This window comes from Haliotis rubra, unplaced genomic scaffold (genome assembly GCF_003918875.1).
Source record: "Haliotis rubra isolate DU_JTF1 unplaced genomic scaffold, ASM391887v1 Scf467, whole genome shotgun sequence".
NCBI classification, from domain to species: Eukaryota; Metazoa; Mollusca; class Gastropoda; order Lepetellida; family Haliotidae; genus Haliotis; species Haliotis rubra.
The window spans coordinates 1-72,089 of NW_025767154.1; the positions used below are offsets into that span (position 1 = coordinate 1).

Below are 72,089 nucleotides of genomic sequence, written 5' to 3' on the forward strand. Positions count from 1 at the left end.
TCCTGAAAGACAGTCCCAACCTGTTCTTCACAAACAGACATCTGCACAAACAACCCAAACACTGCACCATGGAATGACCACCAGAAACCAAATGGCACAAAAAGGACAAACCAAAGGCAAAACAAACGGCACAGCTAAATGCAATGCACAAGGTTAAATGTCTAAATGGGTGTCTTGTGCTCCTGGATGTCTTGGCATGTGGTCCTAAAGTATTAAAGAAGAATGGCAGCAAGGGCATCACCTGGTGCCAGCAAATGCAGAAGGCCAGCATGCAAGGAAGGTGGGCAGAGCGGGCAAGAACGCAATGGGAATGTGTGTGCTTCAACACATAGCTCATCGGCCCAAAGTTGCCCATTGTTTCAGATGGGCACAGTGCTGTTCATGAACATGGCTTGAGGCTCTGCCACAGGCAGGGCATGTCCTGCCTGAAGGGTGGGGGTGCATGCAGTAGCAGTATACCTGTCATCATCAATGCTGGTCAACAATGCTGGAAGAATTCATGGGAACAGAAAGTAATCTACGGGATGCAACACTGTACTCGACCCTGATGGTCCTGACCACCTACCCCTCAGTAGCATGTACTGACGCCCTCCTCTACACCCTCAGTAGTATGTACTGACGCCTCCTCCCATGAACCCTCAGTAGTATGTACTGATCGCCCCTCTCCTACACCATCAGTAGTATGTACTGACGCTCCTCACTCTAAACCTAGAAAATGGACGTCCCCTCCCACACCTCAGTAGTGTGCACCACGCCCCCTGCTCTAAACCATCAGTAGTATGTGTGTACTCTCACGTCCTCTCACACCACCAATAGTAATTAATGCCCTCTCTCTACACCCTCAGTAGTATGTACTGCTGGATCGTCCTCTCCTACACCCTCAGTAGCATGTACTGACGCCCCTCTCCTATACCCTCAGTAGTATACTCGATCGTCCTTCTCCTACACCCTCAGTAGTATATACTGACGCCCCTCTCCTACACCCTCAGTAGTATGTACTGACGCCCCTGCAACACCCCTCTCAGTAGTAGCATGTACTCACGTCCCTCCTACACCCTCAGTAGTATGTACTGGATGCCCCTCTCCTACACTTCTTCAGTAGCGTACTGACGCTCCCTCACCTAAACCCTCAGTAGTATGTACTGACGTCCTCTCCTACACCCCTCAGTAGTATGCACTGGATGCCCCTCTGCCCAAACTCTCACAGGAAGCGTCACGCACTGACGCCCTCGCCTAAAACCCTCAGAAGCGCATGTACTTTCGACGCCCTCTCCAACACCCTCAGTAGTAGTATAAAATTGACGTCCTCCTCCTACACCATCAGTAGTGTATGTACTGACGCTCCTCACCTAAACTCCTCCTCAGTAGTATGTAATTGACGTCCTTCACCTTAAACCCTCAGTAGTATGCACTGACGTCTGACGTCCCCCTCTACAACCTCTCAGTAGTATGCACTGACGCCCCCTCTGCAACACCCCTAGCAGTATGTACTGACGCCCTCTGCAACACCTCTGTGTAGAAATGTACTGACGCCCCTCCCCTACACCCTCACAGTAGTATGCTGTACTCGACGCCCTCACCTACACCCCTCAGTAGTATGTACTGACGTCCCTCACCTACACCCTCAGTAGTATGCACTGACGTCCTCTCCTAAACCCTCAGGAAGTATGTACTGGGACGTCCCTCTCCAACACCCTCAGTAGTATGTGTACTGACGCCCCTCTCCTACACGCTGAGTGTAGTATGTACTTGACGTCTCTACCTACACCTCAGAAGTATGTGTACCTTAGACGCCCTCCAACACCCCTCAGTAGTATGTACTGACGCCCCTCCTACTACCCCCTGTGTAGTATGTACTGACGTCCCTCACCTACACCTCCTCAGTAGTATGTACTGGACGTCCTCTCTCTGCTAAATTCACATCAGTAGCATGTACTGACGCCCCTCTCCTACACCCTCACAGTAGTATATATACTGACGCCCTCCTACTACACTCAGTAGTATGTGTACTGACGTCACTCTCCTACACCATCAGTAGTGTGTACTGACGCCCTTCCTCCTACACCCCTCAGTAGTATGTACTGACGTCCTCTCCTACACCATCAGTAGTATGTATTGACACCCTCTCCTACACCCTTCAGTAGTATGTGTATTAACGTCCTCTCCTACACCCCTCAGTAGTATGTACTGACATCCCTCTCTACACCCTCAGTAGTATGTACTGACACCTCTCTCCCACACCCTCAGTAGTATGTACTGACTGTCCCTCTCCTACACCCTCAGTAGTATGTACTGACGCCCTCTCCTACACCCTCAGTAGTATGTACTGACGTCCTCTCCTACACCCTCAGTAGTATGTACTGACGCCCTCTCCTACACCCTCAGTAGTATGTACTGACGCCCTCTCCTACACCCTCAGTAGTATGTACTGACGTCCCCTCACCTACACCCTCAGTAGTATGTACTGACGCCCTCTCCTAAACCCTCAGTAGTATGTACTAACATCCCCTCCTACACCCTCAGTAGTATGTACTGACGCCCCTCCTACACCTCAGTAGTATGTACTGACGCCCTCTCCTACACCCTCAGTAGTATGTACTGACGCCCTCTCCTACACCCCTCAGTAGTATGTACTGACGTCCTCTCCTACACCCTCAGTAGTATGCACTGACGCTCTCTCCTACACCCTCAGTAGTATGTACTGACGCCCTCTCCTACACCCTCAGTAGTATGTACTGACGCCCCTCTCCTACACCCCTCAGTAGTATGTACTGACGCCCTCTCCCTACACCCTCAGTAGTATGTACTGACGCCCTCTCCTACACCCTCAGTAGTATGTACTGACGTCCTCTCCCTACACCCTCAGTAGTATGTACTGACGCCCTCACCTAAACCCTCAGTAGTATGTACTGACACCCTCTCCTACACCCTCAGTAGTATGTACTGACGCCCTCTCCTACCCCTCAGTAGTATGTACTGACGCCCTCTCCTACACCCCTCAGTAGTATGTACTGACGCCTCCTCTCCTACACCCTCAGTAGTATGTACTGACGCCCTCTCCTACACCCTCAGTAGTATGTACTGACGCCCTCTCCTACACCCTCAGTAGTATGTACTGACGCCCTCTCCTACACCCTCAGTAGTATGTACTGACGCCCTCTCCTACACCCTCAGTAGTATGTACTGACGCCCTCTCCTAACACCCTCAGTAGTATGTACTTGACGCCCTCTCCTACACCCTCAGTAGTATGTACTGACGCCCTCTCCTACACCCCCTCAGTAGTATGTACTGACGCCCTCTCCTACACCCTCAGTAGTATGTACTGACGTCCCTCCTACACCCTCAGTAGTATGTACTGACGTCCTCTCCTACACCCTCAGTAGTATGTACTGACGTCCTGACGCCCTCCTACACCCTCAGTAGTATGTACTGACGTCCTCTCCTACACCCTCAGTAGTATGTACTGACGCCCTCTCCTACACCATCAGTAGTATGTATTAACATCCTCTCCTACACCCTCAGTAGTATGTACTGACGCCCTCACCTACACCATCAGTAGTATGTACTGACGTCCTCTCCTACACCCTCAGTAGTATGTACTGACGTCCTCTCCTACACCCTCAGTAGTATGTATTAACATCCTCTCCTACACCATCAGTAGTGTGTACTGACGCCCTCTCCTGCACCCTCAGTAGTATGTACTGACATCCTCTCCTACACCATCAGTAGTATGTACTGACACCCTCTCCTACACCCTCAGTAGTATGTACTGACGCCCTCTCCTACGCCATCAGTAGTATGTACTGACACCCTCTCCTACACCCTCAGTAGTATGTTCTGACGTCCTCTCCTACACCCTCAGTAGTATGTATTGACACCCTCTCATACACCCTCAGTAGTATGTATTAACATCCTCTCCTACACCCTCAGTAGTATGTACTGACGCCCTCTCCTACACCCCTCAGTAGTATGTACTGACACCCTCTCATACACCCCTCAGTAGTATGTATTAACATCCTCTCCCCTACACCCAGTAGTCAGTAGTATGTACTGACGCCCTCTCCTACACCATCAGTAGTATGTACTGACGCCCCTCTCCTACACCCCCCCTCAGTAGTATGTACTGACGCCCCTCACCTACACCATCAGTAGTATGTACTGACGCCCCTCTCCTACACCCCTCAGTAGTATGTACTGACGCCCTCTCCTACACCCTCAGTAGTATGCACTGACGCCCTCGCCTACACCCTCAGTAGTATGTACTGACGCCCTCTCCTACACCCTCAGTAGTATGTACTGACGTCCTCTCCTACACCCTCAGTAGTATGTACTGACGCCCTCTCCTACACCCTCAGTAGTATGTGTACTGACGCCCTCTCCTACACCCTCAGTAGTATGTACTGACGTCCTCTCCTACACCCTCAGTAGTATGTACTGACGCCCTCTCCTACACCCTCAGTAGTATGTACTGACGCCCTCTCCTACACCCTCAGTAGTATGTACTGACGCCCTCTCCTACACCCTCAGTAGTATGTACTGACGCCTCTCCTACACCCTCAGTAGTATGTACTGACGCCCCTCCTATACCCTCAGTAGTATATACTGACGTCCTCTCCTACACCATCGGTAGTATGTACTGACGTCCTCTCCTACACCCTCAGTAGTATGTACTGACGCCCTCTCCTACACCCTCAGTAGTATGTACTGACGTCCTCTCCTACACCCATCAGTAGTATGTACTGACGCCCTCTCCTACACCATCAGTAGTATGTATTGACATCCTCTCCTACACCCTCAGTAGTATGTACTGACGTCCTCTCCTACACCCTCAGTAGTACATACTGACGCCCTCTCCTACACCCTCAGTAGTATGTACTGACATCCTCTCCTACACCCTCAGTAGTATGTACTGACGCCCTCTCCTACACCCTCAGTAGTATGTACTGACGCCCTCTCCTACACCCTCAGTAGTATGTACTGACGCCCTCTCCTACACCCTCAGTAGTATGTACTGACGCCCTCTCCTACACCCTCAGTAGTATGTACTGACGCCCTCTCCTACACCCTCAGTAGTATGTACTGACGCCCTCTCCTACACCCTCAGTAGTATGTACTGACGTCCTCTCCTACACCCTCAGTAGTATGTACTGACGCCCTCTCCTACACCCTCAGTAGTATGTACTGACGTCCCTCTCCTACACCCTCAGTAGTATGTACTGACGCCCTCTCCTACACCCTCAGTAGTATGTACTGACACCCTCTCCTACACCCTCAGTAGTATGTACTGACGTCCTCTCCTACACCCTCAGTAGTATGTACTGACGTCCCTCTCCTACACCCTCAGTAGTATGTACTGACGTCCTCTCCTACACCATCAGTAGTATGTACTGACGCCCTCTCCTACACCCTCAGTAGTATGTACTGACGCCCTCTCCTCACCCTCAGTACACTGACGTCCTCTCCTACACCCTCAGTAGTATGTACTGACGCCCTCACCTACACCCTCAGTAGTATGTACTGACGCCCTCTCCTACACCCTCAGTAGTATGTACTGACGCCCTCTCCTACACCATCAGTAGTATGTACTGACGCCCTCACCTACACCCTCAGTAGTATGTACTGACGTCCTCTCCTACACCCTCAGTAGTATGTACTGACGCCCTCTCCTACACCCTCAGTAGTATGTACTGACGTCCTCTCCTACGCCATCAGTAGTATGTACTGACGCCCTCACCTACACCCTCAGTAGTATGTACTGACGTCCTCTCCTACACCCTCAGTAGTATGTACTGACGTCCTCTCCTACACCCTCAGTAGTATGTACTGACGCCCTCTCCTACACCCTCAGTAGTATGTACTGACGCCCTCTCCTACACCCTCAGTAGTATGTACTGACGCCCCTCTCCTACACCCCCTCAGTAGTATGTACTGACGCCCTCCTACACCCTCAGTAGTATGTACTGACGCCCTCTCCTACACCCTCAGTAGTATGTACTGACGCCCTCTCCTACACCATCAGTAGTATGTACTGACGCCCCCTCTCCTACACCCTCAGTAGTATGTACTGACGCCTCCTCACCTAAACACCCTCAGTAGTATGTACTGACGTCCCTCTCCTACACCCTCAGTAGTATGCACTGACGCCCTCTCCTACACCCTCAGTAGTATGTACTGACGCCCTCTCCTACACCCTCAGTAGTATGTACTGACGTCCTCTCCTACACCCTCAGTAGTATGTACTGACGCCCTCTCCTACACCCTCAGTAGTATGTACTGACGCCCCTCACCTAAACCCTCAGTAGTATGTACTGACGTCCTCTCCTACACCCTCAGTAGTATGTACTGACGCCCTCGCCTACACCCTCAGTAGTATGTACTGACGCCCCCTCTCCTACACCCTCAGTAGTATGTACTGACGCCCTCTCCTACACCCTCAGTAGTATGTACTGACGCCCCTCTCCTACACCCTCAGTAGTATGTACTGACGCCCTCTCCTACACCCTCAGTAGTATGTACTGACGTCCTCTCCTACACCCCTCAGTAGTATGTACTGACGTCCCTCTCCTACACCCTCAGTAGTATGTACTGACGCCCCTCTCCTACACCCTCAGTAGTATGTACTGACGCCCTCTCCTACACCCTCAGTAGTATGTACTGACGTCCTCTCCTACACCCTCAGTAGTATGTACTGACGCCCTCTCCTACACCCTCAGTAGTATGTACTGACGCCCTCTCCTACACCCTCAGTAGTATGTACTGACGCCCTCTCCTACACCCTCAGTAGTATGTACTGACGTCCTCTCCTACACCCTCAGTAGTATGTACTGACGCCCTCTCCTACACCCTCAGTAGTATGTACTGACGCCCTCTCCTACACCCTCAGTAGTATGTACTGACATCCTCTCCTACAACCCTCAGTAGTATGTGTACTGACGCCCTCTCCTACACCATCAGTAGTATGTACTGACGTCCTCTCCTACACCCTCAGTAGTATATACTGACGCCCTCTCCTACACCCTCAGTAGTATGTATTAACATCCTCTCCTACACCATCAGTAGTGTGTACTGACGCCCTCTCCTGCACCCTCAGTAGTATGTACTGACATCCTCTCCTACACCATCGGTAGTATGTACTGACACCCTCTCCTACACCCTCAGTAGTATGTTCTGACGTCCTCTCCTACGCCATCAGTAGTATGTACTGACACCCTCTCCTACACCCTCAGTAGTATGTTCTGACGTCCTCTCCTACGCCATCAGTAGTATGTATTGACACCCTCTCATACACCCTCAGTAGTATGTATTAACATCCTCTCCTACACCGTCAGTAGTATGTACTGACGCCCTCTCCTACACCCTCAGTAGTATGTATTAACACCCTCTCATACACCGTCAGTAGTATGTACTGACGCCCTCTCCTACACCCTCAGTAGTATGTATTAACGCCCTCACCTACACCATCAGTAGTATGTACTGACGCCCTCACCTAAACCCTCAGTAGTATGTATTAACAGCCTCTCCTGCACCCTCAGTAGTATGTACTGACGCCCTCTCCTACACCATCAGTAGTATGTACTGACGCCCTCTCCTACACCCTCAGTAGTATGTATTGACACCCTCTCATACACCCTCAGTAGTATGTATTAACATCCTCTCCTGCACCCTCAGTAGTATGTACTGACGCCCTCTCCTACACCATCAGTAGTATGTACTGACGCCCTCTCCTACACCCTCAGTAGTATGTACTGACGCCCTCACCTACACCATCAGTAGTATGTACTGACGCCCTCACCTAAACCCTCAGTAGTATGTATTGACACCCTCTCATACACCCTCAGTAGTATGTATTAACATCCTCTCCTACACCCTCAGTAGTATGTACTGACGCCCTCACCTACACCATCAGTAGTATGTACTGACGCCCTCACCTACACCCTCAGTAGTATGTATTGACACCCTCTCATACACCCTCAGTAGTATGTATTAACATCCTCTCCTGCACCCTCAGTAGTATGTACTGACGCCCTCTCCTACACCATCAGTAGTATGTACTGACGCCCTCTCCTACACCCTCAGTAGTACCCTCAGTGTACTGACGCCCTCACCTACACCATCAGTAGTATGTACTGACGCCCTCACCTAAACCCTCAGTAGTATGTACTGACGTCCTCTCCTACACCCTCAGTAGTATGCACTGACGCCCTCGCCTAAACCCTCAGTAGTATGTACTGACGCCCTCTCCAACACCCTCAGTAGTATGTACTGACGTCCTCTCCTACACCCTCAGTAGTATGTACTGACGCCCTCTCCTACACCATCAGTAGCATGTACTGACGCCCTCACCTAAACCCTCAGTAGTATGTACTGACGTCCTCTCCTACACCCTCAGTAGTATGCACTGACGCCCTCGCCTAAACCCTCAGAAGTATGTACTGACGCCCTCTCCAACACCCTCAGTAGTATGTACTGACGCCCTCTCCTACACCCCTCAGTAGTATGTACTGACGCCCTCTGGGGCTACACCCTCAGTAGTATGTACTGACGTCCTCTCCTACACCCTCAGTAGTATGTACTGACGCCCTCACCTACACCCTCAGTAGTATGTGCTGACGCCCTCTCCTACACCCTCAGTAGCATGTACTGACGCCCTCTCCTACACCCTCAGTAGTATGTACTGACGTCCCTCCTACACCCTCAGTAGTATGTACTGACGTCCTCTCCTACACCATCAGTAGTATGTACTGACGTCCTCTCCTACACCCTCAGTAGTATATACTGACGCCCTCTCCTACACCATCAGTAGTATGTACTGACGCCATATCCAACACCTTCAGTAGTATGTACTGACACCCTCTCCTACACTCTCAGTAGTATATACTGACGCCATGTCCAACACCTTCAGTAGTATGTACTGACACCCTCACCTACACCCTCAGTAGTATGTACTGACGCCTTGTCCAACACCTTCAGTAGTATGTACTGACACCCTCTCCTACACCCTCAGTAGTATATACTGACGCCATGTCCAACACCATCAGTAGTATGTACTGACACCCTCACCTACACCCTCAGTAGTATATACTGACGCCCTCTCCTACACCCTCAGTAGTATGTACTGACGCCCTCTCCTACACCCTCAGTAGCATGTACTGACGCCCTCTCCTACACCCTCAGTAGTATGTACTGACGTCCTCTCCTACACCCTCAGTAGTATGTACTGACGTCCTCTCCTACGCCATCAGTAGTATGTACTGACGTCCTCTCCTACACCCTCAGTAGTATATACTGACGCTCTCTCCTACACCATCAGTAGTATGTATTAACATCCTTTCCTACACCCTCAGTAGTATGTACTGACGCCCTCACCTACACCATCAGTAGTATGTACTGACGTCCTCTCCTACACCCTCAGTAGTATGTATTAACATCCTCTCCTACACCATCAGTAGTGTGTACTGACGCCCTCTCCTGCACCCTCAGTAGTATGTACTGACATCCTCTCCTACACCATCGGTAGTATGTACTGACACCCTCTCCTACACCCTCAGTAGTATGTTCTGACGTCCTCTCCTACGCCATCAGTAGTATGTACTGACACCCTCTCCTACACCCTCAGTAGTATGTTCTGACGTCCTCTCCTACGCCATCAGTAGTATGTATTGACACCCTCTCATACACCCTCAGTAGTATGTATTAACATCCTCTCCTACACCCTCAGTAGTATGTACTGACGCCCTCTCCTACACCCTCAGTAGTATGTATTGACACCCTCTCATACACCCTCAGTAGTATGTATTAACATCCTCTCCTACACCCTCAGTAGTATGTACTGACGCCCTCTCCTACACCACCATCAGTAGTATGTACTGACGCCCTCTCCTACACCCTCAGTAGTATGTACTGACGCCCTCTCCTACACCATCAGTAGTATGTACTGACGCCCTCACCTAAACCCTCAGTAGTATGTACTGACGTCCCTCCTACACCCTCAGTAGTATGCACTGACGCCCTGCCTAAACCCTCAGTAGTATGTACTGACGTCCCTCTCCTACACCATCAGTAGTATGTACTGACGCCCTCTCCTACACCCCTCAGTAGTATGTACTGACGTCCTCTCCTACACCCTCAGTAGTATGTACTGACGCCCTCACCTAAACCCTCAGTAGTATGTACTGACGTCCTCTCCTACACCCTCAGTAGTATGCACTGACGCCCTCGCCTAAACCCTCAGTAGTATGTACTGACGCCCTCTGCAACACCCTCAGTAGTATGTACTGACGTCCTCTCCTACACCCTCAGTAGTATGTACTGACGCCCTCTCCTACACCCTCAGTAGTATGTACTGACGCCCTCACCTAAACCCTCAGTAGTATGTACTGACGCCCTCTCCTACACCCTCAGTAGTATGTATTGACAACCTCTCATACACCCTCAGTAGTATGTATTAACATCCTCTCCTACACCCTCAGTAGTATGTACTGACGCCCTCTCCTACACCATCAGTAGTATGTACTGACGCCCTCTCCTACACCCTCAGTAGTATGTACTGACGCCCTCTCCTACACCATCAGTAGTATGTACTGACGCCCTCACCTAAACCCTCAGTAGTATGTACTGACGTCCTCTCCTACACCCTCAGTAGTATGCACTGACGCCCTCGCCTAAACCCTCAGTAGTATGTACTGACGTCCTCTCCTACACCATCAGTAGTATGTACTGACGCCCTCTCCTACACCCTCAGTAGTATGTACTGACGTCCTCTCCTACACCCTCAGTAGTATGTACTGACGCCCTCACCTAAACCCTCAGTAGTATGTACTGACGTCTTCTCCTACACCCTCAGTAGTATGCACTGACGCCCTCGCCTAAACCCTCAGTAGTATGTACTGACGCCCTCTGCAACACCCTCAGTAGTATGTACTGACGTCCTCTCCTACACCCTCAGTAGTATGTACTGACGCCCTCTCCTACACCCTCAGTAGTATGTACTGACGCCCTCACCTAAACCCTCAGTAGTATGTACTGACGACGTCCTCTCCTACACCCTCAGTAGTATGCACTGACGCCCTCGCCTAAACCCTCAGAAGTATGTACTGACGCCCTCTCCAACACCCTCAGTAGTATGTACTGACGCCCTCTCCTACACCATCAGTAGTATGTACTGACACCCTCTCCTACACCCTCAGTAGTATTTACTGACGCCCTCTCCTACACCCTCAGTAGCATGTACTGACGCCCTCTCCTACACCCTCAGTAGTATGTACTGACGTCCTCTCCTACACCCTCAGTAGTATGTACTGACGTCCTCTCCTACACCATCAGTAGTATGTACTGACGTCCTCTCCTACACCCTCAGTAGTATATACTGACGCCCTCTCCTGCACCATCAGTAGTATGTATTAACATCCTTTCCTACACCCTCAGTAGTATGTACTGACGCCCTCACCTACACCATCAGTAGTATGTACTGACGTCCTCTCCTACACCCTCAGTAGTATGTACTGACGTCCTCTCCTACACCCTCAGTAGTATGTATTAACATCCTCTCCTACACCATCAGTAGTGTGTACTGACGCCCTCTCCTGCACCCTCAGTAGTATGTACTGACATCCTCTCCTACACCCTCAGTAGTATGTTCTGACGTCCTCTCCTACGCCATCAGTAGTATGCACTGACACCCTCTCCTACACCCTCAGTAGTATGTTCTGACGTCCTCTCCTACGCCATCAGTAGTATGTATTGACACCCTCTCATACACCCTCAGTAGTATGTATTAACATCCTCTCCTACACCCTCAGTAGTATGTACTGACGCCCTCTCCTACACCCTCAGTAGTATGTATTGACACCCTCTCATACACCCTCAGTAGTATGTATTAACATCCTCTCCTACACCCTCAGTAGTATGTACTGACGCCCTCTCCTACACCATCAGTAGTATGTACTGACGCCCTCTCCTACACCCTCAGTAGTATATACTGACGCCATGTCCAACACCATCAGTAGTATGTACTGACACCCTCACCTACACCCTCAGTAGTATATACTGACGCCCTCTCCTACACCCTCAGTAGTATGTACTGACGCCCTCTCCTACACCCTCAGTAGCATGTACTGACGCCCTCTCCTACACCCTCAGTAGTATGTACTGACGTCCTCTCCTACACCCTCAGTAGTATGTACTGACGTCCCTCTCCTACACCATCAGTAGTATGTACTGACGTCCTCTCCTACACCCTCAGTAGTATATACTGACGCCCTCTCCTACACCACTCAGTAGTATGTATTAACATCCTTTCCTACACCCTCAGTAGTATGTGTACTGACGCCCTCACCTACACCATCAGTAGTATGTACTGACGTCCTCTCCTACACCCTCAGTAGTATGTATTAACATCCTCTCCTACACCATCAGTAGTGTGTACTGACGCCCTCTCCTGCACCCTCAGTAGTATGTACTGACATCCTCTCCTACACCATCGGTAGTATGTACTGACACCCTCTCCTACACCCTCAGTAGTATGTTCTGACGTCCTCTCCTACGCCATCAGTAGTATGTACTGACACCCTCTCCTACACCCTCAGTAGTATGTTCTGACGTCCTCTCCTACGCCATCAGTAGTATGTATTGACACCCTCTCATACACCCTCAGTAGTATGTATTAACATCCTCTCCTACACCCTCAGTAGTATGTACTGACGCCCTCTCCTACACCCTCAGTAGTATGTATTGACACCCTCTCATACACCCTCAGTAGTATGTATTAACATCCTCTCCTACACCCTCAGTAGTATGTACTGACGCCCTCTCCTACACCATCAGTAGTATGTACTGACGCCCTCTCCTACACCCTCAGTAGTATGTACTGACGCCCTCTCCTACACCATCAGTAGTATGTACTGACGCCCTCACCTAAACCCTCAGTAGTATGTACTGACGTCCTCTCCTACACCCTCAGTAGTATGCACTGACGCCCTCGCCTAAACCCTCAGTAGTATGTACTGACGTCCTCTCCTACACCATCAGTAGTATGTACTGACGCCCTCTCCTACACCCTCAGTAGTATGTACTGACGCCCTCTCCTACACCCTCAGTAGTATGTACTGACGCCCTCACCTAAACCCTCAGTAGTATGTACTGACGTCCTCTCCTACACCCTCAGTAGTATGCACTGACGCCCTCGCCTAAACCCTCAGTAGTATGTACTGACGCCCTCTGCAACACCCTCAGTAGTATGTACTGACGTCCTCTCCTACACCCTCAGTAGTATGTACTGACGCCCTCTCCTACACCCTCAGTAGTATGTACTGACGCCCTCACCTAAACCCTCAGTAGTATGTACTGACGTCCTCTCCTACACCCTCAGTAGTATGCACTGACGCCCTCGCCTAAACCCTCAGAAGTATGTACTGACGCCCTCTCCAACACCCTCAGTAGTATGTACTGACGCCCTCTCCTACACCCTCAGTAGTATGTACTGACGCCCTCTCCTACACCCTCAGTAGTATGTACTGACGCCCTCTCCTACACCCTCAGTAGCATGTACTGACGCCCTCTCCTACACCCTCAGTAGTATGTACTGACGTCCTCTCCTACACCCTCAGTAGTATGTACTGACGTCCTCTCCTACACCATCAGTAGTATGTACTGACGTCCTCTCCTACACCCTCAGTAGTATATACTGACGCCCTCTCCTGCACCATCAGTAGTATGTATTAACATCCTTTCCTACACCCTCAGTAGTATGTACTGACGCCCTCACCTACACCATCAGTAGTATGTACTGACGTCCTCTCCTACACCCTCAGTAGTATGTACTGACGTCCTCTCCTACACCCTCAGTAGTATGTATTAACATCCTCTCCTACACCATCAGTAGTGTGTACTGACGCCCTCTCCTCTCCTGCATCCTCTCCTACACCAGTAGTATGTACTGACACCCTCTCCTACACCCTCAGTAGTATGTTCTGACGTCCTCTCCTACGCCATCAGTAGTATGCACTGACACCCTCTCCTACACCCTCAGTAGTATGTTCTGACGTCCTCTCCTACGCCATCAGTAGTATGTATTGACACCCTCTCATACACCCTCAGTAGTATGTATTAACATCCTCTCCTACACCCTCAGTAGTATGTACTGACGCCCTCTCCTACACCCTCAGTAGTATGTATTGACACCCTCTCATACACCCTCAGTAGTATGTATTAACATCCTCTCCTACACCCTCAGTAGTATGTACTGACGCCCTCTCCTACACCATCAGTAGTATGTACTGACGCCCTCTCCTACACCCTCAGTAGTATGTACTGACGCCCTCACCTACACCATCAGTAGTATGTACTGACGCCCTCACCTAAACCCTCAGTAGTATGTACTGACGTCCTCTCCTACACCCTCAGTAGTATGCACTGACGCCCTCGCCTAAACCCTCAGAAGTATGTACTGACGCCCTCTCCAACACCCTCAGTAGTATGTACTGACGTCCTCTCCTACACCCTCAGTAGTATGTACTGACGCCCTCTCCTACACCATCAGTAGTATGTACTGACGCCCTCACCTAAACCCTCAGTAGTATGTACTGACGTCCTCTCCTACACCCTCAGTAGTATGCACTGACGCCCTCGCCTAAACCCTCAGAAGTATGTACTGACGCCCTCTCCAACACCCTCAGTAGTATGTACTGACGCCCTCTCCTACACCCTCAGTAGTATGTACTGACGCCCTCACCTACACCCTCAGTTGTATGTGCTGACGCCCTCTCCTACACCCTCAGTAGCATGTACTGACGCCCTCTCCTACACCCTCAGTAGTATGTACTGACGTCCTCTCCTACACCCTCAGTAGTATGTACTGACGTCCTCTCCTACACCATCAGTAGTATGTACTGACGTCCTCTCCTACACCCTCAGTAGTATATACTGACGCCCTCTCCTACACCATCAGTAGTATGTACTGACGCCATGTCCAACACCTTCAGTAGTATGTACTGACACCCTCTCCTACACCCTCAGTAGTATATACTGACGCCATGTCCAACACCTTCAGTAGTATGTACTGACACCCTCACCTACACCTTCAGTAGTATGTACTGACGCCTTGTCCAACACCTTCAGTAATTTGTATCAGAACTCTCTCCTACACCTTCAGTAATTTGTATCAGAACTCTCTCCTAAACCTTCAGTATTCTGTATCAGAACTCTCTCCTAAACCTTCAGGAATCTGTATCAGAACTCTCACCTAAATCTTCAGTTTTCTGTATCAGAACTCTCTCCTAAACCTTCAGGAATCTGTATCAGAACTCTCTCCTAAACCTTCAGTATTCTGTATCAGAACTCTCTCCTAAACCTTCAGGAATCTGTATCAGAACTCTCTCCTAAACCTTCAGTAATTTGAATCAGAACTCTCTCCTAAACCTTCAGGAATCTGTATCAGAACTCTCTCCTAAACCTTCAGGAATCTGTATCAGAACTCTCTCCTAAACCTTCAGTATTCTGTATCAGAACTCTCTCCTAAACCTTCAGGAATCTGTATCAGAACTCTCTCCTAAACCTTCAGTAATTTGTATCAGAACTCTCTCCTAAACCTTCAGTATTCTGTATCAGAACTCTCTCCTAAACCTTCAGTAATTTGTATCAGAACTCTCTCCTAAACCTTCAGTAATTTGTATCAGAACTCTCTCCTAAACCTTCAGTATTCTGTATCAGAACTCTCTCCTAAACCTTCAGGAATCTGTATCAGAACTCTCTCCTAAACCTTCAGGAATCTGTATCAGAACTCTCTCCTAAACCTTCAGGAATCTGTATCAAAACTCTCTCCTAAACCTCTTTTCAGACACAAACGCTGATCTGTTCACCATCAACAGTGACGGACACCTGGTCATAGCATCCAGAATTAACAGAGAAATATTGAGCAATTCAGACCTCGTGGTAACTTTGGTCGTGGATGACAGTGTCGGTAACTCAGCTAGCGCTGACTTGACTATTAGTGTAGAAGACATCAATGACAACATACCCACTTGTGGCCAGTCTGTGTTCATCATACAGATAGAAGAGGCAGGAACTGAAAGTAAGCACTTCATTTTTGAATGTAGTCGTGAAAAGGACACGTTCCCTAAAGGCAAAATAACATTAATGCGCATCAGTTCTTTATGTTAAGCTGTCGTTAATACCATGAATACAAACTGTCTTTGTTTGGATTAAACAGCGACTGACTATGTCCAATAGGAATAATTATAACTCCACAAACATTATCAATTGTACTAATTCTTCCGATCTAGGCAACAAAATGATTGATAATACGCTGGTATGCACCGACAAAGACCTTGGTAACAACGCCGTCGTAGTTCTGAACATCACGTCTGGAAATGATGATAATGTATTTCGGTACGAGGGTCAAGAACTGTGGGGGTCGCCTGACCAGCTGGACTATGAGGGCCTGGACACAGTGGGGTACAAGTACACTCTAGTGGTGGAGGCCATGGACTCGCCTGACGAGGGGAACCGCAACAGTGGGGTTTTTATCGTGATAGTAGAGGCAAGTATATTTGGTAGGTTTTGTGTATGAAACAGCGTTTCTTCTTCCAGAAGGACGATTTCTTGAAAGAAAAATGACGTCTTGACCAACAGTTTTTATTCCATCAATGACATGTAACGGATGCTTTAAATCATGTTATAGCCTCATTTAAAAAGTCGGTATTGTGTCAGAATCTTTACATGTGTATCAGTCTAATGCGTATTCCCCAACCTGTGAAGTTAATACCGACTGCTTTCCTAGTCCAATCCATGCTTGTACGGTATCCAATATACTAATGTACGGTATCCAATATACTGATGTACGGTATCCAATATACTAATGTACGGTGTCCAATATACTGATGTCCGGTATCCAATATACTAATGTACGGTGTCCAATATACTGATGTACGGTATCCAATATACTGATGTACGGTATCCAATATACTAATGTACGGTACCCAATAAACTGATGTACGGTATCCAATATACTACCAATATACTAATGTACGGTATCCAATATACTAATGTACGGTATCAAATATACTACTGTACGGTATCCAAAATACTGATGTACGGTATCCAATATACTGATGTCCGGTATCCAATATACTAATGTACGGTATCCAATATACTAATGTACGGTGTCCAATATACTAATGAACGGTGTCCAATATACTGATGTAGGGTATCCAATATACTAATGTACGGTATCCGATATACTGATGTACGGTATCCAATATACTACCAATATACTAATGTATGGTATCCAATATACTAATGTACGGTATCAAATATACTACTGTACGGTATCCAAAATACTGATGTACGGTATCCAATATACTGATGTCCGGTATCCAATATACTAATGTATGGTATGTAATATACTAATTTACGGTATCCAATATACTAATGTACGGTGTCCAATATACTAATGTACGGTATCCAGTATACTGATGTACGGTATCCAATATACTTATGTACGGTATCCAATATACTAATGTACGGTATCAACTAAACTAATGAACGGTATCCAATATACTACCAATATATTCTAATGTATGGTATCCAATATACTAATGTACGGTATCAAATATACTAATGTACGGTGTCCAATATACTGATGTCCGGTATCCAATATACTAATGTACGGTGTCCAATATACTGATGTACGGTATCCAATATACTGATATACGGTATCCAAAATACTAATGTACGGTATCCAATAAACTGATGTACGGTATCCAATATACTGCCAATATACTAATGTATGGTATCCAATATACTTATGTACGGTATCAAATATACTACTGTACGGTATCCAAAATACTGATGTACAGTATCCATTATACTGATGTCCGGTATCAATATACTAATGTACGGTATCCAATATACTAATGTACGGTATCCAATATACTAATGAACGGTGTCCAATATACTAATGTCCGGTATCCAATATACTAATGTACGGTATCCAATATACTAATGTACGGTGTCCAATATACTAATGAACGGTGTCCAATATACTGATGTACGGTATCCAATATACTAATGTACGGTATCCAATATACTAATGTACGGTGTCCAATATACTGATGTACGGTATCCAATATACTAATGTACGGTGTCCAATATACTGATGTACGGTATCCAATATACTACAAATATACTAATGTATGGTATCCAATATACTAATGTACGGTATCAAATATACTACTGTACGATATCCAAAATACTGATGTACGGTATCCAATATACTGATGTCCGGTATCCAATATACTAATGTATGGTATGCAATATACTTTTGTACGGTATCCAATATACTGATGTACGGTATCCAATATACTAATGTACGGTATCCAGTATACTGATGTACGGTATCCAATATACTAATGTATGGTATCCAATATACTAATGTACGGTATCCAATATACTAATGTACGGTATCAACTAAACTAAAGAACGGTATCCAATATACTAATGTACGGTATCCAATAAACTACTGTACGGTTTCCAATATACTAATGTACGGTATCCAATATACTAATGTACGGTATCCAATATACTGATGTACAGTATCCAATATACTAATGTACGGTATCCAATATACTAATGTACGGTATCAAATATACTACTGTACGGTATCCAAAATACTGATGTACGGTTTCCAATATACTGATGTACGGTGTCCAATAAACTACTGTACGGTATCCAATATACTGATGTACGGTATCCAATATACTAATGTACGGTATCCAGTATACTGATGTACGGTGTCCAATAAACTACTGTAAGGTATCAACTAAATTGATGAACGGTATCCAGTAAACTACTGTACGGTATCAACTCAACTAATGTACGGTATCCAATATACTAATGTACGGTATCAAATATACTAATGTACGGTATCCAATATACTGATATACGGTATCCAATATTCTAATGTACGGTATCCAATAAACTACTGTACGGTATCCAATATACTAATGTACGGTGTCCAATACACTAATGTACGCTGTCCAATATACTAATGTACGGTAACCAATATACTGATGTACGGTATCCAATATACTAATGTACGGTGTCCAATATACTAATGTACGGTATCCAGTATACTAATGTACGGTGTCCAATACACTAATGTACGCTGTCCAATATACCAATGTACGGTATCCAATATACTGATGTACGGTGTCCAATATACTAATGTACGGTGTCCAATATACTGATGTACGGTATCCAGTATACTGATGTACGGTGTCCAACTAAACTAATGAACGGTATCCAATATACTGATGTACGGTATCCAGTATACTGATGTACGGTGTCCAATAAACTACTGTACGGTATCAACTAAACTAATGAACGGTATCCAATATACTGATGTACGGTATCCAATATACTAATGTACGGTGTCCAATAAACTACTGTACGGTATCCAATATACTAATTAAGGTATCTAATATATCAATGTACGGTATCGAATACACTAATGTGCGGTATCTAATATGTTAATGTACGGTATCCAAGATACTGATGTACCTTATCCAATATACTGATGCACGTATCCAATGTACTAATGTACGGTATCCAATATAATAATGTATCCAATATAATAAAATGTGGTGTCGTTAGGCTGCCTTCGTTTGGCTCAGATGGAACACCGCCCTTTCCGAGGATTTTCAATTTAATCGCTTATTACAGCAACGTATCTCAAATAAAATACAAGTTATGTGTTTAATTCAGCATCAATAAATAATAACAGTTACTTCTCAAGGAAAGTATGGCTCATTCAATTTGGAAACATTTTCAACATTGTGATACCAGCACAGGCAGAGCCCATGGATGGAAGATTGTCTTTATAAACATAATGACCAGACTGGTTTCTTGCTAAATCCTTTTCTGCATTCAAATTACCTACAACGTGGGCATGATACATAAACTGAGTTTAGTTATCTGTACCATTGCTGTTATGGCTGGTTTACAGAGAGCTGAGTTTATCACTTCCAAGGCTGGAGGAAGGGTTCAGGTATCGCCTGAATAACCACAGACAGACTGTGACTCACTAGAAGTGTGTCTTTGCCAACTGCCGTGGAAAGATAAGCACTGTTGATGAGTTTCTTCATCGCCATATAACCATGGTGTTATAGAAAATCCGACTACTCTGCGACTGATGAGTACCTTGAGGAGCCGTGCCAGGAAAGAAGGCACACCAATTCAACAGATCTTCGAAGATGAGATGAGAACCTTGACCGTCGATGAAGCTGCCACAACACCCTCCTTTGCTAGCATTGATGCTGTTCTCTACCGACACCGCCGAAAGAATCGTCCACCACTCCGGAAGACCCTAGCTGATGTGTGCATAGAAGACCAGTGGGCTGAGACCAGTGACGGAAGTCAATTCCTCGCCATAGACGATGGTGTTGACGACAGAATCCTGGTGTTCTCCACAGAAGACATGATGGAGACTATGCAGAGTGCCGACACCCTATTCATGGATGGTACATTCTGTTCCTGTCCAAGCCTTTGGAACCAGCTGTATGCTGTTCACTGTCTCTCTGGTTCCACCATGTTCCCCGATGCGTTTGCCCTAATGCCTAATGGACAAAGATTGACCTACATCGAGCTGTCCCAGCAACTGAAGAATGTTCTCTATACTGTAACAGGTTCCGATCTAGATCCATCTACCATCCAGACCGACTTGAGCTTCTACTATAAATAAAATATGAATACAATCAAGATTGTGTTATGTTATTGTCATGGGCAAGTCCATTTATAAATTAGGGGTGGTCTGATTTTTGTCATTCTGCCTACACTTTTATCATGTCTGTAGGCAGAATGAGAAGTAGACAGAATGAGAGTAAACCGAATTGGCTGATCAGAGAGATGGCACTTTGCAACGGTGGCGGTATCCTTATGTTTGTGCTGGTATCTTTCGCAAAAAGGAGTCGTAAGATTAGGGGCTTATTCCATATAAGGCCCCTTTATAAAACATGCAAGGGTAATATAAAGGTTATTTCTTCACAAGAAATTCCAGTGGCAAAAATACTGTTGGCTAGATCTAATGCAAACATAACAATATTGCAAGACCTTCGGGCTCGACAAATGTAATATTCTTCATCAGAGACGTAGCAAGATAGAATATGGAGATCCGTCAACTTACCTGCGGGAGAAGTTATTTACCATCAGTACTAAACGAGGAGGGCCCATATAAGTCCAAACCGCCTCCGTGGTGCAGTGGTTAGAGCGTCCACCCGGAGAGCGGAAGGTCGCGGGTTCGATCCCCGACCGCGTCATACCAAAAGATGTTAAAATATGGTACTTGTTGGTCCCTGCCTGGCGCTCGGCATTAATTGGTACAACAAGGACTGGTCGGCTCGGAGTCAGTATAATGTGTCTGAGTGGGGAATTCATGCTTTACTGCGGCATGGTATCTCAGTGGGCTAGCACTATAAAACCAGCTTCAGTCTGGGCTAGTACAAGCAGCCGCACATACACATACGCACGCATGCACATCGTCATATGAGCGAAATATTCTCAAGCACGACGTTAAACCCAATTTCACCTCACCTCACCTCACCATATAAGTCCATCTAAATTCCAGAATGCACATATAAACCACGAACTTAGGTCAGAATACAAAAGTAGACTGATGGTTTCAGACTAAATCTGGAGCGCTGTAAGGTCGTTCAAACCTCACAGCCACAAATACTTATGCTGCGCCTGTCCTGGGTTATCCTCTTGGCGTTGAAGAAACGAGACGAGTATTGCAGCCTTGTCGAAGAATCTGTAACATCATAATACTAGTAACACGTACACTGTTGTCAGGATCCCCAATGTTCTCGGTGCCCTTGGTTTGGTACATCCTGGTCTCTTGACGCAGATCAGGAGAGTGCCCGGGCGCTCCACCGGTAGCACAGCCAGACACTCTGGGTAATGCAGAAGGCTGCAGTGTTGAGGAGTCTCCGCACTCTAGCTGCGGCATGTTTGAAAGATCGAGAACCAAAGACTCGAGTACGACAAAAACCTTCGTTGTGCAAATGGGCCCAGTGATTGCATTGATAAGTCAGATAGGTTTACTCGTACGTCGTTATTTATACATTTACCTGTGCTATGTGGTCTTCTGCTCTTCAGATAACGGGTAAAAATGAATTTGCCCCTCACTTCACATCACCAGTACCAGATAGCTCGGCAAACTTTCCAGAGGAGACAGTGTCTGAGGATACCGCACCTGGGACAATTATCATCACCTACGCAGCTTCAGATGACGACCACGGCAACGACGGGGAAGTACACTATGAGATCGTCTCAGTTACATCAGGTTGGAATGAAATACATTGCATTCAGACGAACCTGACGGAAATTACAACATTTGATATATGCTGAAACAACTTTACTTTGCATGGCTGTACCAAGTAGTCATCGTTGAACTGGCATATACATATGGATAGAAGTATTCTACCCGCAAATTATCAGTTAACCCACTTATCCAGCTCATTTCATTTGCATCACTAAACTTCTTACACGGCCTGGGGCTTGACCCTATTTTTTGTAATGTCCACCTAAAGTCTAATCCATAAGCTTGTGATCTTTTCTCCCTACCATGTATTGTGTGTGATACGATAAAGACGTCATCGCCCTTTAATAAGTAACACCATTCACGTTATATTTATCAATGTAAAACCACCGTCCTTCATTCGCTTCATTTTGTCTCCTTTCAACATAGAATAATGATTTTGGAACAGACTGTTAGTTAAAGGGCCACTGATCCAGAGCAATTTCCGTGGACTGGTTATTGCTTTTGTTGTTTTTCTCCAGTGAGTACCCGGATGATATCCCAGAATTCATGACTGGTTCGTTACCTCTGCTGCACCACCCTCATGCGCAATTGGGGAGCAGGACAAAAGCCACCCTGACAAAAACCACCCTGACAAATGCCACCCTGACAAATGCCACACGGACAAAAGCCACACGGACAAATGCCACCTTGGACAAATGCCACCTAGGACAAATGCCACCTAGGACAAAAGCCACTCAGTTATTTTACCATTACAGAGAGGAAAATTCCCACCGTTATTGACTTTAATGTTGATTTTGTTGTAAAATTATGTAGACTTTGATGACTAATTTGGTTTCTGAAAAAAAAATATTCCCTTTGATAAAAATGCTGACTTTGATGTAAAATTTTGATTTCATAGTAATGTTGACTTTATAAAAATGTTAACCTAAATGGATGCAGAATTTGATTTACAAATAGTTTGACCTTGAATTTGGTGAGAAGCCTGATATAATAGCATTGTTTTGAAAGTAAGGCTAAGTAAGTACATGGGGAGTCTTGGGGAGAGTAGTGAGCTTGGGTTCACTACTAGTCAATCTGAATGTTGTATTAAATGGCATTATTTTGATAACAAATGAAAACATTTTAAGTTTAACCATCTGCCAGTGGTTAAAAATGTTAGGACTGAAATAACGAAGTCAATGTACGTCTTTATATTTTGTCTTATAATCCTAATTAGTTTATTATCATATTTGTATGCATTTTGAAACTTAATAAATGCACACGATCTGCTTATACTAAGTGAATTTATAACATGACTGTAATATCTAGACATCTTATAGATTGCCAGCGTGTATCATATCACACACACGCCCTAAGTGCGACCTAGTGTATGTTGTCTGTCACATTACACTTCACGGGAAAAAAAATGATTCTGTTGAATGCCATAACAAATAAATAAAAACAAAATGCAAATATTAAAATTAAAACAGACTAAAGTTATAGCATCAATATCAGGCTATTACCTTGTTCGGGGAATGTATCCATCAATATCCACATAAAGGAATGAGATGCCATTTATCTGCAGCTGACAAAGTATCCTGTTCCATGTCATGTGTCTTTTAACAATCTAAAATGCGAAAAAGTGATCTATCGTTTCCCGTTTTTCACATTGGTGTATAGTCCCATTGGTCACCCAAGATAGCACGGGCGGTGGGGTAACCTAGTGGTTAAAGCGTTAGTTCGTCATTCCTCACATGGGTACAATGTGTGAAGCCCATTTCTGGTGTCCCCCCGCCGTGATATAGTTGGAATATTGTTAAAAGCGGCGTAAAACTTAACTCACTCCAAGATAGCACACCTGGCAACTAATTGCATGATGTCCGCCATTCTTTAAAAAAGTAATTTAGTTAGCCAATAATGAGCAATCAATCATTGGCGGTTAATCCTTTGAAGGAGGGACGTTTTTACAACGAGACTTTACGACAGGGTGTATTCAGTATAGATTAGTAAATCTACATACATAAACACTAACTTTTGACAAATCCGCTGTGCAGGATAAAAGCAATTAATCAATCAGCGTGTCATCGGTTAATCCTTTGATCGATGTTTGTTTTGTAACTCAGCTGATAATTCCTCTTACTGCACTTCCATGCGCATATTACATAACATGTAATACATTTGCCACATCAGACCTCAATTTATAATGATGAGTATTATACCTGTTATAAATTCATTAACTGACCATCAAGTGAATGATGACAAAAAACATGTGCAGGTTTACCACCAAACAAGGGTTACAGCAAGAGAGTAGTAATCGCTGTATTTCATGTAAGCTTGATTGCCTGAAAAAAAAAACTTATGGGCTATTTTGAGGATACAAACGGAACTTCATTCTTACATAAGAAATATATATAAGCATTTGCTGTGTACTTAGTTCAAAACTGTAAATACCCATGTACCTAAGTAAATTTCAGATTTTGTTAGCAATGGCAAAGTGGGGTTGTTTAGTTTATGGATTCAAATATATCAAATATGTGTTTATTTATATCATAGCATACGTAATAGACATCATATTTTTAAAGGATTAAGTATCGAGGTAAAAAACACAGAAATAGGATCAATCACTATAACATCGAAACATTTGAAAACCTGCAAAAGCCTACACTGCTGGGATACTTTATTACAATCAGACAAGAACTACCGGGGATATTTTCAAATAACGGCATCTGATGGGCATCCACCCTTCCTAATGTCCCACTGATTAGGTTGAAGAAATTCTGCCAAGGTGGACAGTAGCCAAGTCCCCGTGTCCGTCACGGTCGAGGGAGCAGGGGCTGACCAGTTTGCAGCTAGGTTTCGTAATTAGACTGTTGGCTGGAAACATTAATCGCTCTGGATCAGTGGCCCTTTGATATATTTGAGTTGGAATATTTATGGCCCATGCAGTATTGTACCTTCGATACTTCATTGAGCATTAAATATGCATTGTTTGTGTTTTCCATCATAACCTCCCTTGCCTGTTCGTTACAGAGTACGTTACCTCGGTACACTGGCTATTCCCCGTGTCTGTCACAGGTCATTCTGAATCCTCTCCACATGAATCGTCGTTCTTGTTTGTATGTATAGTGCTGTCGTTAGGGTAAAACAGCTTGCACTCAGTCACCCAGACACATATCTGTTTCCAGATACTGGAGCTAGCGAACCGAACATCTTCACGATCGATGGAGACAGTGGGACTCTCATTCTGTCAGAATCTCTGGACGCCGATTCCGACACAGGCGGTGTGGCCTACTACAGCGTGGTGGTCAAAGCCGTGGACAGTGGTGCCACGCCCCTCGAAACCCAAGCTACACAAAAAATACTACTTGGTGGTGCCAATGACAATGCTCCTGTTTTCATTAACGTTGACAACGAGGTGTTTGTCGACGAAAACGCTAGTCTGAATGACGTCGTAGTTGAATTGACGGTTACGGACCCAGACGGTGACAGCGTAACAATATCAGCAGACGGAGGGGACAATACTGTGTTTGGCATTGATGGTAACAACATCGTCGTTCTTGGTACTCTGGACTTCGAAACTAGGACATGCTACTCTCTGGACATAAGGTACTGCAGTTACATAAATCATAACAGTCTTATTGTATCACAATATATTTGTGCAGGTTGTGATAACAGAGTTACCTTCTACTGAATACGAAAAACTCTTTCAGCGCCAGTGACGGTACCTTCAGCAACAATATTTATGTGACGATCAAAGTGAGCAACGTGAACGACGAACCCCCCACCATCAGGGCGATAAGCAGTCCGAGCATGATGGAGGAGACGGCAGTGGGGACGGTGCTGCATGGCCTGTACACCACCATTGATCCTGACGTTGGCGATACAGTAACGTATTCTCACAGTGGTGGGTGTAATTGTCGCTGATCCTGCTGCAAATGTAGGCTACAAATGCCGATATTTACTTTCTAGAGTAGTATGAAGTATAGGTAAGACAGGAATCACCTCAGATGTGTGTGGTAATGTTTGGGGACTATGGAGACATGGAACTTTCTAACCTTGATTTCACATCTTTTACACCCTGGTCGTTATGCCTTCGTGGCTTAGGTGTGCATCAAGAACTAAACCTTGCAAGTTTACACACAACTTGATACATGCAGTAGCGTTGCTACACTCTGTCAGTGTCATACTCGTGATTAAAGAATTACCGATGTAAAAGTATACATGCTTCTTTGGTGTTTGCATTTCAATTTCGAGGTACAATCTACAACAGAGTCTGCCCTGTTTGCCAAGATTTCATAGAGATTCATAAACACATGCTCTGTCATAGTATCGCAAGGTAACAATCACTGGATTGTCTGGTCCAGACACGATTGTCTACAAACAACATTGTACAGATGTAATACAGCTGAGACAAATACATGGCATGATGTAGTCAGTTTTGTACAGTTTACTCTGCAGAGATCTGTTATAACATGATGTAGTCAGTGTTGTACAGTTTACTCTGCAGAGATCTGTTATGAGATGATGTAGTCAGTGTTGTACAGTTTACTCTGCAGAGATCTGTTATGACATGATGTAGTCAGTGTTGTACAGTTTACTCTGCAGAGATCTGTTATGACATGATGTAGTCAGTGTTGTACAGTTTACTCTGCAGAGATCTGTTATGACATGATGTAGTCAGTGTTGTACAGTTTACTCTGCAGAGATCTGTTATGACATGATGTAGTCAGTGTTGTACAGTTTACTCTGCAGAGATCTGTTATGACATGATGTAGTCAGTGTTGTACAGTTTACTCTGCAGGGATATGTTATGACATGATGTAGTCAGTGTTGTTCAGTTTACTCTGCAGAGATCTGTTATAACATGATGTAGTCAGTGTTAGTACAGTTTACTCTGCAGTTTACTCTGCAGCGTTGGATATGTTATAACATGATGTAGTCAGTGTTGTTCAGTTTACTCTGCAGAGATCTGTTATAACATGATATGGTCAGTGTTGTACAGTTTACTCTGCAGAGATCTGTTATGACATGATGTAGTCAGTGTTGTACAGTTTACTCTGCAGAGATCTGTTATAACATGATGTAGTCAGTGTTGTACAGTTTACTCTGCAGAGATCTGTTATAACATGATGTAACAGTCAGTGTTGTACAGTTTACTCTGCAGAGATCTGTTATAACATGATGTAGTCAGTGTTGTACAGTTTACTCTGCAGAGATCTGTTATAACATGATGTAGTCAGTGTTGTACAGTTTACTCTGCAGAGATCTGTTATAACATGATGTAGTCAGTGTTGTACAGTTTACTCTGCAGAGATCTGTTATAACATGATGTAGTCAGTGTTGTACAGTTTACTCTGCAGGATCTGTTATAACATGATGTAGTCAGTGTTGTACAGTTTACTCTGCAGAGATCTGTTATAACATGATGTAGTCAGTGTTGTACAGTTTACTCTGCAGAGATCTGTTATAACATGATGTAGTCAGTGTTGTACAGTTTACTCTGCAGAGATCTGTTATAACATGATGTAGTCAGTGTTGTACAGTTTACTCTGCAGAGATCTGTTATAACATGATGTAGTCAGTGTTGTACAGTTTACTCTGCAGAGATCTGTTATGACATGATGTAGTCAGTGTTGTACAGTTTACTCTGCAGGGATATGTTATAACATGATGTAGTCAGTGTTGTACAGTTTACTCTGCAGAGATCTGTTATAACATGATGTAGTCAGTGTTGTTCAGTTTACTCTGCAGAGATCTGTTATAACATGATGTAGTCAGTGTTGTACAGTTTACTCTGCAGAGATCTGTTATAACATGATGTAGTCAGTGTTGTACAGTTGTTGTGACATGATGTAGTCAGTGTTGTACAGTTTACTCTGCAGAGATCTGTTATGAGATGATGTAGTCAGTGTTGTACAGTTTACTCTGCAGAGATCTGTTATGACATGATGTAGTCAGTGTTGTACAGTTTACTCTGCAGAGATCTGTTTTAACATGATGGAGTCAGTGTTGTACAGTTTACTCTGCAGAGATCTGTTATAACATGATGTAGTCAGTGTTGTTCAGTTTACTCTGCAGAGATCTGTTATAACATGATGTAGTCAGTGTTGTACAGTTTACTCTGCAGAGATCTGTTATAACATGATGTAGTCAGTGTTGTACAGTTGTTGTGACATGATGTAGTCAGTGTTGTACAGTTTACTCTGCAGAGATCTGTTATAACATGGTGTAGTCAGTGTTGTACAGTTTACTCTGCAGAGATCTGTTATGAATACAGAAAGGGTTTTGTCGCTTCTATTTATCTGTACGCCATAGGAACACACCCTCGAGGTTTTCTTGATTCTTCCCAGCGTTCATGTCGCCAGATAAAGAGATTGAAGTGCCATTTTCACAACTGTAATGATAGCAGCCATAATAAGAGAGATATTTGGTACATGTTTTTGTAGTAGCGGCTTCAACTCGTACTTGCTGTTTGGGCCACAATATGACACTTTACTCATAATGACATTCACAGGTACAGATGCAAGCTACTTCAGTATAAGCGACGGCGGAGATCTTCAAGTTGCTCAGCGTGTAGACCTTGAGGCTGGTACTTCCAGCTTGAGTATTGATCTGACTGCGACAGATGCGGGAGGCAACGCCGTGACGGAGTCGCTTACCATAACGGTAATCGACGTGAATGACAACACCCCATCGTGTGACAAGGAGGTGTATGAACTGGAGCTGGAGGAGGCATCGGGAGGTATGGCAGGACTACCAGCTGCATGAAATAACTGTGTTCATGGATATTACACTGAATACCACACATTAATGTGTATTTTGGTAATATTCTTGAGAAGGCAGTAGATTGAGTTTCGTTGGATCTAAATATGCGAACATATGCCTCGTCATCATGCCATGTATTGGTCTGTAAGAATCACCACTGGTCGCGCATGCTCGGCTTGTTTCAATGTGAGGGACAAAATTAGACTGAAGAAACTCATTCTGTCCAAGGCACGTGGGACGAAAACACTGGCTGCCCTTCATGAAATGTTTGTAGTTGTTTCCTCTGACAAAGCCTCAAATAACAGAGCCATTTAATTTATATGTTGCATCAGAACCATTGTTGGATCAAAGAACGTGGTGTAAGTGACATATAAATAGTACCACATATATATAAAACCGGTATGTACATTCAAGACATCCTTTGGCTTGACTTTAATACCTGAAGACATTCACTGTTTGTACTGTGTCCCAAGGCTCCATTACAATCCGTATAAAGAGTTGGTCACACCGCTCTCTAATAGATTAACAATATTCCCTAACACTATCAAGCAGTGTGCGAAATAGTTTCCAAATCTTGCTAGCCAATCTTTTACTATTCAACAAAATAATTCACTTGCCCGAAATATGAATGTAGAAACTAAGCAAAAGATTACAAAATTAAATAAGAATAAGATATTGTCATATTTCATCATTAAGCTGCTAATATGACAAACATTTCTATCAGGCCATAATCTTGGGTGATTTACAAGTGTATTATAACTTCGGAGAGTGATTTATTTACAAATGACCCCATGAAAATTCACTAGCCAGTCAGGCCAGTAACTGTGAAGATTTTCTAGCCCGGCTGGAGTTTTACTAGCCATGTGCTAGCGGGCCAGTGGTTATTTCGCACACTGCTATCAAGGAAGGACTTTCTCTATATATTTCTATGCAAGTGGAAATAACACCAGATTCTCAAGAATTTGCCTGATTTGTTACAATCTCAGAAACGGAGTTTCCTCAGAATTCTGTTCTGTCCAAACGTTTGATTTTTTTACTTTGAACTTTGTACACCACTACCCCACAAACTGACAAACTTTGGGAATCCCTTGATCGACGGGCATTTGTGAATAGACGTAGTGAGTATAGATGTAGTTAAATTTTCGCTTCAGTGCTTCTTAACAATATGTCAGAAATGAAATCAAATCTCAGAGTTTACTGAGGAAATAATAATGGACCGCCATTGGCAAAATGTACGTAAAGTTTTAGGGTAAAAAATTTAGACAAGAAATCGACATCCTCATGAACATGTGCTATCCTCCGCCCGGATCTGTCTCCCTGTTTCTTTATGCATACGAGTCAGAACCTTTGCTCGGGATGGAAAAAACAAAACAAGATAATCTGGACAAGACGTTTCACTTACTCTTCAGGTATATAGATCACCTGATATTATTCAATAGCAATCAAAATTTTCTTCCAGCCAATTTTTCTTCCATAAAACTGTCCCCTTAGGAATTAATAGGAGAGAGCGAGAGTTCACCCATTCTGTTCATCCAAACTTGAAATAGAGGGAATCAAGTGAGTACATGTCACTGTACACGTTTATTATTTAGGGGATCTATGCATAAAGATACAGAGATGATAAAACATGTCCTTAGGAACCGTTCATAGGGGCTGGGTTTATGGCTAGGAGAGCAGAGGCACTTAGTTTGAGAGAGAGTTCAACCAGGGGAGCCTGTTCTGGGAAGGTAGGGATGCACCTGAAACATATTTAAAAATTGCAGGGGAGCATGCTTACATGCCATGGGAAGGGGAATAATTGATCCTTGTACATGACATGCAGGGGGGGCACTTAGTTTGTACATGACATGCATGACATGTGGGGCACTTTAGTTTTGTACATGACATGCAGGGGGCACTTAGTTTGTACATACACATGACATGCAGGGGCACTTAGTTTGTACATGACATGCAGGGGCACTTAGTTTGTACATGACATGCAGGGGGGCACATTAGTTTGTACATGCAGGGGAGTTTTACATGACATGCAAGGGGCACTTAGTTTGTATACATGACATGCACACTTAGTTTGTACATGATGACATGCAGGGGCATAGTGTACATGGCAGGGGCACATTCACATGACATGCAGGGGCACTAGATTGTACATGACATGCTCCATAGTTTGTACATGTACGGGGCATCACATGACATGCAGGGCATAGTTTGTACATAGACATGGCGGTGGGGGAGTCACTTCACATTTGACATGCAAAGTTTGTACATGACATGCACTTTGTTTGGGCATATAGTTATGTACGGCCCCTAAGGTTGTATGGCAAAAAGTGCTGGCTTCAACTTTCCAAGAGGCAACTTTCCATTCATGTCCAGAGAGAGTTAAACAACTCAAGCCATAACTTTTGAGGTATAATCGAGTATGCTCGTTTTGTCCAGATTACAAAGAGCGACATATTACTTCTGCACAGAATTTGTTCGATCAAGATTACCACATGTCAGCTGTTAATAAAGCTTTCAAAAAAGTTAATGGGAGACGTGGAGGAAATTTCCAAATATGAAGCATCTGTGAAATAAATAATCTCCGATGCAATAGTGATAGTGATTCGGACAATGATCATGATGTAGTCGGACTTCTATTTACAGCAGATATTTCCTGTGAATGTTGGGCTTGTAACTCTTAATTAGTATTATCTAGTTATCATTTGTCTATGATTCCCTGCATGTTTCTGTTTCGTCTCATGTATTCTGAAAAAGATTACCCAAGATAACTGAAGCAAAGCGTTCATGAATTCATTTTGAAAACAGAAAAAACCTCTCTAACGTGCGTCTTTTCATCAGCCGACGCCAAACTACTGGACACCATCAGCTGTACTGACGTGGAGACAAACGGGGTAACTTTGACAGTGGCAGAGGGGGTGATCCAGATGGGGTGTTCCGCTTTCAAGGATTGGAGTTGTGGGGAGCTGCCAACAACATCGACTACGAAAGTCTCGAGACAACGGGGTACAAATATTACCTCTCAGTTGCCGTGACTGACGAACCGTCAAGCACACCCGCCAACACCGGGCATATTCTGGTGATAGTCAAGGTGAGACAGGCCGCACGGTTTTGTTCACTTCATTTCGTTAAAACATTCTCTGTGTAAAAATTAACTGATTGAAATAAAGATAATAGATATACATGTGTTTACCCCAAAAAAACATTCGTGGAAGTTTTACCTGATGTTACGGTCAAGTGAAATCGTGTATATCTGTATATCTTCTACAGATGAAAGGTGTACTTCTCTGTATGGTCTTCAAATTCCATGTACACAAATGACTTTCCAAGATATGCGATGTGGTAGTTTAATTTAAACACAATCTATTCACACAGGCGTGAATTAATATAGCTTTCACAGTGGCACCTCTATCGTCTTTATCCGTGGCGCTCATCGAAGCAGCATCACAAAACGTCGGTTTTCCTGCAGAAATTACAATTTTAAGCTTTAACGCTCATGGCGGAGGTGCTAATTCAGCCTTCAGATTTCATGTTGATGCATGTTGGACGGGAGGCATGAACCATAGCGTCCAATAATGTAATATACATGTATAGCATTTCTATGTTTAAGGTGACGGGAAAGAACGAGCACACCCCAACGTGGAGCAGTGCTTCCCTGGACGGTGCGGGCAACCTGCTGGGGGTCACGGTGTCCGAGGACGCTTTGGTAGGAAACACCGTGACGAGTTTGGCGGCTTCTGACGATGACCAGGGGCCTGATGGGAGAGTCGGCTTTGAACTTGTGTCGGTTACATCAGGTACAAATGTCTCTCTTCACATTTTACTGAGCTTTCGTCGATTCTACAATCACAATGGTATTTGTAGAATAACACACCACGAGTCTAATTGATACGTCGTAACTCTATTTGATAAAGTCTCGAGACAACGGGGTACAAATATTACCTCTCAATTGCCGTGACTGATGAACCGTCAAGCACATCGTAACTCTATTTGATACGTCGTAACTCTATTTGATATCTATTTGATACGTCGTAACTCTATTTGATACGTCGTAACTCTATTTGATATCTATTTGATACGTCGTAACTCTATTTGATACATCGTAACTCTATTTGATACGTCGTAACTCTATTTGATACATCGTAACTCTATTTGATACGTCGTAACTCTAACTGATACGTCGTAACCTCTCCTCCAACTCCTGCTCCACGGAATAATTACGATTACATCTTCCAGATACCGGTGCTACGGTATCGGACAAATTCTGGCTCGACCCTGAATCCGGAGACCTCATCATTGCTACACTACTAGACGCCGACTCCACCACAGGAGGCGTGACCTACTACGACGTTGCGGTAAAAGCCCAGGACGGCAACGCCACGCCACTGGAGGTCCAAGGAAGTCTGAGAGTGACAGTCAACGCGGTCAATGACAACGCCCCAATTTTCTCTGACACTGAGTTTATAGCCACTGTTCCAGAGGACGTCACACCCGGCTTCACCGTCCTAAACCTGTCGCTAGACGACGTCGATGGTGACACTCCCACATTGACTGTTGTCGGTACATGGTCAAGCCTCTTCAAGGGCGAAGGGGCGAGCATTCTGACCAATGGTAAACTTGATTATGAGACGGAAAAGTGCTATTCTGTTCAAGTAAGGTAAGTCTGTTCTTGGCCGTGACGAATGAAAATTGTGTATTAAGCCCCAATTTTAACCAGGAACTTAATAGCCACAATAAATGTACATTTGGATCTCAAGTATACGGCTTTATCCATAAAGCTCTGTGTGTGTCTGGCTGTCCACCTGCACATTTATTACAGACATTTATATGTAATGTTAATTCCAAGTACATAATACATTCCCAATATCTTTTTCCCGATGTGACATTTCATGAAAATTACATTTAATAAAATGTACACCTAAATATTTGAACAACTCTTTTCACTTCCAGCTAATAGTTGTAATTATCCTTCAACACTGTTTTACGCATGTGTCAGAAACACACATAATTGCAACGGTCATTCTGCCACTAACAGGGCATCTGATGGCGTCCACACCACGGATCACTTTGTGACCATTCAAGTGACCGACGTCAGTGACGAACCCCCGGTACTCTCTGTGTACGCTGGGGTCACGGTGTCGGAAGAGCTTCCTCTAGGGGTTATCATCGGGGATGTGTTCAGCGTTACTGACCCAGACACAACCGAAACCTTCACATACAGTATCTCAGGTTGGTATACTGGTAGTGGAATACTTGTAGCAATATTGTAGTGGTGGTGATGGATCATGAGGCCTAAAGTCAGTAGTAGTAGTAGTAGTAGTAGTAGTAGTAGTAGGAGGAGGAGGAGGAGGAGGAAGAGGAGAAGTAGGAGGAGGAGGAGGAAGAGACGGAGTAGAAGAATGAAGGAGTGAGTTTAGGTTTCCGCCGTTTTTAGCAATATTCCAGCAATATCACGGCGGGGGACACCAGAAATGGGCTTCACACATTGTACCCATGTGGGGAATCGAACCCGGGTCTTCAGCGTGACGAGCGGTCGCTTTAACCACTGGGCTACCCCACCACCCCGGAGTAGAGGAAGCAGACGTTTCCCCATATATATTAACGCGAACAATCAATTAACTGATTTACATTGGACGCGTACGTATATAACATCGCAAACATACCTAGCTGTGAGTAGTGTACGTGCTCAACTTCATGTTCCTGTCAGGCTCACACAGCAGCTTACTGGACATTAACGAGACGACCGGGCACCTGTACATAAGCAGCAACATCGACCGGGATGGGGGAGTGGCCTATTTGGATGACCTGTCCCTAACAGTTACGGATTCAGCTGGCCTCACCGACACAGCCGCCTTCAGACTCGACATTACCGACATCAATGACGTGACCCCAGCATTCTCCCAGAGTGTATATTCTGTCCAGACAACTGAAAACAGCGCCTACTGTATGTATACTATTAAAAACAAGAAACGCATAACCCAAAAATCTATTGTAAAGATTTGTATTCACTAACATGTGTAACTCATGCACAAATAGACTTTAGTACAGTTAGTTTAGAAGAAGGAAATGTCTATACAATCAAGTTGGTAATTTTAGATAATCCGTTCACAAGTTTCGTCAACTTTCAAGGTAGTGTTAATACCTGCACGTGCACGGATAACAGTTCTCACACGCCTTGTCATAGACTCGATCAGACGTTGTACAACTGCCTGGGGAATCCTCCGCCACTCCTGCAGACGTGCAGCTAGCTCCTGGAGAGTTTGGGGTTGTCGTTGACGGAGACGGGCTCTCACACGTGGCAGTACGATCACGCAGATGTATTACCCGGATGTACCCATTTTGGGCTTCAGTGGTGACTCGAGGTCTTCCTGTACGGGGATGGTCGTTTGTTGTGCCTGTTTGGTTGTAACGAGCTGCAAGCCGTGATATTGTGCTCAGACTAACATTCAGACACATGGCAACAGACGATTGGTACTCTCCAGCCTGCATTCTCCCAATAGCGATGTCAAGACGTGGCCTACTGATTTGGGATTTAAACTAAAAGCGAATGCCGATTTCCGAAAATAATCCGGCTTTTTATATCCGGACACTGTATGCTCTTTGCTGCACAATTTTCACATGCAACATGTTGCGTTTTGGCGATGGCTTTTTAATTTTTGTAAGAAATATCATCAAAGTCAACATGTCCAGGTAAAGTCTATTATTTTACATGTGAAATTGTGTAAAATCATGTTAATAATAATTCATTTATATAGCGCCTAGTATCCATCTGAGTAGTTGCTCTCTGGTCGCTGTAATCACAATCTGATGATTATTACCCCACGTTCACACATCCAAGGACTCTCCGAGCTTGACGTTGTTTAACTTCAACTGATTCGTGACCCGAGCTCTACCCGCAGGACCACACACCGTCACAACACTTTTGTTACATATTTTGACGATTGTTTGAACATAATAGGTAATTAATAGATATTTAAAAATACAAAACACCTATGCGTTTCTTTTTTTATCGTATATATAGAACAACCCAACATTTGATAAACGTTTATATTCGTTCTTTTATCTCTATTTGTTTATGGTAAAAAGACACTACATGTATATTATACTTGTCATGGCACCCACGTGCTTTAATCTTGCAATTTATAAGAAAAGGTAAAAACGACAACATTCGTTTCATTTTGTCAGCAAAACTAGTCCCGCTCTCTTGTACTGATGACGACTCGGGTATCAATGGCGATGTGTCTCTCTCAATTCCTGCTGCCGACAACCCTGATGGCATCTTCTCCTTAGTTGGGTCTGAAATGTATGCTGACGGTAGTCTCATTGACTATGAGACAACATCGTCCTACAGCATCACCGTCCTGTGCGTGGACTCGGCGGGGTCGGTGACGGCCAAGACCGGGGTGACAGTTGTACAAATCCAGGTTGGTGCTCTGTACTCTACACCAGTTCCAGTAAGTAGCTAACAGTTTGTCGCGAGGGGTCACTCAAGTGGAAATCGTACGGTTAGTTTGTTTGCTGAATATGGATACAGTGTGTTTACCGTTTCCAATGGAACGACTACTTTCTCACTGTTTAAGGTTGTTGGTGATAACGAGTTCGATCCTGTGTGGGATACGATCGTTCCTGACGGTACCGGGATGTTTCCCGGGGTGAGCATCAGTGAATCTGATAGCCCGGGAACACTTGTTCAGACGTTCAGCGCAACAGACCAGGACGAAGGAGTCGATGGCGATGTCACTTACGACATCATGTCTATTACTTCCGGTATGGTGTGCTGATGTTTTCATTTAGTCGAAACTGTTATAAAATCAATAGTTAAACGCTATACTTGTTAAAAATATAATCACTTTGCAAATGTATGTATGCGGATTGCACCATGCCATCGTTAGATTCCTGTTTGTATAGTACGATTCCGAGCTAGTATCTTAGACACTTTGGTGGGATATGGTTTTAACAGGGACACGAGGAACATGACCTTCAGACAGAGGTGGTAGGACGATCGCCTCTGGGACGCTGCCTGACCGCTGCTCTATAAGTGAAGGGGATACCTGATGTAATTACCACTTTCTTCATGGCCGTTTACTTGTATCTTGTTTACTTGTTAGCTGAGTCTACAGCTGTTGCCGATCTCTTCAAAATGGACAAAGATATGGGAACGCTCACGACTGCGGTGAATCTCGACGCAGACGTCGACACAGGAGGGTCAGCATATTACGACGTGAAGGTTCGTGCGAAAGATCTGGGTCCGTCAAGCCGAGAGATGACCGGCACAATCCGAGTCACAGTCAACGATACTGACGACAACGGCCCCAAATTCACACAGCAACTATTCTCGGGAGCTGTCCAGTGTTCAAATGCTATAAACGACGTTGTCGCTCAGGTGACAGTTGGAGACGCCGACAGCACTGTAGGCGCTAGCACCTTCTCCCTGCCGGAGGCTAGTACGTTGTTTGCTGTCGACGGATCGACGGGCGACGTCTCCTTGCTGGTGGCCCCCGATACTTTAGCCATGACTGAACTGCGACAGTTTGTTGTTGTGAAAGCCACAGCCAGCAGCAATACTGCTTTGGTGGACACAACAACCGTCTACGTCAGTTTTGATTATTGCGGATCCACGACCACTGCCACCACAGAAACCACCACGACTTCTACAACAACACCAGGTTTATACCATTTCTCGAACCCCTTATATCTTGCGTAATACCTTATATTGTTATGAATAGCATTGCCACCAATATAATGACAATAATCATAGTTGGTAATGGTAGTAGCTGCAGTAGTAGTAGCAGCAGCGGCAGTAACAGTAGCAGTAGTAGTAGTAGTAGTAGTAGTAGTAGTAGTAGCGTGCAGTAGTAGTGGTGGGAATCGCAGTAGAAGTAGTGGTAGAATTATCATTACTAATAACGTGTGTACGTACGGTATTTCTCGAGTTTGAGTGTATGTACTTTGGCTGCAGCTCCTCCATGTCAGCCGGGTGTGGACACAGAGGTGATAGCCCTGGCAACTCTCTGTGCACTGATGGGAGGAGCCGTCGGAGTTGCTGTCTTTCTGAATGCCAAGAGTATAATGGCGTAAGTGTTTATGATCACAATAACAGCTCACTTCCCAGTATGTTAGCAATGGCTGGTATTTCTTCATATGTTTCAATGACATGGCTCGGGAAGTATTCAATAGTCACAAAATGATCCCCAACATTTTTCAAAATTTAATAGCCTTCATACATACTGCCCCCACACATGAAGTAACAGTTTAGAACCCACGGGGTCGAAAGTCGATAAATAAATATTACTGTATTTTGTATCAAATACTATTATTAATCATAAAGAGGTCGGTTGTTGAAGCGAAACTGAGATCGCCACTGTCTGGTTATATCGTCCACACGTAAAGGGACAAACGGTGTTTATTTTCAGAGGTACAGATAAGCTGCGTATCTGCGAAAATTACGCAAATATTTATGTGAAAACTTCTATTCAGTCTATTGCGTACAAGGTTGCTTGAACTTTTGTAAATACTCTATTAATGTGATCTTACATGCGTACACACAAAAATGTCAAATCTTAGCTTGCGTACCAGTGGATAGATAAACTAACTGAAGTATACTGAGAGGTTCTATCTCAGCACATGAACTTGACAACTTGCAGTCTTTCTTATCGTTTCTCATATTACAGATCAAATATAAATAACAAACATTAACATTTAAACTTTACTATATTTTCAAATTTAATGGAAAATGGCAAAATACCCAATTGAGTTTGAGTGAGGTACAATTTATTTGGTTACTCAAAGTAAACACAAGGGAGTACATAACTCAATGACCCAAAAAGGTATCTGTAGCTCTGATTTTTATTAATGTGCCTGGAGACACTGTAGAATTATACGTCGTCACTGTCACTCTCCATTTGGTTGTATGCATGTTTCAGAGCACGGCCATCGTCTGTCCAACCTTCCCTGCCTAAAAAAGGACAAGGTAAAAACAGTCCCCATCAGGCCTTTCTTCTCTACATTATATCTAGGAGTTTCTTCACTGCGTGTGTTCAGCTGAGAAAATGCACTCAAAGGAGCACAAGAAACACAGCTTAATAACCAGACGATGACACACACGTTCTCTCTGAACCTGGAACCTGCTGTCATCACAACATAGGCCTGTTCTGCCATTTATAAGAGGCACATGCCGACTGTAGCCTCGGACATCCATGAAGACGTATACCCAGAGAGGCTCAGATATAATGGTGGCCCTGTGGTCTGGATACAATAACCAGATTGTCAGTATCTCTCGGGGCAGTTGATGCTGATGACAGTAAAACAACGGTTCCCAGCAGCAACGTCGGTGTGGTCTGCCTGGACCTGTCCACTGTCTGACTTGTCTGTCTGTCACTGAAAACAAGTGATCGTTGCACGAATGCAATCAGTTTGACCACTGTCGTGGCCAGTTCACAAAAGCCGCATACCAGTGACCAGCAAATATTTTTCTGTACCGGTTAAGATCCGGGTTAGAAGTGATCCTTGCTTATCGGTTTCTCGTGTTCGTTGACTTGGTTGATGCATGTCATCGTATCCTATTTGAGTAGAGAGGTGCTCGTGATATCAGTCAAGTACAGTGTCCTGGTCCAGACCTCTGTCATACAGCTTGAGCATTGTGTGGCGTTACACTATAACTGGGTGTATCTGTCACCATTCTGCTGTACACTCCTTATGCGTTGTCGAATATTGTTGATTGTTGTAATACCCGTACGCCTAATACAATCACGATGCTCGTAACGCTTCCAGTTGTAACGAATAAACATATTTTATATGGAATTAAGCAAACTAAACCAACTATTTCATCTTCAACAGTGTCTGTTGGTGTTATATGAAGAGGGAACACTATTTCGGGTTCGGGTTCCAATCCGAATATTTATAAATTTGATTTTACTTTGTTTCTCTTGCATGTTGGTCAATCTTCCTGCTTCACATCTATGTATTTCATTCCCAGGTGATCTTGAACGTCCTCTGGAAACGTCGAACAAAATGGAAGTGGAAGATCTGGTACTGTATGCATAAGGAACTCACTAAATGACACAGTTACCTTGTGTAGATGTAAATAGTTGCCATCGTTGTTACTGCAATTTCAAAACTGAATAATAAAGTTAACGGACCGTGTTTGAACGTGTCACTAAGATTCCGATTTAATCATCCCAACAATCATCATAGATATATGGCCAACGGTTGCCCAGTTATGGCGAACTGAGCATTTAACAATGAAATAACCCGACCCTTCTACAGATGGATCCAAAACATTGCTGATCCCAAGACGGATTCTGTTTCCATATTAAATAGTCATAATAAATGACAACTGGTCAGTTTGACAAAGTAAAGTGGAACAGCCTATTTGCTGACTGACATTTGTGCACTGAAGGATCCTGCAAATGTAATGTCAAGAAGTGGAACACCACTTGTGATGATGATAAATCTTCTAGTAACATATCAGCTACAAGTTGCGCTTCTTTAATAAGGAGTGGGTGAGTGAATATTGCTTGACGCCGCATCAGCCATGTTGCAGCTTTTCGCGGCGTCTTTAATAAGGAAGCGTGTACCGAATTGCATACTGTTCGTTATGAAGCAGTGTTATTGTATGAAGGTTTTGTATTACAGACACTGGAAGACCCTGCCGATCAGTTCGTGTTTGACAGTCTTCCACCCTACTCAACTATCGGAGGACGATTTGAACAGCTTCCTTGACGTCCTCCCCCCCTCGATCTTGTTTGGTGCTGTTACGCTATCGTGCTTGAACAACTTCAGGCGATTTACACGTAATCCCGTCGCCGTGTCTAAAATCATATAAGCTCCTGTACGTTTATGTTTACACATATAATCACAACGAATGCCCTGCCCTGTATTGTTTGCGTCTTGCGGAGAACCTTAACGCTAATTCACTGATCCTCCTTGGTCATGTTTCTTCCTCAAATAGGAACATCGACGCCAAATGTTTGAACCTCTTGTTAGAGTATCCCCCCCAGTTAGTTGTACCTGACTCGGACCATCAGCATGTACCCCTCTCAGTGGTACCTTATGTCAGACCATCTAACCCTACTAGTTACCCATTCATTGTACCTCACCCCATCACCGCCCTCCCACATTGGCAGCAGCTTGCTCAAAACATCTACCCAACTGGTTGCACCTAGCTCAAACCATCTACCCGACTGGTTGCGCCTTCATTGTACTTCATCCCCTTACCACCCACCCTTATTGGCATCATCCAGCTTAAACCATCTACCCAACTGGTTGCCCTTTAGCTCAAACCATCTACCCTTCTGGTTGCACCTAGCTCAAACCATCTACCCAACTGGTTGACTTGACTACGTAAGCTCAAACCATCTGCCCAACTGGTAGCACCTAGCTCAAACCATCCACCCAACTGGTTGCCTACCTGGTTCAAACCATCTATCCTACTGGTTGCACCTAGCTAAAACCATCTATCCTACTGGTTGCACCTAGCTCAAACCATCTATCCTACTGGTTGCACCTAGCTCAAACCATCTCCCTACTGGTTGCCTACCTAGTTCAAACCATCTATCCTACTGGTTGCACCTAGCTCAAACCATCTATCGTACTGGTTGCACCTAGCTCAAACCATCTACCCAACTGGTTGCCTACCTAGTTCAAACCATCTACCCAACTGGTTGCCTACCTAGTTCAAACCATCTTTCCTACTGGTTGCACCTAGCTCAAACCATCTATCCTACTGGTTGCACTTAGCTCAAACCATCTACCCTATAGCTAGTGGTTGCACCTAACTCAAACCATCTATCCTACTGGTTGCACCTAGCTAAAACCTTCAACCCCTACTGGCTACACCTAGCCCAAACCATCTACCCTAATCGGTTGTAGCTACAAACCACCCACCCCTACCGGGTGCACCTTGGCTCAAACCATCTTCCCCTACTGGCTGCACCTTAGTTCAAACCATCTTCCTCTACCGGGTGCACCTAACCTCAAACCATCTTCCCCTACTGGCTGCACCTAACCTCAAACCATCTTCCCCTACTGGGTGCACCTAACCTCAAACCATCTTCCCCTACTGGCTGCACCTAACCTCAAACCATCTTCCCCTACTGGCTGCACCTAACCTCAAACCATCTACCCCCACTGGCTGCACCTAACCTCAAACCATCTTCCCCTACTGGCTGCACCTTAGCTCAAACCATCCTCCCCTACAGGCTGCACCTTAGCTCAAACCATCTTCCCCTACCGGGTGCACCGAACCTCAAACCATCTTCCCCTACTGGCTGCACCTAACCTCAAACCATCTACCCCTACTGGCTGCACTTTAGCACAAACCATCTTCCCCTACTGGCTGCACCTTAGCTCAAATCATCTTCCCCTACTGGGTGCACCTAACCTCAAACCATCTTCCCCTACTGGCTGCACCTTAGCTCAAACCACCCACCCCTACTGGCTGCACCTTAGCTCAAACCATCCTCCCCTACAGGCTGCACCTTAGCTCAAACCATCTTCCCCTACCGGGTGCACCTAACCTCAAACCATCTTCCCCTACCGGGTGCACCTAACCTCAAACCATCTTCCCCTACTGGCTGCACCTTAGCACAAACCATCTTCCCCTACTGGTTGCACCTTAGCACAAACCATCTTCCCCTACTGGCTGCACCTTAGCTCAAACCATCTTCCCCTACTGGCTGCACCTTAGCTCAAACCATCTTCCCCTACTGGCTGCACCTTAGCTCAAACCATCTTCCCCTACTGGCTGCACCTTAGCTCAAACCATCTTCCCCTACTGGTTGCACCTTAGCTCAAACCATCTTCCCCTACTGGCTGCACCTTAGCTCAAACCATCTTCCCCTACTGGCTGCACCTTAGCTCAAACCATCTTCCCCTACTGGCTGCACCTTAGCTCAAACCATCTTCCCCTACTGGCTGCACCTTAGCACAAACCATCTTCCCCTACTGGCTGCACCTTAGCTCAAACCATCTTCCCTACTGGCTGCACCTTAGCACAAACCATCTTCCCTACTGGCTGCACCTTAGCTCAAACCATCTTCCCCTACTGGCTGCACCTTAGCTCAAACCATCTTCCCTACTGGCTGCACCTTAGCTCAAACCATCTTCCCCTACTGGCTGCACCTTAGCTCAAATCATCTTCCCCTACTGGTTGCACCTTAGCTCAAACCATCTTCCCCTACTGGCTGCACCTTAGCTCAAACCATCTTCCCCTACTGGCTGCTCCTAAGTTCAAACCATCTTCCCCTACTGGCTGCACCTTAGCACAAACCATCTTCCCCTACTGGCTGCACCTTAGCTCAAACCATCTTCCCCTACTGGCTGCTCCTAAGTTCAAACCATCTTCCCTACTGGCTGCACCTTAGCTCAAACCATCTTCCCCTACTGGCTGCACCTTCTTCAAATCATCTTCCCCCTACTGGCTGCACCTTTAGCTCAAACCATCTTCCCCTACTGGCTGCACCTTAGCTCAAACCATCTTCCCCTACTGGCTGCTCCTAAGTTCAAACCATCTTCCCCTACTGGTTGCACCTTAGCTCAAACCATCTTCCCCTACTGGCTGCACCTTAGCTCAAACCATCTTCCCCTACTGGCTGCACCTTAGCTCAAACCATCTTCTCCTACTGGCTGCACCTTAGCACAAACCATCTTCCCCTACTGGCTGCACCTTAGCACAAACCATCTTCCCCTACTGGCTGCACCTTAGCTCAAACCATCTTCCCCTACCGGCTGCACCTAATCTCAAACCATCTTCCCCTACTGGCTGCACCTTAGCTCAAACCATCTTCCCCTACTGGCTGCACCTCAAACATCCACACCTCATTCTTTGCACATACTGTGCTATGTTAACCTTAAAATCCTTGATCCGCGACAATGTGATATGTTTATGAACAGTCATCAAGACGACCAGTTCATGCTGCTGTCCGAGAGAGTTTTTCTGTAATTCAGAAGGTTTATCGATATGTTTGGTATTCATTACATGTGTGATCACACAGTTTAACAGTTTGAAAACGACCAGTCAGCTGATTGCGATATATCCTGTTTGATACTGTATTATTGTAATCGGTCTGTATTTCCTGTTTAACTCAATGATGTTTTTATGAATGTAAAGTAAAAATTAATCATTATGTATTTGTATTGTTGTGTTTTTGCTGATTTGCTGTGCAGGTGGGATTCACCAAGAGAGAGTTACCTGAGAATCGTGTTGTCAAGGACGTCCCGGTCGACCACGTGGTCGTTTGTACTATTATCTGTATTGTTGCAGTCCTTAGGCACCTGTAGTATTCTCTAATCTCAGACTCTCTATGACCGATGTGATGACCCATGGTCTGGTGGCATATGTCTGCTTGTGCATCAAATTTGCAAACCATTGCAGTTTGCATGACTATGGACTTTCTCCAACCTTGGTCTAACATAACCCTTACTTGGCAGAACATTACACCAGTCCGTCATGCCTTACAACTACTCCAATGAAACAAGATGCCCAAACTTGTTGTGACATCAAATACTATGACCGATTATGTACCTGGACAGTGAATGTACAAAGTTCACAAATAAACGACCAAGGGACATCTAGGAGCTAATAATGTCCCTTTCAAAGTACACATCCGTTTCACATGACACACAGATTATATTCTTAACTTATGTGTCAAACTAAACAGTATGTTCACAATCAGTGAAAGAGTCAAATAGACAATACAATTTATGGATACCCATTTCAAGTGTAAAAAGTTTATCAATCTCTTTGAAACTATAGTGTATATATGCATATGACAAGTAGGTACCTGGGTATATAACACATATATAGTTGTGTTGTAAGGGTATAAGTTGACATGATACTTACAGCGTGACGCATGTGCCATGTTAAATATACACCTGACTATACACATAATAGCATGCCTGGATCAGACCATGGCGTCGTCGACCACAGTGACGCAACTTATCCAGAATGTCTGACTAAAACATAATTATAGTTTTTCCATCAAGTCTAATTCAGGTACATTATGTTGATACAATTCAAAATAGTACTCCCGTACATTCCCTGTAGTATATTACACAGAACTTTTCTCAGAAGCAACCGTAAATACTGTCCCATAAAACTTTACACTCTTTTCTCATTCGCAAAAGAATACAGAATACAGAGAGATAGAAAGGTTATTGATTCGCCAAGGTAAACCTGTACGACAAGCTGCCAATCAAATCAGATTAGGCAATATAATTGTATATAGTCGTAACTAGCCACAGTATAAGATTATGGCAACGACATAACCGTTTTGTGTTGTTGTTTGTTGTTTTCACGCCGCACTCAGCAATATTCCAGCTATATGACGGCAGTCTGTATATAATCAAGTCTGGACCAGACAATCCAGTGATCAACAGCATCCATCTATGCAGTTGAGATACGATGACATATACAATTAGAATAAAGTAACTGTACATTATTTGATGTTATGCCATTTTAATGCAAAACGATAATAACGTGTGTTTTGGTGTTTTTCCGTAATCACTGTTTAACTGTTGACAGGATAATATCTGTATGATTTGATACTAGGTAACGTGACACGCCCTTGAAGATATGTGGTGTCAAAAGATAGTTCACAAATTCAGTATTGTGTGTGTCCACCACAGATGACACTAAGCGATTGAAGAAACCCTCGGGAATGTTGTTCCATGTCTGAACCAACGCTTGTCCTAATTCAGCTAACGTCAATGGCTGATTCTGGGCTTGACGTAAACGTCTCTCCATTCATCCCAAGCATGCTCGATAGGGGACAGGTCCGGAGAAACAGCTGGCCAGGGGAGTACCGGAATGTTCTGCTGTCTCAGGAAATCTGTCACAACACGAGCGACATGTGGACGGGCACATCTTGCTGATGCGTGAAGTTACGTCTGTGTGCTTGAATGAAAGCCTACACGTGAGGCCGAATGATTTCATCCCTGTATCGCAAACGTGTCAGACTGCCATTTACGATGACAAGTTGTGTCCGACCACCTCGCAGTCTGTACATCCTTCCCCTGCCATCTCGACTCATTAGTGAAAAAAACATCATCCCAACCTTGTCTCCTGTACCGTAAATGCTGTCTGCACCGGGCAAGACGTGCCTGTCGGTGACCTTGGAGAAAAATTGGACGTATTGCAGGCAATCGGGGCCGGATATACTGTGCTCTCTCAGTCGGTTCCGTACAGTCCTGGAACTGATTGGACGTGAACCAGGAATGGTCCGAGCAGTCGAACGGAAATCGATTCTTTAGATAGGTTAGCCGAATGTGGTTGTCTTACTGGCGTGACGTCACGCGAGGCAAATCTCTCGTGTTCCAATTGTGTTGAAAACGTGTCAATAGAGATGAGATCGTGTTTCAACGGAAACCAAAATGTCTGGCCATTCCAGTCTCCAGCATACCCACGGCGCAGAGACGCTGATTTTCTGTAAACCGTGGCATGACGTGCTTTAGGTTGAAACTGACGTGTTTTCCACAATATTCAGAGGCTAGAGAATAACCAACAATTCTTCAATTTTCAATATCAGGTGTGTGAACTTCAGGTGGCAAAAAGCATGCAAAAAGTGAGTAATTACTTTGTGCACAAAGTACACGCGCCACGCTCGATAGTTGACATGAAATTTCATACAAAGTGCTCTTTTTCATGTTTATTTAGGGTTACTTGTAAAACTTTTTCAATGAACGTTTATTTTATGCAACTTTATGTTATGCAAAGTTACTTTTTTCCATTAATTTTATATAAGTGTTACATTATGTAGTAAGGTACCCAATATGAGATGCGCCTTGGTACACTATCGATCCAAGTTTGTAGGAAATCGTGTGACAGAGTATCCCAAGATTCGACCACTTTTTTTTCAGATCCTCAATCTTTCCTTTTTTGGTTAATTCTGTTCTTTATTAGTCCCCACACTTTCTCAATAGGGTTAAGATCTGGGCTGTAGTTGGGCCAGTCTATAACTTGAGCATTTTCGTCCGACAACCACTGTTTTGTGTAGCCCGCAGTGTGTTTTGGGTCGTTATCATGCTGGAAAACCCAATTATCTTCATACAGTTTTCGGGTTGTTGGAAGGAGGTGATCATTTAAGATGTCAACATATAACGCTCATTCGTCAAATTTCCAGTGAAAATACACAACGGCGTCACTCAACGTGATGATATCCCACCACACATGTAAAATTTAGGGCCATGTTTTGGGCGTTGGTAGATAGGTTTCACTGTATCTCTTGTCCAAATGTTCTCACAGTTCGGAAAAAGCCAGACAGAACTTCCATCAGAAAAGAAAACATAATCCCAATCTTGATTTTCGTGAGCCCTACATCAGTTTAAACATCTTTCTTTTTGTGCATCTTTCATCAATGGTGAGGGAATTCCGCGCTTTTTCACCCAATTAATTGTTTGTAATTCATGTCTAAGGTTTCATTACATTACCTGAGGACTTCCTCTATAAATCATCTCATTTCTGATATTCTCAACGCTTTTCAATTTTCCCCTATTCACAATCTGGCCAAGTCACCGACTATGTGTAGTACAGAACTTCCTTGGCCTCCCTACCCCTGTCTTGCGCTCAATCCCGGCTCCTGACTGAATACTCTTCAAAGTTCTGTATACTGTAGACAGAGGAATGTCATGTCTACCAGCTAACTCTTTTGCATTAGGTACACCCCTATATAGCTAGATTAATCTTGTATTGATGATCCTACTCCTCAAGGTTAATATTCCAAATAAACATTCACTTGAATGCTGAAGTAGAATGTTATGAAAAACTAACTGGGCAGAACACAGCCGCCGAATACATCGAATCAAACTGTCATTGATACTTTCATTTGCCTGGGAATCTATTTTGCCATGAAAGCAACATTTTCAATAATCCCCCTCCCTCTCACAAAAAAATATAAGCTAATTGGAGAAACTTTTGGGACCGTTCATAATTTATGAATTTAGGACTACAGGGGTGATGATGACTTCTATGGAGAAGCATGTTCAAAACTGTTGAACAAGTACTTGTGTACAAAACTGATAACCCCCTACCTGCCCCAGATCAAATGGATGACCCCCTTAAAATTATCATCACACACACACACCACCCCCAGCTCCGAGCTGATTCCAATATTGCATAAATTGTGCTGAACTAGTTAGATGTTATTGTGACACGAAACACGAAACCAGAAGCCTATCAAATAAATAAAACTTCAAAAGTGGCAAAGTCAAAACCAAACTTCAAATTCTAAACTAAATATACTACGCCCAAAACCATTAAAAAACCCGAAAGACTACCATAAATCTATTGACACAGCGATAACCAAATTACAAACAAGTCAAACAAACTTTAATTCCCATCTGCGTAAAATAAAACAAGACCAAACAGACACATGCACCCGGCCACTGCAACGGAACAGAAACGCCCGAACACGTCCTACTACATTGCCTACACTGCCAACAACACAGAATGGTGCTCCAGACGTCACTGGACACGAACGTACACCTAACACTACGAACACTAAAACATCCAACCTTCAAAGCCTACCGTATATTTCCTATCAAAACATGCCTTCAGTGGCGCAAATAATTCCACATAACCAACTAGTGCTAACATGAAGTCATAAAAGAAAAAAAACAACAACACACACACACACACACACTCACAGAGAGAGAGAGAGAGAGAGAGAGAGAGAGAGAGAGAGAGAGAGAGAGAGAGAGAGAGAGAGAGAGACACACACACACACACACACACACACACTTCTGGCAAATTTCAAAATTCATAACAAATTAAATTATACAATCCCAACGTCCTAACGCCCCCTTCAGGTTGTCATATCTGTCGATCAAAAACTAAATGGCCTGGTGGGCCCGTGTCGGAGAGAGCGCGTTAAATCTCCAAAGCACCATCATCAATTTCGGCCGCAAGAAAATGAGAAAGCAATACCACGACACGAGAAAGCGATAACACTATGTATTAAATTTTGTATATCGCTTTCACGCTTTAACCCTTTCACGCCTTATTGCGTACCCGTGGCACCACTCTCTGGCAACTGCAGGGGATGGTGGCACACAACATGTGTTTCTACTTGAGAAGTACATACGTTAAATAATCCATGTACATGAGTAAACCAAAAATATGTATACATTGTGTGTGCGTGCGTATATGTCGGTGTTGGTGTGTATTTGGTGTCTCTCTGACTCACTGTCTGCCAGTATATCTATATATGTGGTAGATACTTACATAACACCTGGAATACAATAGACACAACTATTATAGACAGAACTATCATATAACGGTACATTCCTGCTTGAACAAACAACATATACCGGTCCAACTTGAATATCGCACCTAGTTTCCAAACATATTAGCTTTGAATTGAATTTCGCTCGAAGTTCGCTCGAAAGGAGTCAAAAGAAATTAGTTTTAATAACAATTTACAAAGCAATCTGTTCCTATTGTTTCATGGAACTCTTGAAGTCTTGTATGTGACCTTAAGGTGCAGATATTTATCAGATCTATCTGTATGCCTGAGGTACATATAACAGTGTACATGTATTGTCTGAATAATGTGCATTCTTCATTATCATCATAATTGCGATTCCTAACAGGGACGAGCACGTATTCGACGTCAGGTCGAAAATCTGCAGGATGACCGACAACGCAAACAGTGGCTGATAATACCGTCAAGTAACTGTCAATGGATAATCTGTATCTAGTTAGATCTATATCTAATCTCGGTGTGGTTTGACACTCTAACCCACTGCAGTTGTGTGGAAGCTGCGGGAACTGAGTGGATTATGGATTAAATCGTTGACTTTATGTGCTGGCGATTAGGTGCCTGACTACGAAAGTGTGGGTTCGAATCCCGAGTGGAACTGAAACCAAAAGCACTAGAATCTGAACTTTATTGAGAAAGTGTAATTCCCAGCATGCCATGTGTAACATTTGTCCACGTTCTAAATGTCCTTGTGTATCAGTATTGTGATTATTGTCTGTTTTCAGCAGTTGACACCTTCGGTACACTTCCTTCGGTCCACTACAGAGTGCTATATGAGACCTTGTTTACATGGTTACGACTTACACAGCTTGAGGGGTTTCTGGAAGACTGGCTTTGTCTTCAATGACAGGGGCGATTCGATGCCTCCATGTGGGACATGACTTGCAACTTATCTACATTCCAAGATACCTATCTGAAAGCGCTGACTGTTCTGCCTGCTTTGAAATCCACCACAGTCCAATGGATTCAGGTACTGAACACCTGTGCTGGGTTTCAATTGTAGGCCTAGTTTACTAGCGCTTTACTTGGAATCATGGTTTCTGCAGGTGTACAAGCTTTAAATATATAAAAGATAGATAGATAGTATTTCCAATTTTTACATAATTGTTACATAATTTGTATTTGTACTTAGACTATATACTAATAAAATATAATGTCACAAGCATGATGAGATGAGATGATTATGTCATGATGATCATATTGACAGCGTGACACCGGTTAGAATAAATTATATCTGAACCAAGGATCTTCAGACCTTCAGACTTTTGTCGTTATATATACAGGCAACAAACGCCATAAAACACTCTAAGCCTGTCCACCTCAACAAACACTATCCAGATCACTGGTATCGCAGTATGTCTGCCTGTACACGCAGCTTGTCCCATTGGACGCCTGCCCTCACGCATGTTACGCCCGAACGCAACACTGTCGGCCCACATGGGCACGCACACGCACACGCACACGCACACGCACACGCACACACACACATTACCGATAGTTGATTTTTTTTTAGTTCTCCTGCTTTTGTGTTTACAGCATTGTGCCTTGGATATAGCGTAACTCATGAAAGCAGTTCAAAGCGTATATCAGATTGTTTCTTAACGTAATACTTACCACGTGACGTTTGTTCTCAGAGATTCACTGCATTGATTAACGAACTGATCTTTTACATAAAGAGATGTTTTGTGGCAGTGTTACGTATCTCAGGTTCTTTATGTTGATCTCGAAACCCAACACCATCTCGCCGGAGGCTTGTGTCTTGTAATTTCTATGTCTAAGGTCGTTATCAAGTCGTGACCGCATGTTCTAAACCCGGTGGTATGTTACCGTTTGTTCTGTGCCTAGAGACTACAACATGTACAATCTAGATCAGGTCAAGAATCTTCATGTGAAACTATCTGACAGATCAACCGACGAGAGTCACGTACTTATAGGTACTGTGGCGTTATAGAATGTTACATTAAATGGACTATAGTTCCAGTATTCCTCCTGGGTCATGCTTGGGTATCACAGCTGGATTTTGCCATTTGAGAGGTATACCGTTTTCTCTATATTTTCAACATTTTACTGTTTGATTGCGATACATAATCACAACTGTCAACAAAGGCCTGGAACACCAAGGCCAGCCCAGTGTCCTTTGATTGGTGCCGAGTGGTTGTTGTGATGCAAGAACCGAAATTCTTTGTGTTAATTTTGTTCCATAGTCATTGTAAGCCACTATTCTGAATCCATAAACTGCATGTTATCCTCAGGACAAGATTACAGAGGGGTAGACAGACTTGCCGAAATTTCCTGGGTCATTTTCAAAAGAACCATGTGACAGGAATGTGTTTTGAAATGTTTTTGTTTGTTGCTGAACGCCGCACTCAACAATATTTAAGCTATATGACGGTGTTTTGTAAATAACTAAGCCTGGTCTAGGAGTTTTATTAATATAATACATATCTTACGATAGTGAATATAGAAGTCAAGAAAGCCGCAATAACTCGGTGCGCCTAGTGGATGCAAGAGATGTATGATCCCGGGGAGTTGAGATTGATAATACGATGTCCCATTGAGATTGACATTCAATGATCGCGTGGAAGACAATAGCATCGCCTTAAGCATGTACTAGTTGCATGGATATGTGCGCTATATAAATATCCTATATCCTATCCTATCACAAGAGTCACAGACTGCGGCAGTGTGTGACGAAGCTGGTAAACCTGGACGATGTTACATACATGTTTTGTGTATTTGTAGGAGCTGCTAGTGCTACACGATCCACCATGACACGGGGATGTGCTGCCCTGCTGGTCCTGTTCCTAGCAACAACCCACGCAGGTACGTTAGAGTTCTGCTTCACATGTGGCTTGAATAGGTACCTCGACATAGTGTCTTACTTTTGATTTCCCCCTACACATTAGTGCTCTTTCTCTGAACAAGGTTGCACAGCCTTCCTAAACATCAACCATGTTCATACACATCAGAGTGTATCTACAATACGTACAGGGACCAGCAGTGAACGTATTTCGTTCGAACACTTTTTCTATTTCGTCTAAAGTTTGAATCCTGTGCTCTACCTAGGACGTCCTGAACGACGTCACTGGTTAACATTTTGGGTTTCTCTTGGCCGTATACTGTACTAATCTGGCCAAGGAAATCAACAGATTATTATTATCTTAACCCATTAGAATGGCAACAATAATGGCCCACAGACCTGTCTGTTACAGTCAACACATTATCGCATTCATCTTTTGTCACATTTTGTCTTCGATTGTTTGTATCAGATGTTTGTGTCATTGACACATTTTGACTTCGATTGTTTGTATCAGATGTCTGTGTCTTTGTCACATTTTCTCTTCGATTCTTTATATCAGATGTCTGTGTCTTTGTCACATTTTGTCTTCGATTGTTTGTATCAGATGTCTGTGTCTTTGTCACATTTTGTCTTCGATTGTTTGCATCAGATGTCTGTGTCTTTGTCACATTTTGTCTTCGATTGTTTGTATCAGATGTCTGTGTCTTTGTCACATTTTGTCTTCGATTGTTTGTATCAGATGTCTGTGTCTTTATCACATTTTCTCTTCGATTGTTTGTATCAGATGTCTGTGTCTTTGTCACATTTTCTCTTCGATTGTTGTCACATTTTGACTTCGATTGTTTGTATCAGATGTCTGTGTCTTTGTCACATTTTGTCTTCGATTGTTTGTATCAGATGTCTGTGTCTTTGTCACATTTTCTCTTCGATTGTTGTCACATTTTGACTTCGATTGTTTGTATCAGATGTCTGTGTCTTTGTCACATTTTCTCTTCGATTGTTTGTATCAGATGTCTGTGTCTTTGTCACATTTTGTCTTCGATTGTTTGCATCAGATGTTTGTGTCTGTCACATTAAATTGTCTTCTTTTGTTTGCATGATATGGCTGTGTCTTTGATTGTTTGTATCAGATGCCTGTGTCCTTGACTGTTTATATCGGATATCTGTGTCCTTGGTATATTATGTTGTTTTCATCGAATGCATTAGTACTGTTAACTTTCTTCTTGGCTCTAACACCTTAAGACCAATTTGTTGTGAAAATAATACGTGCAGTTCTGAATTTCTTCATTGATAATAACATCAATGTTAAATTTGGGGATAGGACATTTAGGCAAGATGTAGACATCTCTATGGACAAATGTTCCGCCTCATGGTAATCCTGGTTTTTATGCAAACCTGAGTCAGAAGTATTGCATGTATTTGCAAACAAATCCAAACAAGGGAATCAGGGAAAGAAGTTTAGCTTGAGAAGAATCGCTGATCTGATATCGTGGAGCCGCCATATCTTCTTCATATTCCGATCAATGCTTAAAATTTCAGTGTATAAAAACTATGTACAAGACCCTCTATGTTCAGCCATATATCAGCAGTTCTATGAATGTCTAATTTCAACACTTTTAAGGTGGAATCAAAAACTTTATTTCAGTGAAGAATTAAAAAATTGCCTTGCTCCAAAGTTGTTTGATAAGTTTACAATAGTCAAGTCCAGAGTGAGGCTTTATTGAGGAAATTCGCTGTTGTCACGCCTCTAGTTCGACATTAGAAAAGGTATGCCCTGAAATCTGTATGCAAAGGAATTCAACAAACAAACAAACAAAAAGAAATAGCTATTTAGCAGAATCATAAAATTATCTAAGTTTACAATTCAATACATATTTCGCAGCACACATAGTGGCAATACCATACAATAACAATGGAAATACGATGTGTAACAGCAATAGTGGTAATAACAATAAGGGTCAGTAATGGTAGGGTTTTTCAATGATCTATTCATTCAACCTTCGTTGTATGGCAGGCATAACACTGCAAAACTAAAGCTGAATATATACATTCATAAATATATACCAGAACTGTCAGAAAAGGTTTGCCAGCTGACGCGATTCGCTTTTCCTTCAAGTGCTTTCAAAATGTCTAAGAGTGTTCACGTTCTAGATATGCATACGCACACGTTGTTCAGTAGACAAGCCGTTTTTCTCATTCTCGAAAATATCCGAAAGTAATCCAGCATAATATGAATGTGTCGTAATAATAATATAACCTTTGGGGATTGAAAAAGACTGCTGACATCCCTGAACTGCATAGTGTGATGTTCTGTATATTGCCTTCATTGAATTCTATGGTAATTTTGCTATCGCTTAACTTATGATGTGAACAAAAAAATGTAATATCAATTGGCATAACAAACATTTTCGCTTGAGTAATGCCATTACTTAGTCCTCCTTCCGCGTATTCTCTTAATCGGATTTGTTCGTCTGGATTTCTCCATCTTGTCGTTCCACATGAAAAGGGACACCTTCTTTATACCAGTCAAATAAGTCTTGGTTCTGGCCCATAACAGGTACCAAAACAATGGTGTAAGTGGACAGAGCTCAAACAGCTAGTCTGTCCACGTTACTGACATATGATTAGATATCGTCGGCTTGCACCGCAAACATGTTTCATTACGTTACGCTATACGAAATAAATACACTCTAGCCAGACTCGAATGGTGTCAAACTCACCTGGACTGCAATTAGGTTTAAGATACAATATGTCCTTCCCGTTTCGTCATGTCAAACACAGGACTCAAACTGACACCAAAAACATCATTACAGAACACGTGTGAAACAGAAGAAAGCCATTTACTGGAAATGTTACACATCTTAATCATCAGGTTCACTTTCCCATCCAGCTACGTCCATTCAGTAACACATAGAAAGGGGTAAGTACATAAACACACATTGATACACAAGTGTGTCCGGCGTTGGTTCATCACAAAGGATATTGCAATCACTAATTCAATATGAATGTGCAAACATACATTTTACTTTTATTATACTACCGTGCATGTTTTATTGATGTAGGTCGATGGTCTGGCGTGACCACGGATAACCAGCAGTGGTACAACGCCTTGAACAACGACATTGACCTAATATACCGCCGAGACTTGATAGTCGCCATCCGAGGCTGCGAGGGAGCCGACATGATGTTCTACCAGTATGTTGGCGCTGGAGAGTTCGTGTACGTGCGTATCGCCGATGCAGGCAACACGTACTCCGTGATGATGGCTAGCACCCATTGTACATCTGATGGATGTACTGTGGCAGCGTACGAGACAGGCGCCCATCTGGACTGCGATGAGTTTAAGGTACGATATGTCTTCTCCATTTCACGATGTCAAACTGACACCAACAACACCATTACACAACACGTGTGAATAAGAAGAAATACGTTCATTACATTATTAACAGATCTAGCTATCACGGTCACGGTCACATCCATCCACATCCATAAACTAATACTTCTAATACAGACAACATGTACTTGTGACATACCTGTGCAGTGCAACAAATGCAACACAATATGTTGGCCAGAGATACACATGCTACAACCGACACACATCATGGCATCCTCAAGCACACGATTGTCCAAGAACATTATGTCACAATTAAAGAAACAAACGCCGACAACTATTGTTTCGCTTACAACAGACTCAGTGCACTGTAACACAAAGTCAGATTGTGGACACATCAAACAGTTTCCCATACACGGTAGACCTGCATGTACATATACAGAGGTAATTACCAATGACACATAAGGTCTGGAAAGCACCTTGGAGTGAGTGAGTTAGGTTTTACCCAGCTATATCCCTGTATGTTGAACTGATGGGCTAAGTGATGCAGGTCTTTGACGTTACTTTGTTGAAGCCACCGCGGGTACGGTGTTTACACAACCAGAAACATAACCCTGGAGAACAGGGATTCGAACCCACGGTCTCTTGTTTCTAGCGTGCCCAGCTCATCACCGAATTACGGCGGATACCCAGAGCACCTGTCGTGGTGACTGACCAAGACATGTGTCGTAGTGCTAGTTCAGTAGGAATTTTTCACGAGCGAGTACATCCCGTTATCACGTTGTGATAAGGAAAGCTCATTTGCTTCTGATATTTGATCATAACCGCTCCAGACAAACTTGTTCATGTTATCTAGAACTGTTTGAAACTGACCCAAGAAGGGTCTTGCAAGGTGGACTATATGGGTGAAACGTGGGTCAACCAGTTCCAGCAAACAATAAAACAACAAAACGTAGCAATACGTGCTAGCGTTTGATATTGCCAACACCAAGGAAGGCAAAGATTGTCCCATTAGTTAACCAGGGATTTGGTCATCCTGGGTTCTGAGATGTCGAGGGAGACGCCAAGGTGGACTATCCTCCCAGAGGTCACACTAAAAAAGTGAACATATATATTATTTATTATTTCCCAAAATGTTTGGGTTTGGTATGTACATCTTTGAAATGACTCTAAATGTAACGTGTGAACAGGTTCATGAACTATTTGGCGACAATGATGAAAAAATAGCAATTGTTGTTTTATTATTTAATTTGGAAATGTGATTGAGAGATCACTGCTAGAAACCTATGCGCCATGTGGACATTGATCACACGTTTATTGTAGAGCAGGCGACAATGAGGATGTTATTAATTTACTAGTTTTTATACCGGTCAGAACGCACATCCTTCCTCTCTGGTCTAAAATATGTCCTTCTCTTCAGACACAAAGTGTGATCAGGTTAACTACTATTTCATTGTTCAGTGGCGAGACCACCTTAGCTGAATTCGGATTTCCGATAACTGTTTCAGCCAAAACTAATTGTCCGTAGCGTGAATCATCATTCGGCCAGCCACATGGGTATAAGCTATCGGTTAATTAACCGTTTTATTCATCGTCTATAACAGACACCAGTAAGTTTCACCCCATGACGTCGACAAATGGGCTGAAGGACGATGAACGAAGCACCATGATGATGGTTTACAACGACTACCATCATGACCATCAACAGTTGACCGTAACAAATTAATAAAAAAACATTAACAACATGCCAACTCCCTCAGACAACAAGATTAGTGCTTCTATTATTGACGAGAAAGTGCCAGTTGAGCCCGACCTGATTAAACATTAAATATTGCAGGAAGTAATACATTACAAAAGGAATACTCGTATGATGTGTGCCTAAATTGACCAAATTTCGTGAACAAACCTTTAAAATAAATTAAGATGTTTCGTGAAGAAAATAACGCAAATCGCTAATTAAGATAAATAGCCATAAAAAACATGAACAATTAACCCGATGCTGTGCCCTGTCTGTTTCATATGACAACTTGGGCAATGTGTGAGCAAAAATGTGCTTAAATTCATGAAATTGTGATATGTGAATAGTGTGAGTGAAGAATATACTTACAGTGCTAAGACGATATATGCAAGTAATACATGTAACACATACACATGTATAGTATGACCAGAAATTATTGAGAATTTTAGGAATATGTTTAATTGGATTTCTAGTATAAACAACCTTGACCAGCTATCAAGTGCTTGGTTTCATTCAAGAGAGAAACTCCGTTTACCCTTTTTCATTAGTTTGTGAAGAGTTATCCCCCTTTGTTTACTTTCTAGCAGACGACATTTTCAGTGATTCTCAGTATGGATGATTTAGAGAAGAGGAAGTTGATTTTAGAGTATTATAACAAGGACATCAGATCAGCTAAAGTGATTTTAAGTAGAACATGCATCCCTTTGTCCACTGTTTATCATGCTTTGAAAAATATTGCAAATGGATATGGCATTGACCACCAGGGAGGCGCAGGTAGGCCCAGAAAATTGACTGTCGGTGACAGGAGGCGGCTTTGTATTCTTGTTTCTAAAAACAAACGAAGGAGTTTAGAAAACTTAAGGCTGGATATGATTGATAGAGGAACTGTGGCTGTGAGCTGCATGCAATGGGTTGGCAGAAAAGTCGAGGAATTCCATCACCGATCATGAAACCTGAACAAAAGGAGCGAAGGTTGAACTGGTGCTTACAGCATAGAAATTTGAACTGGGACAATGTGATTTTCTAAGATGAAAGTTCTGTGTGGCTGTTTCCTAATACACTGAAATTCTGGACCAAACAAACTGAAAACCTTTGTATCAGCGCCCAAAGTACAGTCCGAAATTTAACGTGTGGGTGGCATATCTCTGTTAGGGGCAACACCCCTCTGTGTATGTGAAGGGAATATGAACAGTGAGCGGTACACAGATATTCTCGAGGGACATTTACTTCCATCTGCTCACGTGTTCTATGGAAATGTTTGGATTTTGCCAGCAGGACATCGACCTAAAACATCGTTCAAAGCATTCACAGGCCTGGTTTCGGACCCAAAATACGACATTATTAGATTGGCCAAGCTATAGCCCTGACCTAAATCCAATAGAAAATGTTTGGGGACTTATGAAGGAAAGTGTCAATAAGAAAAATCTGACAAATATTGCTGAAAGGAAAGAAGAGGTGGTCCGACATTGGGACAGCATGGACCACGACTTTCTAACTTCTTTGATCAGTAGTATGCCCCGCCGCATTGATGCCTGCATTGCTGCCCATGGTGACTTGACAAAATACTAACTGTTCACCTGTCTTTGAAACTGGAGTTATGTTCTGCTAATAATCACATTTAATACGTGAGTAATGAGTGACAAAAATATTTAAAAAAACAATCTTAAATTCTCAATAATTTTTGGTTGTACTGTTCCTTCACATTCATACACTTGCACAACTATACAAACACATTTACATAAATACATACGCAGGCACGCAGGCATTCTCCTGGTCAATTAAAATCATGCTGTAATACATTAATTTTGTTACTGATATTTCATGTATTCACTGAATTTCATCAATCATATCAGTGTTGGATATTTAAAATTTATCTTATATTGTTTTCATATATTAACAATTAATGATAGTATCAACGTTTTAGTTATGAAGATTCCTAAAAATCGAACCGAGACCCAGTTTAGTTTGACTAACACCCTCGAACTAGGTCTTACCTTACATCTGGTGCTGAGCGTAGTAAGTTCCTGAAGACATTGTCAGATTATTCATTGAGATTCACTATTCACCAAGTTAACGAACTTGTATATAGAAGAGGGTTGAGTAACATAAGGTGATCATTTAAATACGGGGCTGAAAATTGAACGCATTTGAAAAGTGCGTAAAGATAATTTCTCGTTGCTTCAAGTTTCTCGTTGTTTCAACTATTTTTCGTTGCCCCGATCAGAGACCATCTATTATATGGTCTCTGTTCCGATTTAATATTCGTTGTTTCAAATATTTTCCGTTGCTTCAGGTTTCTTTCAAAAGCTTGAAATTTCGAGTATTTACGTATTGCTTCTGATATATTCTCGTTATTTCAATATTTTTGGTAGCTTCAATTAATTTCTCGTTGCTTCGAGTTTCTTTCAAAAGACAGGAAATTATCGAAATTTCAAGTTCTTAAAAGAAACATGAAGTAACGAGAATTTACTCGAAGCAACGAAACATGATTGTAATAACGGGTGTATACTGGAAGCAACGAATAGATACTCCAAAATTTGAAGTTTTTGAAAGAAACTTAAAATAACGTGAAAATACTCGAAGCAACGAGAAAATAATTGAAACAAGGAGAAAATAATTGAAATTACGAGAAAATAATCCTAAGCATCGACAAAATAATCGAAGTAACGAGAGATTTCGCTGAAAACATATTTAATGCTACAAAGGTGGCAGCAATAGTCTTTCGTAGGACAAAGCTGGCGTCACAGATGTGCGTGCATGGGATACGACATGGTTCGAGGGCCTTTACTCAACAAGTGTGCAAACATTTGTTACAAATTGAGGTGAACCGTGCTCACGATACCAGTGAACTGAGAATGGCATATTGTTTCGGTCTGTAAATGTAATAAAACCACAAAACGTCCTGTACATTTGATCGACGGCACCTATAGTTTTCTAGATGTAAGTGATGGGTTGACTCTGTTTGTCCCGGCTTACACGGGAGATATAACTATAACATATATCACTTGGACACTTATCATCACATGGATCTATCTGCATGGGGGCGGTAGGGTCACGCCGAAAACCCGGGTTCTATTCCCCACGGGTTCGATGTGTGAAGCCCATATCTGGTGTCCCCTGCCGTGATATTGCTGGAATATTGCTTAAAGTGGCGTAAAACTAAAACTCACTATCTGCATGGTATTATGTTCTTCTTGTTAATCAGTTATTTCTAGTTATTGTGTCATGTTACTTTCAGTATATTTTGCTGTGTCCCGCATGATTCTGACTGATACTGTTCTATACCTCTACATGTCTGGGGTATGGGTTTTTTTCCATTATATAATGGTATGACTGCTTTCACTGTTTGCCTGGTCCCCTGTCCTCTCTGTGAAGTACAATATCAGCAGTAAATGTTTCTTTGCCAGTCATTCTGGTTCCGCTGGGACAACTGGGGCAGGTTCGAGGTGGGAACAGATTCAACGGTCGGAGAAAACGTCATGATGGAGATGGACTACAACGTCAATGGCAATGATGGCGTGTTCATGCTCAGGTCGCTGGAAACTGCATCAACTGTTGAAAATAAAAACGTAGAGTTCTACTATTATATAGGTCAGTATTGTCACTAATTCACCCCGACTGCCTTACATCTGTTACATGTTAATTGTTCAAAATGCATGTACATTTACACAACAAATAGTTATTTTGAAACCCGAACAAGCTTACTGCACTATCTGTTTCGGCACCTTGGATTCTCGCCCCCAGCTATGACAGTTGCCATCATAAATATACACAAGAGCATTAATCAAGCACCACCCACGTCTTTACATGATAAGTGCGAATACACTACTTGTTGTTCTATATGCTTTGAAAACTAAATTCCGCATGTTAAAATGATAACTGTAACATACTTTATTTTGATTAAGACTAAAACAAAACTGACACTGAAATCAACAATTTACGTGCAATCTGAGAGGAATACACAGAAACGTAAACACCCAATAATGATTGTGGTGATTGTATGAACCACGGCCCTCGCACGGATAACATCTGCTATTCTCCTCCTCATACTGGCAATCAAGTGTCGAATTCTCAGTATAGGAATACTCTATAGCTTCTAATGGTCCCTCTCATACAGATATGACAGTTCAACGTCTTGCTCCGCGTTGATGCTACCTTATTAATAAAGTGTCAGAGATATGGTTCAGTATTTAAGTGAATGTTCAACATCATAGGTTTGTTTTTGTGTTTGAGTGGGCTTCATCGTAGTAAATGCTCAGGGTTCAGCCAGAACATTTTAGCCATGTTACGATTCAGCTTCAGAAAGATTACATTCAGCGACAAAGGTCGATAATTGTGCCAACGCTAATCGGGGTTCAGCTTTTGTATTATAAGCATTTATTCAGAGAATTGGATGTTTCGAAGTAATATTTCTATGTATGGTGTACCTCAATTTTGCTGGCTTCTATCTACTGTTGGTATTACTGTGCAGACGAGCCTCCTGTCATGTTGTCACCCTCCATGGGTGGGGGGAATATGATTACCCTCAGCGAGGACACAGCCATTGGGACGGACATCCTAACAACGGTCGGCCAGGACGAGGAAGGGGACGCCATCACCTTCGGCACAACAGGCAATTACACTGACATCCTTGGATGGGTCAACGATACTTATTTTACAAACGCAACGTTCGACTACGAATCTCAAAAGGTCTACTACGTAACACTGGCGTAAGTACCATTATGTTTTCTCAAACATGTTTCATATCCACTGACAGAGACGGTAACAGTCATTCCCAATTGCGACTTGATTATCTTTGTTCGGGAAAAAAATTTCAACTTGATGAATTTGGAATGTCCTCGGTTACAAGCCTATAAACGAATGCGGTTAACTCGCAGTAATTACTTTAATGTCGGAAGGGGTGAGTGAACAGTTTTTAACGTCGCATCAGCCATTTTGAGCGTCTGACCAGTAACTGCATGTTACCAAAAAGAATCAAAGTGACGTTGAACATCACTAAAATCTCAAATATTTCAAAAACCTGATTTAAAACAGTAAGGCATATTATATCATAAATGCTTTAAATATGCTGATATGAAGTGGTTAGAGAATGGTTAGAAACTGTTGTAAAAGTTCGGATAAAGTAGGAACATTATCTAGCAGGGTTACGCGGCAAATGTAAATCAGTGAATTCAAGCAAAATGAACTGTTGGTAGGGACGCAAGACGCTCGATATATACCTTTTAATAAAACGGATCTGTAATATTCTGCATGTTGAACACAACTTCAGACCAGAATGGCTGTGACCTCTATGATTACGTGTAACCTTGTTTTCCAATGTTCCCAATGATCATTCACATAATGTCTAACAGGAGGGTATAAATCAAAATACCGGAAGTTTGTGTTCGAGGATGACGTATTAAGAGCAGCCTTTGCCGAAGCAATAAATGCCTTTACTTTTTCGACTATGGAACGATAGAGACGCCTCAAAACTTCAGGAAATTATAGTTTTCTGTTTTTATTGCCTGTAAACAAACTGTATTTGAAAGACGTTTACACGACATTGTGTTGGTGTATCCTTTTACATTGAAAGGGTGGTGGGGTAGCCTTGTGGTTAAAGCGTTCGCTCGTCACGCCGAGGAACCGGGTTCGATTCCCCACATGGGTACAATGTGTGAACCCCATTTCTGGTGTCAACCACCATGATGTTGCTGGAATATTGCTAAACGCACTCACACACCTTTTACTTATTGGTATATCCTGAGCATATTCCGTAAAACGTGACTTTTATCAGTTATTCGTAAGGGCCAGTATAGCTGTAAGTAACAATGTAGAAGAAGGATATTGGTTCTTCACTTGAAGAATTGATCAGTTTTTTAGTTCAGTCAAATCCATATTAACCTCAGGTGGTATTGAGGCATTCCCGTTATATTGTAGTCGGAAATAGCAGAAAGATTTCAATGTGCACCTAAATATAGGATTGCGTGTGAATGCCAAATTGCGGAACTGTGTTTTTCTGTCAAACAATCTCTGGTATGTAGGAGAGAATGAGTTGTTGTTGTTGAAGAGGGTGGACTGGTACGAAGCTGAGTGATATATTGTAATGTTGGGTTTATGTCTGGCCATGCCTGGATAATTATGCCAGGACATTTAAGCTGTACCTTAAAAGGGTTCATATTCGCACTATAGCATGATATATTCAAATGAACAACAAATAACGAACCATCAATAGTTTTAATCAAAACTTAGCTGTGGGTGCTAAACCAATGAAAGTATGAAGTAAGGCATGTCGATGTCATCGTATGGCAGTGGCTCATCTGGTGGGAAGCATATGCTACCATCTTCTGTACACTCCTTCAACACTGAAGCATTGCATACTTGGGCATCAGGTATGTGTCCCATGCCCACCACGTTCACCCATAGAAACTTGTAGTTGACAGAAGAAGAAAAGAAGAAGAAGATTTTTTTTTATTTAGGTGTCACACAACGTACATTCTCAATAGATTAAAAATTACACATATTCACAGTACGTTGTCCGGCCAGAAATGGCCTATGAGACACTAAATTACAATAAAAAGTCTTTAAGAGCGCTAAAGCGCTAAAATATAATTAAAATATATCACATAAGAGAGTTATAAGAACAATAGTCACAGATATTTGTTTAAATTATTACATTATAAAAGTAGTTTTTCGGCGCCTGAACATAGCGCTCAATGTAGCGGCAAGTGGTGTGGAGAGCTGAGGATACTGCATAAGAAATATAGTTTGGTCTGTTGAGGACAGATTAACAAATCGTAGATCTGATATCTGAATAAAATGGACATGAGGTTAGAAAATGTATCTCATCTTCAACTTCAGAGTAATTGCAGTATTTACATATACGTTGATTTAATGGAGTTTTGGGGCGGGAAAATCGACTAACTTCTACCTCTAGGGGGAGAGAGCCACATCTCAATTTTGCGAGGACACTTCGCTGAGAGCGGTCGGAGACTAAGGTGAAACTACCAGAGTATTTTTGATTAATCTAAATGTTCTCAGTTTGTTACCATTGGCCTGTCTATTATCATTCCATAAACTTCGATACCAGAATTCGTGATCAATGCTAATTATCCTATCTCTAATAACGAGATAATAGAGAAAAGGCCGTTATAATTGTGGTAGAGTCTGCCACTACTATAGTCCGTTTAGCTCAAAAGCGGACCGATTAATTGCAATCAAGCTCGAGAGGAGTGGTGGGCGGGCTGTTTAAGGCACCAGGCTAGTGATACAGCAGCTGCCAGGATCGAGCCCACCTGTGACCGGGTGTAAAAACCTTGGAGACTCTTTCAGTGTTGTCACAACTCCTAGTGTACAGTACACAACCCTGTGCACTTTAAGAACCCACGAAACGGTTGGTAAATGGCCAGGCGGTGGCCACGTGAATATGTGCAAACACCCAGTTGCGGGTACAGCAACGTGCAGGAAACTTTGACAAAGTACTGTGACTATGTGTCCCAGTCCACCCAGCTGTGAATGGATACCTCGTAAAGATGGGAAAGCCCCAAAACATTGCGCCCCAAAACGGCTGCGTTTCCTTCTTTGTCTCTTCTTTCCTTGCATGCCTCTGTATATCAGAATCTCTCTCAGTCTCTTGGTACTGATGTTGGAGCAGAAGCTGTAATGATTGGTCCATGATGGTTTCTGGTCGGAAGTCATAGGAGACTTGGGGAATCGGGTGTGATTTGGGCTTTTTATAGGGGATTTGGGGGCGATTATGGCGATTTTACCGTAGGTTAATCGGAGATTATGGGTACTATACTGGAGTAATCGGCTAATACCAATTTAGACATATTATATAGCTGGAGCAAAAACTGGCTGGTCTCATATAATCCTGAAAAAACAGAAGCAGTGTTGTTTTCCATGATTGATGAAACTGAAGAATTGAAATTATTTTTTGACGGAAAGCAAATCAATTTGGTAAACAATCATAAACATCTCGGAATAACATTTGAAGCAAAAGGCAAATGGTCTTGTCATACTAATCAAATTATCAAGTCGTGCTCAAAAATGATATCATCAATGCGGAAATGGAAATACTTACTTAACAGAAATACAATCAATACTATTTATAAGATATTTATCAGACCACACTTTGAATATGCTTGTGAATTATGGGATGGCTGTACTGTAAAACAGAAAGAAAACTTAGAGAAACTTCAGTTAGAAGCTGCCAGAATAGTTACGGGTCTACCTAGATATACTTCACGTCAAATTCTATATTATGAGACAGGCTGGGAAAGGCTGGATGAACGAAGAAAAAGAAGAAAACTTTGTCTATTCTACAAAATTCAAAATGATTTAGCCCCTGTATACTTAAAAGATATTACTCCAGATAGTGTTGGATCAAGATCTAATTATAACCTTAGGAATGCTAACAATATTATTCTACCTTCTGCAAGGTTAAGACTTTCATATGATTCTTTTTTTCCATCAACTGTAAGAATGTGGAATAATATTTCTGATACCGAAAGAAATCGACCTTCATTACAAAGTTTCAAGTCGTACTTAAAGTGCGAGCAACCTGTAGCTCCATCATATTACTCGTTTGGAATTAGAAAATTAAATATTATACACACAAAGTTGAGATATATGACTAGTCAGCTAAATTATGATCTGTATCGTTTCAACATGAAAGATTCAGCTTCTTGTTACTGTGGCAATACTTGTGAAAATGTACATCACTTCCTATTAGAATGTAAACTGTACAACATCCAAAGGGAAATATTAATGTTAAATTTAAAAAGTATTGTAAATCGAGACTCTCCAATCACATTGTCATTGATGTTATTTGGAAGTCCTGATATGACCATTCAACAGAATGAATACGTTTTTAAAGGTGTGCAAACTTTTATTCATCAATCAAAACGTTTTGTGTGATCACATGAGTTGTATCCCTTCCTCCACTTAACTTTCCTATCTCTTCTCTCTATTCTTTCCTAATATGTATATAATTGAAAATGTATGTATGTAAATATTAGGGAGCGGGTATTTTAAGTTGGATTACTTGTCCCCAATCCCTTTCACATTTGTGAATAAAATATGTTTAAATCAATCAATCGGCTATAACAGGAGGGTGTCGAGAACGTATCGCCCAGGACTCCAGATAATTTTCCAACCTCAGGAGTACGTACTCCTTATTGCTTCAATATAGGAGTACTGGAAAAAACTTGAGTGTACATTTGGAGTAATGAATGGAATTTAAAGGCGGATCAGTAATCTTGCGTTTCGTTTCAAATATGCACCACTCTTGTGTAAACAGGTTAATAAACAATAAAACAATACGTTTTCAGATAAATTCGTCTGTAAAGACCGTACAGCATTGCTGTGGTGCTGTGGTGCGTATGTGCTACGTTTTGTAAATTATTTCCTACCGTATTGTGCATATTTTCTACCCGTACATACGCCGATATGGCCCTTATCTTGAACCCTGGTATCGCCATTGACGCACGTCAACCGGCATCTTATTGGGAACAATTGTGAGTTAGTCGTGATATTACGTAGGTATATCACGTAGGTATATCGCAGTGTAAACGGCAGTTAATCGTAGTTTTCGGGATATGTCACGAGAAAGTCAGAAATCGGATGAGATCGGATCCTTATCGTAACCTATTCGGAGGAGAACCGTATCTTATTCGTAGGAACCGTAAGCATACCGCAAGGAACACGTAGAAAATAGAAATATAAACAAAATTTCCCCGATTACAGCCGATTCAGTCGTAGCTGGAGAATCGGGAGGGATCGGGACTTATGGTAGCCATCGTAATCCAGTGAAATGGGGGCAAAACTGATACGCTTTCAATTCAAAATTGTACACGTAGTAGAGCACGATTGTACTAGTTCAGTGCACAGTTTCGAATTGCAGAATCGGAAAATCCATTCCATTTTAGTAGCACATATTAGCTTTTCCTGGAATTTAGCGAAGGGATGATTCCTGGAATCGGTTCAGTGGTAGTACCGCGAGTGATGAGCGCTGAGCGTACATGTGACAGACAGACAGGCATTTTATCTCAGTAATGTAGGCCATGGGCCCATAATACAAACATGCTAGATGTAGGATAACGATTGAAATACAAGGTCAGTTAATTGTAATGGTAGGTTTACGGCTTAGTTTTAATACAGCAGAGGGGAATGTACTTAATGTTTTTAGATACTTTTATGTTGTTGCAGGTGTTTAAACGCACAAAGGTTTCAATTGTTGGAGGGTAGTTCTGGTGGGTTGTGAAACACTTCTTTCTTATTTCATAATTTTTACCAGAGATAAGTAGGACACGAAGCTCGTCTTCAACATAGTTTAGGCCGACAGAGTGGCAGTAGAGGCAGAGACGTTGATCATAGGGTGTATTTGTGTGACGACCGGTTTCCACAGCATGTCTATAGTTGTTACAGCGGAACATAGCTTTAACTTTCCGGTGGTATGGTTGGAGGTCACAAGTAGTGTTCAACATAAGTAAAGATTTAATTGTGAATAATATTTACATTTAGAGGAAGAGTCAAGTGCGGAGCGCCTATATTGAAGAAAGCAGTCATAAAATCGCTGCTTGAAGCTAGATATAATAACGTTTTAATGCAGCCAATTTCCATACAAATCCAAAACCATATTGAAAAAGGATTTGTCTTATATGTGATGCTCGGGTAGATTTATTATTATCATCAAGAGATTTGAGCATTTAGTAGGCTTGATAAGGAAGTCTATGGTGTTGTAGCTGCATCAGTCCGCACCAGTACTTTACTGCTCTGGAGGGACCCGTGAAGGACCGGCTTAGAATTGATCTTCAATAACCCATGCTTGTCGTAATGGCGACTAACGGGATCGGGATCGGGATCGGGTGGTCAGGCTCGCTGACTTGGTTGACACATGTCATCGGTTCCCAATGCTGTTGATCACTGGGTTGTCTGGTTCAGACTCGATTATTTACAGACTGCCGCCATATAACTGGAATAATGTTGAGTGCGGCGTAAAACTCACTCACTCACTCACTGATCTAGAGGTATAGTGATATTGCCGTGACAGTCTGCCAGACTCTCCAAGCACCATGCTATTATTGGTATACTTGCTGACTTTGAGAAAAGTCTTACAGAACTTAAAATGCACAGTTCCCAAAATCTCGGGTCCATAACACAGAATAGGTGTAATCATGGAGTCAAATATCTTAAAAATGCCAATGTGATTAATACATCCAAAAGTTTTTGCTAATTATAGATGGAAAATATAGCTCTACCTGCTTGAGCTGCTAAACATGATTGGGCTTTAGTCCATGACAGTTTAGGAGTGAACACAATCCCAAGATATCTGTACATGTTCACAACTTCGATTTGTTCACCATTTAAAAACCACTCCTCATAAGAACGAACAGGACGACCATTTCTAAAAACAATAATTTTGGTTTTGTTCAGATTGACTTTCATTCCTGTCTCTGCACAGAATTTTTAAACAATATGACGGTTATTTTAAGCTTTAAAGCAGTGTCTGATACAGTCGAAATATCATCAGCAAATAACAGAGAAAATACATCAGGAATATGAGATGATATAAAGACACCTCTTCCGCCTTCTTCCTCCAACATTTGAACAAGTTTGTTTATGAATATAATAAAAATCTGTGGACTCAGAGTGCATCCTTGGCGGCTACCAATATTACATTTGAAATAGAGTATCAAAGTGCAGCAGATCAGCTAAAGAGAACTTATAGAAACCCTGGTACAGGGTCTTTGAATATACATCCGCTGCCTTGGTGGGATAATGAGTTGGAGGAGATGAAGCACAAGAAATACTCAGCCCTAAGATCTAATAGGGCTGTTGGAGGTAATCTTGATATCTAAACATATTACAAAAGACATTTTAAACTCACATTTCACTTAAGGAAAGAACATTATTTCCAAAGTCGTAAACATGTTGAAAATAAACTTAAGAGATTTTCCCTTTACACCCTTTTCTATCAACTCTTGAAAAGTAAGTCAACAGAAAGGCAATAGAACCTTCCATTTTTCTGTGGCAGATATTTAGTGGCCATAACTTGCATGGAGAAAATATGGTCTGTTGTTGAATAATCATGTCTGAATCCAGCTTGTGCCTCTGCAATTGTATTATTATTATCAGCCTGTTGTTTCAATCTATCAGCTAATGAGGCTAGAATCTTGCACAAGGAGTTGATCAATGAAATTCGTCTGTAGTTATTTCGATCTGTTGTATCACCAGACTTATGCAAAGGACACAATCATGATGCTTTTCCCCAACGTTTTGGAAAAACGGAACTATCATACAATTTGTTAAACAACTTAGTTAATATAGGTGATATATAGTTCTTAGTAGCTTTAAAGAAGTCCCCAACCAATCCATCTGGTCCTGGTGATTTATTACTTTTAATATTTTCCAAGCTTAAAAAATACCCCCTCTTCCGAAAGCAATCATTTAGTACAGCTAAACGCTCATCTTCTATATCAGTGTCAATATCCACATCACTCCACACATCAACTATTATCATCCAAGGAAGCACAGTTTAAAAGTTCACTAAAATGTTTAAACAACTCATCTACAGATATGCCCGGAGAAGCTGACAGATTCACCTCACATGATTTTAACACTTTCCAAAACCGCTTTGGATCATTCCTTGAGTCACTGAGTATTTTTCTTTGACTTTGGAAATAATGTTCTTTCCTTAAGTGAAATGTGAGTTTAAAATGTCTTTTGTAATATGTTTAGATATCAAGATTACCTCCAACAGCCCTATTAGATCTTAGGGCTGAGTATTTCTTGTGCTTCATCTCCTCCAACTCATTATCCCACCAAGGCAGCGGATGTATATTCAAAGACCCTGTACCAGGGTTTCTATAAGTTCTCTTTAGCTGATCTGCTGCACTTTGATAAAGATATGTTATAGATTCCACACTCTGTTCAACATTTCCCTCTACTTGCTTAATAAATAGCATCACAGAGTTCTAGAAATAACTAATAATAAATGAAGCATAAATATATTACTAGTATCCTGTGACCAGTAATATTTGGTCAAACTCTCCTGGTCTATTTACTCTGGGTCATTTGACTGATTAACTGATGGAACTGGTTGATCTGGCACCAGAGGAAACACAATGGTACAATGTAGGGGGCAATGACTGGATTCATCCCACTCAAGCACAACAACAGAGATTTATCAACAAACAGTCTCCCATTTAGTGCATGAGGTGAGGTGAGGTGAAATTGGGTTTAACGTCGTGCTTGAGAATATTTCGCTCATATGACGACGTGCATGCGTGTGTATGTGTATGTGCTGCTGCTTGTACTAGCCCAAACCGAAGCTGGTTTTATAGTGCTAGCCCACTGAGATACCAGATACCAGATACTCTAGCCCCTACACCACGGAGGCGGTCATTTAGTGCATGAAGACCATGGGTACAACATATATCTGCAAGTAGCACACCATATTTGTTATATGTCGTGTTATCCCTTGTATGTCTTTGGATGTTAAAAGTATCAGAGGGATAAATCCTCACTGTTATCGTGAATATATTTCAAATCATCACTGGGGATATAATCTAAAAAGTTACTCATTCTTGCATTAAAATAACCTCCCACTAATATATGGTGCTGATTATAGTTTTGGCTAATTGTCACAATACACTTCCACACGTTGGATTCCGTCCATGTCCTTATCAGTATATATGGGGGAGTTTTCAGGTGAGATATTTATACAGGTTGGGGAAACCTACCGATCGGCCTATAATAGGCCGAACAGGATATTATAGGCCGTTCTGCCAATTTTGCTATAGGTCGATCGGGATATATTTGAACATATTTCTAATTATTTCACAAACTATCAATTTCCACACGAAATGGTTTGATATGATCACAGAGTTGAATATTTAATGGACCTCCTCAGCTTGAAAAAAATAATTTTTTGGACAAAATAGAAATTTATATCATGTTCAGGAAAAGATGTTTCATTAAGAACACAATTTTGCATAGATTTGCTTTTTGAAAACTAACACTGAATATCTATGTCATTAATTTGCACTGAAAATTGTCAAAAAATATTATAGACTTATACTTAATAAGCAATTTCCAAAAAGGGTTTGATTGAAAACCTTAGGACATCAAAACTTGAATGATCTTAATATCCTCATGCGGAAATGCACAGTTTCAAATTTATTTGGTAAATATCATAATTATAGGCCGATCGGCGTATAGCAAAATAGGCAGATCGGCCTATAATATCCCGTTTGGCCTATTATAGGCCTGTTATAACCAGGTTGGGGAAACCTATCGATCAGCCTATAATAGGCCAAACGGGATATTATAGGCCGATCTGCCTATTTTGCTATATGACAACAATTACTAGAGAACTCACAAAAATTACTAAAAGTCACAAAAATATTTAATATATGTAGGGTCGAACCATGTTGTTACCTCGTTAAAGCGGGAAGTTAAGGGTAAATGTTGTGGGTTTTCACTCTCCTACTCAGAGAGTAGTATGCGCCTAGCATAGTATCTTTGTAAGCTGGTTCCCGGCTCCCGTTGCGCACGCCCGAACTTGCGATATGCGAGCCTTAAACGATGCAGCCTATTTCATGTCTAAATATGCATTGTCATAAACCGTAATGTCGCAGTTGTGGAAGAATGTTTATGTAACAATATAAACAGGTATGTAGAGCGCACAGAAATGTTGGCCCTAGGACAGTATGTTCGTATTTACGAACACGTGCGTATGTTTTCAAACAAAACAAAAGGCAGGTCACGTGATATGCAAATTAGCCTGTGACACCGCTGCGCCAAAGTGTGTTGTGGTTTTATGAGGAGCACGTGGTTATACCGGTCGATAAACTGAGACACCGTATTTACTGACAATAGTGTAATGATATGTGGAAAAAGGGATTTTTACTCACCAACGGAAGGATGAAGAATG

The 72,089-nt window shown here is 42.7% G+C and overlaps 1 protein-coding gene across 1 annotated transcript; it reads left to right on the plus strand.

The window, feature by feature from the left end:
• Positions 1-222: 222 nt before the first annotated feature.
• LOC124290479 (protocadherin Fat 4-like) lies at positions 223-40,849 on the plus strand. The gene is made up of 20 exons (XM_046727188.1): positions 223-280; positions 15,834-16,067; positions 16,279-16,509; positions 20,164-20,672; positions 22,148-22,334; positions 25,478-25,898; positions 26,003-26,196; positions 28,807-29,034; positions 31,937-32,142; positions 32,662-32,848; positions 33,288-33,708; positions 34,087-34,280; positions 34,759-34,995; positions 36,237-36,475; positions 36,632-36,818; positions 37,160-37,717; positions 38,011-38,125; positions 38,975-39,021; positions 40,027-40,079; positions 40,686-40,849. Exons 1-20 carry the CDS (start codon positions 223-225, stop codon positions 40,770-40,772), a joined length of 4,593 nt encoding a protein of 1,530 aa, XP_046583144.1. The 3' UTR covers positions 40,773-40,849.
• The last annotated feature ends 31,240 nt before the right edge of the window (positions 40,850-72,089 follow it).

What these genes read in the sequence shown, in the direction of transcription:
- LOC124290479 (XM_046727188.1), top strand. Translation starts at nt 223, where the DNA reads ATGGCAGCAAGGGCATCACCTGGTGCCAGCAAATGCAGAAGGCCAGCA. An exon ending in GATCGTCTCAGTTACATCAG is followed by an intron (nt 22,335 to 25,477) that starts GTTGGAATGAAA and finishes ATCTGTTTCCAG; the next exon opens with ATACTGGAGCTAGCGAACCG. An exon ending in AAATGGAAGTGGAAGATCTG is followed by an intron (nt 40,080 to 40,685) that starts GTACTGTATGCA and finishes TTTGTATTACAG; the next exon opens with ACACTGGAAGACCCTGCCGA.